At 47.2% G+C, this 72,089-nt stretch overlaps 1 long non-coding RNA gene across 5 annotated transcripts; it reads right to left on the bottom strand.

Annotated features, from left to right (window-relative positions):
• Window positions 1-21,416: 21,416 nt before the first annotated feature.
• LOC105491910 (uncharacterized) lies at window positions 21,417-66,792 on the bottom strand. 5 transcript variants are annotated; one of them, XR_011607326.1, is made up of 5 exons: window positions 66,721-66,792; window positions 53,839-54,537; window positions 27,914-27,995; window positions 26,959-27,828; window positions 21,417-25,977 (listed from the first exon to the last, which is right to left on the bottom strand). It is a non-coding gene; the product is annotated as an uncharacterized lncRNA (long non-coding RNA). The 5 variants fall into 5 exon arrangements; XR_011607327.1 differs by lacking the exon at window positions 66,721-66,792 and adding an exon at window positions 63,909-64,270; XR_003020437.2 differs by lacking the exon at window positions 66,721-66,792 and having other exon boundaries at window positions 53,839-54,925.
• Between the last annotated feature and the right edge of the window lie 5,297 nt (window positions 66,793-72,089).

The following is a 72,089-nucleotide window of genomic DNA, read 5'->3' as shown; positions in this document are numbered from 1 at the left end:
TGCTGTTGCAGGCGCAGCTGGGACATGCTTGGCTCGGGCCTGGAACTCTGCATTTCTCCAGAAGCCACAGCTCATTTGCTGAGAGAGGCCATGAGCAACCACAGTCTACTCACAAGTGTTCACTGACCTGGATTTCATGCCTGTTTTTAGTTTGTTTTTTTTTTGGTTGAACTAGTCATTTCGTATTGAGTGATTCAAATTCAGGAATACAGTGTTTTGAGTTAACCTCATCGATTGCACAACGATCGCCTTTCAATCATATCAAAAATTTTGATTCTCAATGATGCGAAAGTGATACTCACTTAAATTACCCAGCATATAAATACCCACCTTGCCTCCAGGTGGTCTAACTTAACGTTTTTATTTTAACTTGTTTGCTTTCATCATTATTGTTATAGTTGTTAACATAGTGATTTCTTTTTAATATTCAGGAAAAGTATATTTTCCTGACTTGCTTTTATCGTGGGTGGGGATTTGACAATGCTCGTGTGGATTTTCGTGGGGGGGATTTGACAATGCTCGTGTGGATTTTCGTGGGGGGGGATTTCACAATGCTCATGTGGATTTTCGTGGGGGGGATTTGACAATGCTCGTGTGGATTTTCGTGGGGGGGATTTGACAATGCTCGTGTGGATTTTCGTGGGGGGGGATTTGACAATGCTCGTGTGGATTTTCGTGGGGGGGGATTTCACAATGCTCATGTGGATTTTCGTGGGGGGGGATTTCACAATGCTCATGTGGATTTTCGTGGGGGGGGATTTGACAATGCTCGTGTGGATTTTCGTGGGGGGGATTTGACAATGCTTGTGTGGATTTTCCCGTGGTGGTTTTCTGCTTTCCTGAGCGTGCAGACAGGGCGGGAGACCGGGATAGCTTCCTGAGGGCCGCGGCTCCAGAATTTCTGTTGTTTCCACAGCGACAACTTGGCCTTGTGCGTTCAGAAACCAGCCTTCCCCTGCTCCCCAGTCTGGGGTGAAGTTTCCTCCCTTTGCTGTGTTGCGCTTGTCCTGCTCCTGCTCGACTTGGATCTGAGTCTGCTCCTGGCAGCTTTCCTGCAGGGCAGGGATGTGCTCAATACAGGAGTTTGTAGCCAGCAGATGGCTCCATGACTGTGGGATCCTGTTCCATTCATGCTCCCTGTGGCTCAGCTGCAAATTGTGTCCTTTAAGAGCTCCTGGGCCAGGCTCTCTGCTCATACCTCACTTCCCCATGAATTCCTTTTGGCACCTTGAGGTGCTTCTGCTTGTGGGGCCATCGGAAGCATACTTCCCTTCCCAACTTTCTTCAACGCAGAGCTTTGAGCCGTGGTGTTTGTCTCTGCCCTGCCATATGTGGGGTCCTTTGTTTCGCTATAAAATCTAGTATGTGTATGTTTCTGGGAGAATTTGGGGAAATACAAAAGCAACAGAACATTGCTGCCACCTTCCCAGAATTCCTCTTAAATGTGCTTTTAATTCTCTGAGGAGACTTAGGACAGGGTTAATTGTAGAAAAGATCAGGTGCATGCTATGTTTAGCTCTACAAAACTCTACGATGTATAGATTCCCATGCATTCAAAGAAAATGAATACATCATTGTAAATTGTGTCCAATATAGTCATTCCTCCGACTCAAATTCAGTGTGACTTTCTGGTACCCAGAATTCTCTAGAAATCTCATCTTCTCCAAAAGTTCTTGACTATACTGTACTTTTGATATTATTTTGCCACCAAAATTATGAAATAACTCTTCTAACCACAAAGCAAGTGTGTTCACTCTGCCTCCTTCCTCACAGGAGTACTGTGCATGGTATCGGCCATGGAACCCTGAGAGCAGGGAAGCTGGAGAGCAGCTCCGAAGAGGAAAGACCCGGGTTATGGGTTAGTTCCTGCAGCTGCTGTAAAAAGTCGCCACACACTTAGTGGCTTAAACAATTTAATTTTCTTACAGTTCTGGAGGCCCAAAGTCCTGAAATCAAGGTGTGAGCAGGACTGTGTTCCTCTGGAGCCTCTAGGGGAAAATCTGTTCCCAGCCTTTTCCAGCTTTCAGAGGGGCCCGTCTTTCTGGGCTTGTGCCCATCCTCCATCCTCAAGGCCAGCAGGGCAGCACCTTCGGTCGCCAACTGTGACCTCTGCTTGCATCCTCACACCTTTCTCCTGCCTCCCCCTGCATGGACCTGTGACAAGCCCAGATAACCAGATCATCTCCATCTCAAGATCCTTAACCTAGTCACATCTGCAAAGCCCCTTTTCCAGGTGAGATAGAGTATTCACAGACTCTGGGGATTAGGATGTAGGGGCATTTGGAACCTTTGGGGCCGTTATTCTGTGCACTGGCATTCTAGGAAAAACGAGCAAGATTAGGGCACTATTCTGACAGGTGAAGCCAAGACGAGACGTTTCTCAACATCATGATGAACAGCATAAGAAGGAACAAGGTTGCTCCTGAGGCCCCTTCACCAGTGCACTCACCCGCATTCCCCAGCCTTGCATCTTCAGGGTGCACCCAGGCTCCTCAGTGAACTGCAAGGGTGAGTAGAGTGGCCCTGGCCAGAGGATTCCTCAGCCGAGGAAAGCAGATGAATAAATGAATCATTGTAATTTTACATTGAAAATCGGTAATAGGTACACACAATGTGGCCAGGAAGTGCCACAGAGGAAAAGACTAACCCTGCCTGGGGAAGTGGGGAATGCTGAAACAAGTTTTGATGCACGCTCAGTGTAGAAAAGAAGACAATAATTCTAGGCTAAAAAATCCTGGTAAACGCACAAGGACAAATGGGAGAACATGATTTCTGAGAGATCTGTGAGTGGCTGGGTGTGTCTAAAACCTAAAGGGTCCTGACTGTAGGTGAGGAGAAAACAGAGGACGGAGAAGGAAAATGGATTCTGATGGCGAATGTCTCTGTGGGAAGTTGCACGGGGTTAGGTCTCCTGCAGACAATGCGGAGACCTTGGACATTCATAATCAGAGCTCTTTTGGAAAGACCCCCCCGTCAGAATACTCTGACAAACATTGTCCACATCATGGCCTTTTGTGCACACCTATTTCTTCCTATACTAATTTGTTAACTCGTTGCAAGTCAAGGCTGCATTTGTCTTAGCTTTCCTTCCCTGTAACTTAAGTTTTCAAAACAATTTTTATAGTTAAATTAAGTTGGACTGAATTGAGACCACCAAATACTATGAAATGATGGAACTTTTATATAATAGGTATATTTATATTAAAGACATATTTAAGACAAATACAATAAAATACTAATTTACATATTCTATTATAGAATTTAAATAAGCGTGTATTCATTTTAATACCTCATATGCACATGCTTTTTAGAACACCACACTCAGGCACTCAAAAACAACCTGAATTTGAAGGTGTGTTCTCACGTGATGGTTACTTTTATGTGTCAACTTGACTGGGCCATGAGATGCCCAGACAGCTGTTAAAATATGGTTTCTGGGTGTGTCTGTGAGGATGGTTCTGGAAGAGATGAGCATTTGGATCAGTGGACTGAGTGAAGATCATGGGCTGGACTCTTCCAATCCTCTGCAGGCCTGAATAGAGCAAAAGGCGGAGGAAGGTTGAATTTCCTCTCTGCCTGATGGTGGGGCTGGAACACCAGTCTTCTCTTGCACTTGACTTTCTGGCTCTCAGGCCTTTGAACAAAGCCACCGGCTTTCCCTGATCTCTGCCTTGCAGATGACAGGCTGTGGACTTTGCAGCTTCCATGATCACATGAACCAGTACCTCACAGGGAAGTGCACTGTAGCTCTTTCTCCAGTCTTCAGACAGGAGGTTCTCTGTCAGGCACAAGAACAAGCTGTCCCAGCCGTGCTGTCTGTGCTGGAAAGGGCCTCATTGGAGACGCTCTGTGTTACAGAGGCCACACCCCACGTTCAAGCGCAGGCCATGTGTCCTCTTCCCTGTTGCCCCAACACCTCCCCTCAACCCCCAGTCCAAATCTGAGGCTGTGGAGGTCTGGGTGGGGTCACACTGGTGGTGAGGTCACTAGCCAGGGCCCCTGCAGCTGTGGGGGAAGCACCTTGCCTGAGGAGCCATGCTTTTCAGTTTCCGGTTTCTAGGGATCTCCAAATTCTGTACCTTCCAAACAGGCTGTGCATCAGGCGTTTTCCAATTTTCTTTGTCCTGTAATCTTCCTTTCATCTCAGACTTCACAGTGGAAAGTGGTCTGCAGAGATTGCCCTGTGAATCTTAATTCCTAGGTCAAACTGAATGTAAGATCAAATTTCTAATCAGTTTGGCAACTGACCACTTTCTCCCAGGACGGACCTGCCTCCTGCATCCCTCTGTTCTCAGCTCTCTGCCACCAGGGACCTCGGTCATGTCTCCTGCAGAACCACAGAGCAAGAAAGTGCTGAAAGCTGGATCTGCAGCAGCAGCTGAAAGGCAGTCGGTCACAGCTTTCTTTATACAGGTGGCATGGGGTTGGGGCATGCGTTTACACAGTGAGGCAGCTGATTCTGCACAACTTTTCCATCTGAGAAGACAGCGGCCTCGAGAAGTAGCAACAGGGCCAACCAGCACAACTTTTTATACGCCAATCATGTCTCCATAAAGTGGCTTATAAAAGACTGAGGCTTATGACAAAAATAAAGCAAGAAAGCAAAAAAGAAAGAAAAGAAAAAAAGAATGCAGACCTGAGGTGAATTCCAGGCAGCAGCAACCGTGGTGGATGGGCTCAGACCAACCCTCAGCAGGGGGGACTAGGGAAGACCCCGCAGCTGCCCCGCTAGGTAATGACTGTGGGAAGCTGGCCCTAATCCCAGAGTTCCCAGTGCCCTCACGGTTTGATAACACAGGGCATCCCTAACACACCAGTCTCATAAAAAGAGGGGGGTCCCTGAAGAGCACCCAGGTCCCTCCAGGCCACCCAGGCCCAGGGGTCAGTCTGGACCTCCCGTCTCCTGCTTGTTCCCCCCAGCCCCTCCAGGACCTGCCTCTGACACCAGCTGAGCGTGGCCTTTGATGTTTCAGGGCTTCCATGTCGTCAGCTGTGACGTCATCTGTCTTTCGTTCCCTCAGTGTTGGACACTTTCAAATAACGTCATACTCAGAACTCAACTTGCAACACTCCCATAGGGACACCCTCAGTGACACCGGCCGGTAGCTGCACCCCTCATCCTGTCTGGGCTGCTTCTAGTCCTTTCTTGGGATCTGAATTTTACCCCTAAACTCCGTGCCAGGGGCCGAGGCCACGGCGCACGCTGGATGACGTCCCAAAGCTGCACTCGAGAACAGCTCAAGATGGCGAGGCACAGACCAAGTGCTGCCTCGGATGGAAGGAGCCACTCAGACTTTAGACAAACCCGGAGAGAACCTCAGAGGTGAGGATGCCTGGGGCTGGCTGGGACCTGTGCTCCTCCCCACGGGCCGACACAGCAGGGCCTCAGATACAGGGCAGACACGTCCGGCCCTGCAGGCAGCAGCCAACAGGCTTCTGAGGGGGACGTGGAATCCTCTGCAGAGTTGTCTGTGTCCCGGGGCATTGTGTTCACTAAATGGTTCACTGAAGTGCTGTCCTGGAGAGATTTTTCAGCTTTAGCATATTTCTCAGTTGCCTTTTAGGAGAAATATCTGGTAGTGATCAAGAAAGCACAGTTGTCATAAATCAATAACTTTTTTAATGGATTTTTTTCTTTCAAATACTTTAGTTTTTAGAACAGTACCATTAAGTGGAAAGTACAGAACGTTCCCATTACTCCTTCCCCTCACATGGCCTCCGCACCCTCAGTGTCCCCCACAGAGAGTTGCATTTGTGACAGTCAGTGGGGCTGAGTGGATCCTTGTCACCCAGAGTCCATGGTTTACATTAGGGTTCACTCTGGGTGTTGTTATTCTATAGGTTCAAACAAGTACAGTGATGTATAACCCCCGTCACAGCATCATGCAGGGTGGTTTCACTGCCCTAAAATCCTCTGTGTTCCCACTGTTCATCCCTCCCTCCCCTCTAACCCCTGACAACCACTGGCGCTTTACCGATTCCATAATTTTGCCTGTTCCAGAATGTCGTATAGTTGGAATCATACAAGTATGTACCCTTTCCGGGTTGACTTCTTTCACTTAAGAACATGCATTTAAGCTTCCTTCATGTCTTTTCATGGCTTGACAGCTCACTTCTGTTTAGCCGTGAGTAATATTCCGTTGTCTGACGTACTACAGTTTGTCCGTCCTACTGGAGGGCATCTGGTTGCTTGCAGGTTTTGGCAGTTACGAATAAAGCTGCTGCAAACCTCTGTGTGCAGGTTTTTGCGTGGACGTATGTTTTCAGTTTATTTGGGTAAATACCAGGGACCGTGATTGCTGGATTTCGTGGTAAAATGTTTCGTTTTATAAGAAACTGCCAAATGGTCTTCCAAAGTGGGCTGCACTGTTTTGCATTTGCACTTTGGAACGGATGAGAGTTCCTGTTGCTCCACCTCCTCATCAGCATTTGGTGCTGTCAGGGTCTGGATTTTGGCCCCTCTCACAGGGGTGTGGCGGTGTCTTGCTGACATTTTAATTGCATTTCCCTGGTAACATACCATGTGGAGCATCTTTTTCATATGCCCATTTGTCATCTTTATGAATTTTAATTCAGTTTCCAACATTCTTAGAGGAAAAAAGAAGATTTTCAGGTAAAGTTTTCTGGTAAATTGAAGATGTAACACATATCTATTCATATGGAAAGTGATGTCACCTCTGAAACATTGATAATTCTCAAGGAGAAGTTTCCACAGAGGACACAGCACAGCAAGCTCTAAGTATTCTCGCTTTGGCCAATTGTGAGAGGCTCCTTTAGTTTAAAGACAGAATAAGGTTATTAAAACCACAGGGAAAAGGTGGCATCCTCCAGTCTCTTCATAAAGAAATTGGAGTCTAGAATACAATGTGCCCCTTTGTTAACAAAATATTATTGCTCAAGAAGTAGAAATATATAAAATGTAGATATCGTACATATAACACACACACACACACAGAGCGAAGAAAAGATGGTTCCAAATTCATTCGAACTGGTTCCGTACTGTGTGCGCTTCAATTCTCATGTCAGATGCTGGGTTGGAAGGATTTCGGGTGTCGTGTAATCTGAAGCCTAATGATCCAAACAGATTGAATGTTAAGTCAGTAAGAATTTCTTATTGCTTTTTATAGGATGTTTACTGATTTGAAAACAGAATGTTTTTTAAGAGAAAGACGTTAAGTGCCACACATTTCAATTTAAAATGTGAGATGAAGTATATTTCCTTGCCAATAGACACAAAAACATGTAACTTTTTTCTTTTTCCACAGACTTTATAGAGCAGATCCATTATTTCTGTGGAAACCCCTGGTGTGCCTGTCGATGGAATAAACAGTGAGCTTGGGGCACCTCGCGGCTCCCTGGCCACAGGCCTTCCACAGCTTCCCCTGGCTCTGGGGTGTGTCCAGGGCCTGTAGCCCCTAACGGACGCCTTCCACTCCTCAGGCCCCACGCTCGGCACACTGTGTTCCAACTCTGGAACACATGTAAAGCTCGTCTCCTCTTAATTCCACTGACCATTTTTGTCTCTTTCCTCTTCACATTTGTTGATAGTTCCCTGCACATGAATGCCAGCCTCTTTTTCTCCAACAGTTAACAGTTGCCCAGGTTTCCCAGCCACCGCAAAGGAGCCCTGCGTGAGGTGTGTCTACGCTGCCTTGGAATCAGATGTCCTGGGCTCAAATTCAGCCACTCAGGAGAACCGTGGAAGCACTTACATTACTTCAGCTCTTCAAGCTTCAATCTACCCTGACAGTGGAGTGGACATAATTTAAGAGACGACACGTGCCTGGTGCCTGCTCCATGCTGGACACGGTCTCAGCTGCGAGGGATGGCAGAGAGGAAGGTGGAGCTCACCCAGGAGGCCAGGCAGGGGGGCCACAGTTAGGAGCAGGGGCTTTGTTCTGAGGGTGACAGGATTTCATTGCTGGGTTTTGAGCAAGGGAATGCTATGATGGTATTTACCTTTCACGAAGGGCTCCGGCTGCAGTGTGGAGAGTGGAGGAGGGAGGCAGCGGGAGGCCAGGTCGCATGGGGCTGCCAAGCTCCCGTGGAAGGGACAGTGGTGCTTGGACCCAGTGTAGCAATGAGGTGGCCGACAACCTGTCCAGTTTGGGGTGTGTGTTGAGTGTAGAGGCATCAAGGCTCCCCGGATGTCAGGAGGTATGGGTTTAAAGACAGTTCCTAAGTCTGGGCTGTGAGCAGCCCGGTAAATGGGGTGTCACTTTCTACAGCGAGGGACAGAGCAGGGAGAGAAGTCAAAAGTTCTGTTTTGAACCAGACTTCCAAGTGGAGATGTCCTACAAGAAGTTGGATACGTGAGCCCAGAGAACAGGGCTGAGGATATAAATCTGTGAATCCACCAGCATCATCACTCCTGGGACGGCGGGACATGGCCTGGGGAGGAACAGAGGAAAGGCAGGACCGTACACTGGAGCTTTACAAAATGGACAGGCTGGGAGAGAAGGGTCCAACTGTGTAGCAAGGAGACAGAAGGAAAGTCAGAAAGGTGGTGCCTTGGAAGCCAAGTGATAAAACTGTTCACAGAAAAATATTTCAAATGTTGGTTTCTAAAAGGTTAGCGAAAGTGTCCACGTGAGACCTCATCTCTACAGAAAAAAAAAAAAAAAGCCGGGCCTTGGGGCACATGCCTGTAGTCCCAACTACTCAGAAAGCTGAGATGGGAGGATCGCTTGAGACGGGGAGGTTGAGGCTGCTGTGAGCTACGATCACACCACTGCACCGCAGCCCAGGTGTTAGAGCAAGACTCTGTCTCAAAATGATAATAATAAAAAAGTGTCCAAACACTGTTGAGAGGACAAAGAAGGTGAAGAGTGAGGTTTTTTATTGGATTTTGCAAAATGGACATTAATGGAAACTTTGTTAAGAGTAGTTCCTTTTGAACCCTAGAGTTGGAGGCAACAGAGAGCGTGAGAAGTGGCTAAATGGAGAAAGGAGGACGGGCGGCTCTTTTGGGGGTTTACAGTGACAGAGGAGAGGAACGGGCTGGTGTCTGGAGGTGGGCGCCTGAGCACCAGAGAGGCAAGTCAGGTTTTCTGCTGCTTTTTGTTTGCTTTAGTTTTGGATGGAGAGTAGCGTATCTGCATATTGATGGGTTGATAACTCTGGGCTATGAAAAGATCTCATTAATGAATATGGAATACCTAGTCATGCAAGACACTTAGTAAATGCTGGCTGTTATTTTCATCACTGTCACCTTTTTCTAAGCCTCTCTGCACACGTTCTGGCTTATCCTGGTTTGAGTTAGAGCGCTGTTGTATGAGCTACACTTCTGGTTTTGTCAAACACTACCTCATTCTACATATTTCTCACATGGGCCTTTGCTTCTCGGGTTTGGCACAAACTCATGGATGGCAAATTCTGTGCCCTGTCCACTGCCCACCCTGGCACCGTGCCGGATCACAGAGCCGCAAAACCACGTCCAGGACTCACCTGGAGGAAAGTGTTTCTTCTCCTGGGGCACGCAGACCCAACCTGAAGGAGCAGAGGCTCTGTCTTCAACTCCCTCTGTCCCGAGGAGGGGCAGGAGGAGTGGCACAGGCAGCTGTTGTACCTCCCTGTGAACAGAAGCCCCAGCAGTGGAGTTCAGATTTCTGTAGCTGGACACGTTCTTGGCCTCAAACTGCACACAAATCACAGTCATTTGGCTTCACGTTCTGAAAGGGTGGCTTGTGAAAAAAGAACTCTGGAGAGAAATTAAAGCTCAACTTCCAAGGAATTTCTAGTCTGTGCGGTTGTGCTTTGTCCCCAGTTGATGACGTCTAGAAGCCCAAAAGGAAGGCAGCTTCACGTCTGAGAGTAAGCACCAACCTGGAAGTCTAAAAGGCACCCTGCAAGAGCCCCGTCTCCCGTCCTCAAACGCTTGAGGCTCCTGCACGTGGCACCCGACAGCGTCCCCTTCTCAGGAGGAGAAACCACCACATGATGTGCAGACATGGAACACACTTCCCTCAGGTGCGTGCAAGGAGGTTGGAGCACTAAAGCCCTAACATTAGAGCCAGAGGTGTTAAAAAGACAACGCAAGGCCAAAGCCTTCATAGTCTGCTTTTTCATCTAGTGCTAAATAAAGGAGAATATAGTTCAGTGCAAGAGAAACTTTGAAGCCAATAAAATAGCAGGAAAAATGGAAAATAAGGGGGGGGCAGGTAATTTAGGATATATTTTAAGTTTTACAGCAGAAACAGACACAAAAACCTGAGAAAGACAAGTACAAATTTAAATGACAAAATGAAAAGCACATTGTTTGTTTTCAGGATACCTAAGATAATGACACAAGAATGAAAATGAGTTCATTTCGCAATGAGAATACCTGGACTCGAAGGGGAATGTCACACACCAGAGCCTGTTGTGGGGAGGCGGGACGGGGGAGGGATAGCATTAGGAGACTTACCTAATGTAAATGACAAGTTAATGGGTGCAGCACACCAACATGGCACGTGTATACATATGTAACAAACCTGCGTGTTGTGCACAGGTACCCTAGAACTTAAAGTATGATAAAAAAAAAAAAAGAAAAAAGAAAAAAGAAAAAAAGGAAAATGAGTTCATTTCTACAATTACATGAATCAACCAATTGGGCATTAATGTCTGCATATTATACATCTTATCTCTTCTGCAGTTCTGTCCTCATTTCTCCTCCCTCCTTCAGAGTCTCCATTATTTTCCTCTGGAGATTGGCATTCAAGGCCCACGGCTCTGCATCAGACGTTGCCGTAATCAGGGTGTATCCATGGAGGGTGTATCCATGGTAATGACGATGATGCTAATCCTAATCCCTCCTTCTTCCCTCTTCCTTTCCTTTTCTGACTCTTGTCCCCCAGGCCCCTATCCCACTCATGCGCGCGCACACACACACACACACACACCCAGGTGCACACAAGCACTCTTAGGACATCCACAAGAGGATGGGCACCCATGCAGAGCGGCCTTGCCACCCCCAGAGCAGATGGCCAGCCACACGTCAATACCAGAAAGGCTCGTATCCTTCTGAAAGGGAGGACTCCCTGTTGTGAACCTAATAGAATATCGACATGTGGACACCACAGTTCAGCCAGATTCTCTCGAAAGTGTCTCTGCTGATAGAGGTCCACAATGCCACATTCATCTTTAGAATCCTGAGATATTTGGACTGTGCAGCCAGCTGAATTGTGTCTTGCCAAAGTCCTATGTTGAAGCCCTAACCCTTAATGTGGCTGTCTTTGGAAATGGGGTCTTCAAACAGGTGATGAAGGTTAGGTGAGACCACAAGGAAGGGTCCTGATCCAATGGGAGTGATGTCCCCAGGAGAAGGTGAAGGGACGTCAGGGATGCTTGTGCAGAGGGAGGACCACCTGAGGGCATGGGAGGACGTCAGGGATGTGCGTGTAGAGGGAGGACCACGTGAGGGCATGGGAGGACGTCAGGGATGTGCGTGTAGAGGGAGGACCGCGTGGGGGCACGGGAGGACGTCAGGGATGTGCGTGTAGAGGGAGGACCGCGTGGGGGCACGGGAGGACGTCAGGGATGTGAGTGCAGAGGGAGGACCGCGTGAGGGCACGGGAGGACGTCAGGGATGTGAGTGCAGAGGGAGGACCGCGTGAGGGCACGGGAGGACGTCAGGGATGTGAGTGCAGAGGGAGGACCGCGTGAGGGCACGGCAGGATGTCTGGGATTCGAGTGCAGAAAGAGGAACATGTGAGGACACGGGAGGACGTCAGGGATGTGAGTGCAGAGGGAGGACCGCGTGAGGGCACGGCAGGATGTCTGGGATTCGAGTGCAGAAAGAGGAACATGTGAGGACATGGGAGGACGTCAGATATGCGTGTGCAGAGGGAGGATCACATGAGAACATGGGAGAAGAGGTCATCTGCAAGCCAGGGAGAGGCCTCAGGAGGACCAGCCCTGCCACACCTTGCTCTGGGACTGCCACCCTCCAGGACCCCAGGAGAACACATTCCTGTTGGTGAAGCTGCCAAGGCCGTGGTGCAGCATCAGGGGCCTCTGGCTGACAGACTGCAGAGCAGGGATGCCAATGGCAGCCTCCACGTAAACTCTCTAAAGGGAGTTTGTTTTCCATCCTCATTTTTCCTGCCTTATCTTTCAAGAGGCTTCCTTTTCCTTCCCTTCTGTGGGTTTGTTTCTAAATACAGAGAAGGAACGCAGGCAAGGGAGTACCAAGCCATCTTTTTAAAAGACAAAAAGGGCACATTTTTCTTCCTTCCTGAGCAACTCATACACCAAATATGTACAGAACACCTGTAAATGGCAGAGGATTCAGATATTTTTAAAGCACAAAACCTACTCTCGAAGAACATACGACTGCTGAGTGGTAACAAAGTTTTGGCCGCTATAGCTGCTAAAAAGAAAGTTGTTATATCCTAAAATTAAAAATAAAGAAACACATCAATGATCAAACACACTCGATGGCCTTCATTTGCATACGCTCATGACAAGCCTGGTGGGAGGTGTAGGAATGCCTGGGTGTTAGCCCTGCCCCCGGGAACTCACGGTAACGGTGTTCACAGCATGCTGCGTGTTGCTCACGTTGTCGTTCATCACGCGTTTTCTCACATGCACCTAAACTCCTCTGCAGGGCAGCTGGGGAAGGCACCACCTTTCTATTTCTCAGGTGTCAAAACTGAGGGTCTCAAAGAGGCAAGCACTTGCCAAAGTCATGCAGCCAGCAAGGACAAGTGAGAGGGAGGCGCCTCCAACCAGGCGCAGGCTGGCAGACGTGGGCCTGTGAGCGCCACCTGCCTTCAGATCGCCACAGGGGTCAGAGGAGTGAGAGCCACGTGAGAGGACATCCTCTTGGGGTTGAGAGAGAGGCCACTCTCCTCTGGGAGCGTCTTGAAAGATGTGTCCGTACAGGGTGGGCAGAGAGGAGAGGGAGACCTTCTCAGAGCAGGGAGGTGCACGCCATCACCGGGAGCCGGCCAAGGGGCTCACCAGAGCTGTGGTGGAGGCTGTGCAGACTGTAGGGCAGGGCTGGAACCTGGTTTCATACAAACAGCAGGGAAAAAACAGGGTTCTGAGCTGGAGAGGTGCATGGCCAGATGAGCCACACAGGTGGATGATGGAACAAAGGCCACAGTGGTCAGGAAACGCTGTGAGGGGACAGTGAGGAGAGGGGATGTCCCAGGGCCTTCATGCTTGTGACCACGAAGAGGAGATGGCTGGGCCAGGCTCCCCCTCAGCAGGCCTCGTAGCAGTTATGCAGGTGTGACCATCGGTTAATCGAAGAGCTCTCAGGTGAAAAGACACAGAATACTTCCCATATCGTTGGTGCCAGGGTGGGTTTTTATCTCAAAGAAGGCCCATGCCCTACAGCTGGGAACTGCCCCTCCCGTCACCGCTGCTTCTGCATTTAAAAGTCCGATCAGTGCTAATGGAACTCACAAACGCCTCACGCAGGGGAAAACACACTGCATGAACAGGGATAGCAATTTATAGGACTGATTGAACTCAAAGGCACTGAGATTACATCCTGCAGAAACAGGCGGGCATACAATCCAAAAACTGGCCAAGTCAGGGGCATTCAGAATGAACGTCAGAAATAGCCTGTATTTTTGCCTCAATCAGCCTCTGCACATTCTTTTTCTTAAAAGCTTAAAGCAAACAGAAGGACACACTCAGTCCTAACGGTTCTTTGTGGCCCAAGGTATTCTGGCATGAGAACTGCCCTGTGCCAGGAGGGAGATGTCCCAGGAAAGGAGGTGTTGAGGATTTTCAGCCACAGGAACAAGATCCTTGTGACACCCAATCCTGGGGAATTAACTCTGTGACGCCGGAGTGAGTATCCAAGGACCGGGATGTCACTTGGGTAGGACACACCAATTCTCCAACTTTTGAACACACCTCCCCTTTTCCAACCACAGCCAAAGGAGGCTGGAGCTCCGGTCAGCCTCTACCATGTGCACGGCCTGTCACGGATGCCCACGTGTGCCTGGGCAATGGACAGGGAGGGTGTGCCTTGCTGGCCCTTTCTGCGGTGCCCTGGCTAGCCCAACACCCATTGCAAGAGGAGGGTACTGAGGCCTGTGAAAGCTACTGCAGGGTCACCAGCGCTTGCCTCTGGGGAAATCCGTGTGGTCCCAGCTCTCAATCTGCACACGTCATTTCTCCTCCTTAGGGGAGGTTTCCCATCCCCTCTGAACACAGTGAAAAGTGAGTGTGGTTGAAAGCACTGGCCCCAGTCCATGTTCCCTGATAGACACAGCCGAATCTGTTCAATGTTTTTTTCCTGTCAATCCAAACTTTGGGTACAGCACCTAAAAGAAACCAAGGCCCAGGTTGCAAAGAAAGGACTCGACGGAGCCTGCACACCACGGCCTTCACGGGAGCCTGCGTGTGGGGGTGATACAGATGTGGCTGCTCACGTCCTGTGGGTGAAGCTGGCACTCTGAGGCTTCTCCATCACTGGTTCCACACTTCCCCAGTTTCAACACTCTCCTCTCTCCCCACCCCTGCAAACACATCCTATGATCTAATTTAGCATTTTTCAATTTATTCACAAAAGTCATTTATTGCTCACGAAGGGATCAAGGTCCATTCTCACAAGCATTATTCCAGTTGACACAGCATCTTCTCGCTTCTGTGACAGACTCACTTAGGCTTGTGCACCTTCTCAGATCGTGTTTCCTTTGGCACACAATGTCCAAACACCACTTCTCTATCTGGTGAGCTCCTAGTCATACGTCAAAGGCCAATCCAAATGCTGTCAACTCTGAAACCTTCCACCACCCAACCCTGCAAGCAGAGCTGCTGTTTCCGCAGCCATTTGCTGTATAACTGATTATATTTGTATTTTTGTATTATATTTGCATCTTCCAGATATCTGCTCACATCTTTCTCCCACATTAGGTAGTGTTGCCACAGCACCAGCACCAAGTGTGGCTCGTAATGTGCTTGCTCTTTATCCAAGGAAAGAGACATGAGAGAGGCACAACACTGATGAGAGAAGCATTTTCAGTGGACTGTGTAGTAAAACCTAACTACAGCTGTCCTAGGGAACAAGTCAGGGGAATCTGCCCTCCCCTCCCTCACTTCCAAACAGAACTGGCCACTGTAGGTGCAGCCCTTCCTCTTCTTCATAAGGGCCCTTGGTTTTTCTTTGGCAGTCATTCCTCCCTGACAGTCTGAGCATTAATTTGGATGGGGAGGCTCCAACCTTGTGTTTTCAGGGGAGGCACAGAACCTGGGACTACCCTAGGAGAGTTCTCCATCCCCTGGCCTCGGAGATTGGTGAAAGACGGGCCCCTGACCCCAGCAAGACCAGCGTGTTATACCCAAATTTTGCCAGAAGTCTTGAGGGAAAGTCCTCTCGGGTGCACTGGCTGCAAAGCATCATGCAGGCCCTGAGTTTTGCCACAGCTATGCAGAGAAAACCGTCCTAGAAATGAAGCCCACACAGAGACAGCAGAGTCAAAGAGGGAGACAGATTTCCAGATGGTGCTGAGCACCTGGATCCAGCCATGCCTGATGCTCGCACTGGGACTTTTCGTTACTTATAAGCCAGTTTGAACGGGGCTTCAGCCCCCATTGCCACATAAAATGTCCTGGTCCTTCCCCATGAATCTCCATATCACAGGGGAGCCAGCACCACAGTCAGGCAGCATGGAAGATGGTGCTCAGCGAAGAGAGAGAGGAGTTTCTGCTGCAGGGTCCTTGTCATCCTGCAGACCCAGACATCCAGCATGGTCAGGGCATTCTGGGCAGAGGAACCGATCATCAGCCCCTCAGCCACCGCAGAGGGAATGAGTAACAGTCACTAAACAGGAGAAGCAAGAAAGCATCACACGCCTTTGCCTTCACAAGGTCCAGCCTCCGCCCGCTGTGACAACGATAACACCGACCTAGAGGAGATGTGGAGAGGACTCTGGCCCCCCTTCTGCTGCTCTGTGCCCATGCGGAGAGGTGCAGCTTCTGGAATAGCTGCTATTTCCATGCCCCCTTGTTCATCTCTTGTTGTCAGATTACAGTATTTCTGATAGCTGGCAGAAATTCGATGTTTCAGTCTGCTGACTTTTAAATCCAACTGGTAGCTTTCAGTGAAGTTATGATGCTCAGTCTATCATCCTTCTCTTTCTCTCCATCTCTCTGTCAATCATTATCATCCATCCATCTATCATCTGTCTACTATCTACCATCTATCAACTATCTATCATCCATCCATCTATCTATCATCCATCTATTTATCTGCCATCTCTATCTACTATCTACCTATCTACCATCTATCAATCATCTATCATCCATCCATCTATCATCATCTCTATCTACTATCTACCTATCACATTATCTACTACCTATCAATCAATTATCTATCATCATCTATCTATCATCCATCTATCATCTCTATCTACTATCTACCTATCTACCATCTATCAATCATCTATCATCCATCTATCTATTTATAATCTACTATCTACCTATCATCTATCAATCAAGTATCTATTATCCATCTATTTATCTATCTATAATCTATCTACTATCTACCTATCATCTATCAATGATCTATCATCCATCTATGAATCAGCTATATACTATCAACCTATCTACTATCTATCAATTAATTACCAATATCTGTCATTTACCTATCCATAAATCACCTAGGTATCTATCATCTATCCATCTTCACATGCACACATATGCACATACACACATCTGTGTACATGATGTATGTGTGTATATTCATACACATGTATATAAGGGCAATTCTTATTTCTTATTTTCAGTATCTCCTCCCCAATCAGTGTTCGAGTTGTCCAGGAGGCGCATGGCTGCTCAATGGGTCTCAGAGCCAGTCTGACTGCCCCTACACCCCGTTCTCTCCACATTGTAATGTGATATGACAGGAGAAAATAGTCATTTACTTTAATGAATTCTCCTCAGCAAAATGAAAGATTGCTTCAAAATCGAAGCAGCCAGGGCCAACACCCTGGGTGAAAATAATTACACCAATTGCTATGGGGATATTAGAAACTCTTACGGAGGGCTAAGAAGAAAGTCAGCTTAGAACGTCCACATTCAAAAGTGAAGTTAGTGCTTACAAAGGTCAGGGAACGGTCTAAGGCCACGACCCCAAGCCCAGGGGGCCTCTGGGCATCAGCGCCAGGCGAGGAGTAGAGAAGTCCGGCTCGGAGAGTACAAAACAGGCGAGATGTCTGAAGTGTCTGTGCCACTGAGGAGAGAGGCCATTTCTCTTACTGTCTCCGGTCTGAAGAGAAGCAGGAAGTAAAGGTTGAAAAACAACAGGAATGAAGTCGGTGGCAAGACCAGCTGGTGCCACTGATGACCAGGCCTGAGGTTAAAAGATTAACCCCCACTCTAACCACATATGCTCTCAATCTAGCATGACCCTTCCACATGGAACCCCTTAGAGTTGTAAACCCTTAAAAAGGCCAGGAACTCTGTCTTCAGAGAGTGCTGTTCTTGAGATGTGAGTCTGCTGAAGCTCCCGGCCGAATAAAACCAAATCATTCCTTAACCCGGCGTCTGAGGGGTTTTGTCCGCGGCTCGTCCTGCTACACCACCGAGAAGTGCCAAGAAGGAAAAAGGCCTCTGGCCCATAGGTGTTGGGCGGAGTCAGAGAAGGTGGGCAGGAGAACCAGAGAGGGCCTGTGGCACTGACATTAGCAGGCACAGGGATGGCGTCTCACTCCTGGAGCCTAGAACAGGAAGGATGATGGTGGGAGCTGGGAGGGATGTAGGGAGGGCATTTGATGTGGACAGGACTTCTGCCTTCAAAGAAGGGCATGTCTTTAGGTTCCCTGGTAAGTTCAACTTCTCCTGGGCTCAGCCTCCAGGAAAAGGAAGGTGGGGCCAGGTGCAGTGGCTCCGGCCTGGAATCCCAGCATTTTGGGAGGCCAAGGCAGGAGGATTGTCTGAGCCCAGGAGTCCAAGACCAGCCTGGGCAACATAGGGAGACCTTGTCTCTACAAAAACGTTTAAAAATTAGCTGGGCACAGTGGCGTGTGCCTGTGGTCCCAGTTACTCAGGAGGCTGAGGTGGGAGGATTGCTTGAGCCCCTGGAGGTGGAGGTTGTAGTGAGCCAAGGTTGTACCACTGCACTCCAGTCTGGGTGAAGAGCAAGACCCTGTCTGCAAAAAAAAAAAAAAAAAAAAAAAAAGATGGTACTAATGATTCTAGCACCTTCCTCAGGTTTCTTTAGATTCCTGGTTCTACCTGCATGAAGCGTTTTGCATGGCAGGAATTTTTTCTTCTTGTAATAAACAGTACACAGGAAATCGTGCAATGAAATGAAGCCCAAGTCATTCTGTTGACAAAGGCAGCGTTTTAGTTAATTTTCAGATAAGATTTCTCAGCACTCTACTGTGAATTTGCCTTTCTGATTGTTGGAGATAATGAAAGAGGTCATAAAACCTTCTTTATGGGTATTATTTGTCTTCAATGTCATACAATTCTAGAAATCAAAGCTGAAAAGAAACTAAGACAATTTGTAGGTAATTTCGCAGGTGTAGTAGAGGTGTGTTTAACAACTCAGGGCTGCAATTCTGAAGGGAAGCTTAGATGCCTCCAGTAAGAGTCCACACTGCTGGAGGTGTGCGGCAAGGGGTACTTGCAAACACTATTCGTGGGTTAATTGATGAAAGCTTCATGGAAATCAGTATGTCAATCAAGAACTGTGATACACACTGACCTTTAGATGTAGGAATTTTAGTTTTTAGAAAACTAGACTAAGGAAATAATTAGAAATATAAATATTCTTGTACAAATATATGCATGACAGTATTATCATAATGGAAATTATTGAAAATACGTGAATCTAAAATGATGAAGTAGTTAAATAACAAATGATATATAAATGCAATGAAATGCTATATCATCATTAAAATCACTGTTTTGACAAATTTTTATCTGCTGGAAAAATGTTTATAAAGAAATATTAAGTGAAATGTTGAGAAATGTATAGAACTTTACGTAAAATATATTAGCCATGCAAATACATGAGTGTACGCTTTTTGTGGATAGACATAAATATTGCCTAGAGAAAAAAATAGAAAAGAATCCATCAAGGCATTAACTACACATTTTTCTAAGTTACATGTATCTTAGTGTTATAGGTGCAGGTTATTAAAATTCCCTTCTCTGTACTTTCTAAAATTTTAATAAAAAGAATGTACTTTTTAAATAATTTTTTTCAACTTGAATATCTCACATGATCACCTGAAGTCCCCATTTTCTCAACTTAATAGAGAACTTAACCGACCTCTTCTTATTCCTTTTTTTCTATTCTGGTTCACGCAGTGGATGGAAGATGGCATTGAAGGAGCTCTCAAGTCCTCTCCAAGCCTCACGGTTTACGACGTGATCGTGGCAGTGAAGGTACACGTCTCGTGCTGGGCTCCATTTGCTCTGTACTCAGCGACCAATCTGGACAGGGTTTGGAACGCTGCCTAGGGCCTGCCTTCTCTCCCACAGGAAGGACGTTTGGCCCCAAACCAGGAGCTGAAGGGTTTGCCAGAAGCACCCTACGTCTGGCCTATAGCACAGCACGGTGCCCTGGGCAGCTCCCCACTCACCTGGCTCAACACCACCCTCTTCCTTCCTTCCCACTGGGCTGCCCTCTCGCCTGCATTTCTTGTTGTCTACGGAACTGAAACTACATAGCAGCATTTTAGGACATCTCCCTTAAAGCCCGCTCCTCTGTTCTCATCCGCATGGCTTGTTACTACTTTCCAATGTCATCTCCTGCGGTCCTCCACATGACCACCTTCCAGGCCAGCGGCCTCGTGCGGTGGCATCCCCAGTCCCCCATTCCCATCCCCAACCCGGAGCACCCTTCCCCTGGCCACACAGTGAAAGGCTGGGCTGTGAGAGCTTCGGTGGAAACCAGGTCTTCACCACTTCGTCTCCCTTTAAGCCACACACAGCTTTTGCAAGTTCTGGATACCTGTAATTTTTTAAAAAATAAATTGCTATTTGAGTCAATATCTGAACAATGTATGAAAACAATTAGTTTTTAGACCCACTTATTTTTAAGCCCAAATGACATCACTCATCCTCGACCACTCTCCTTATTCAGGATACTCAGATTGGAACAGTTCAGCTCCTCAGAAAATAAAACACACTCTTCAATGATCAAGTTTTGCCACCAGAGAGTAGATCTTGCACCATTGATTACGGAGGCTGTTTCAAAACAAAGAGTTCAAAGAAAGCTTGAACAGCGGTAAGATCACTGCCACCAGTAGGTGGCCTCCAAGAAGCTCCATTTTCAGTTCTCATTTAAAGGCAGATATTTCTATATTTAAAAAAACCAACCTGTGCTGTATAGTCATATCTTATGCACCTGTCTCCCAATTCTAAAACTGACCCCTTAAGAAAAAAAAAAAAAAGAAAGAAAGAAAAAGGAATTGAATCAGCACAAATCACCAGCGAGACAAACACATCATATATGGACATTTTCTCTTTGATATTTAAGTTCCAGAAAATCGCTAGGGGTTTTTAAATTAAACTGACGTTAGTTTTTATATACTGCTTGTCACAAGCCATGTACTCAGGAATAGTCACAACTAAAATTTTGGGATGGTGAGGGGGAGAGAAAAAAATCAAACAGTGCTTCAAAAACCTTCACTGGGAAGCTGCTCAGGCCTCTCATTTCCCCCCATGCGCCCTTCCTGATCCCCATGAGTCCTGCCCACTCGGTCGCTGCTCCTCATAATTCCTCTCCTTCCTTGGTGATTAGGCCTTTCCAAACGAGTGAACGGTCAGCTTGTTCTCTGTTCATCTTTGCTTCTTGGGCTTTCTCCTGGTAATTCTCCTCAGCCCATAAATAATTCTATTTGTTATCTCCCTATTCTTGACCATTTGTTCTGCATTTTCTCCATCGTCCTTGTGATTAGAAACCTCACACAGAATGTTGGTCATTGGACTCCCAGGCATTTCCTTTGCCTCTAAAATAGGCAGAGCTCCACTCCTGTAGGTTCTAATTGTAATCAAATCGGTCATTTTTTCCCCAGCCTCATCAGCTTTGTGCCTCCACTAACGGAGTTTTAGGTTGCATGTCTCTGCGTGGACTATTGTTGCTGCTGGACAGAGCTGATCGGGAAGGAAACTTATTTTGTAAGAATGGGAAGAAATTATCAAGTTAACTGATGTGTAAGGCAGGTGTACCTGGAAGAGACTCTTTAACAGGCAATGCCTGTGTGGGGATATTTTAAAGTTTTATTGGTAGAAATAAAATACATTGAACACAAACCAAGCAAATACGACCTGGTCGTTAACAACCTCCCTCTGATTAAGCAGGAGTGCTGCTGTGAGAAAGGGTTGTGCCATTCTGCAAGCACACGAGCGTCGCTGGGTTTTTGGGTAGTCTCCGTGGAGAATGGTGACTGGACCACTTGGGAGAGGGGCCTGAGGCAGGAAGGGGAGCAGACTCCAGAGTTCAGGGAGCAAACGCATCAGTACCCTCTCGTTCCCCTTACGGTATGGCTGTGGCCAGCATTGAGAACCAAGTGTTCAGGAACCCACGCTGGCCTGCGGGTCCCACCTGACCTGAGAGTGGCGGGCACTCCACGTTTCAGCAAGCTGCTTCCTTGACGATGCCTTTGATCTCTTATTGTTGCCGGGGAGGCTGGAGTCCACCCAAATCGAGTGGGAAGTGCTGTCAGCTGCTACTTCTCTTACCTACGAGCTTTAGAGGCTCAAGGGCCTGACCGGAACAGACTGGAACCAGTGGAGGCGTTTGGATGCAGCGTCTGTCCTGCTCCACCGAGCCCCAGGGAGGAAGCCTCAGCCAGTGGCTGCACTGAAGAAGGTCCAATCTGAGTGGGAGGCAGAAGAGCAGAGGCGTCCTTGAAGAGAAGGCCAGGGCTGCAAACCACAGGAGCAGGGCATCCTGAGAAGCGACGGGAGCAAAATCAAGATGCCCAGAGTCTTGGGGCTGTTTCAGAAACCCCAAAAGCAAGAACACGGGGTGTCCGGTGGGTGGAGTCAGCAGTCCCAGCACCACTTGGAGTTCAGTCACAGGAAGAACTTGCAAATGGCAGCACAGCGCCGGGCACTTGACCAGGTGGGAGACACTGCACCCCTGAGGTGGCTCAGGGGACAGGACAGAGGCAGGACCTTGGATCCGGGGATGGGGAGCAGAGCACAACAGGACAAACCCAAGCCCGTCTCCATCGTTAAGAAAATCCCCAGCAGCTGGGGAAGGAAGAGAGCGAAGGCGAGAGCCAGGCAAAGCTGGCAGCACCTGGTGCACAGGCTCCCTCTTCACCCCGGCTTGTTTGGGATGGAATTTAAAATACTTTTTGTAAGATAGATTGTGAGCTTTAGAGTGAGAAACGTATTTCACAAGAACTTTACTTCATTTATAAAAGAGTAGACATGGAGACAAGGCGTCTGTGGCCTGAAGTATTTAATGCACTCGAAACACATTTAACTTCCAGGGTAGATCTGATGTCCTCCCTCCACCCGTAACGCCCCCGAAATCTCTTTCGTGTTTAGTGGTGCTGCGCTTGCTTTCTCTCACACACACCGCTCAGCCCTTGTGACTCATCTCATACACACATCTCAATTCTCAGCCTCCCCACAGCCCGGACTTCCGTTTTAACCTCACGGCTGCCCAGCATGATGGCTGTGTCCAGCCCAGCTGATAGACTGACCATTTCAACGTGAATCCCAGGCCCTCCAGCCTTCCTTTGCAGGTGCCATTTCCCCACCTGGGTCACTCTACCAAGTTCTCTCCAGCTTTTGTCTCCACAGCAGCCTCCCCACATCCCAGCAACACAAACACACAGCACATGCAAGCACAAACACACATGCAAACATGCTGAAATACCATGTATACATGCACACAGGCATATATGTGTACACACACTACAACACTGCACAAACATGAACCCACATATACATGCATGCACACATTGTTGCTCACAATACACACACAAACACACATGCATGCGAACACAGGTACACATGACCACACATATATGTTCGCATTAAGCACATGTGCAATACAAATTCATGTACACAAACACATGCACGTATGTGTGCATGCACAATACACAGATACACACGTACATCAACATGCATCAAAGCACATGCATACACAGACACATGTGCAACGTGCACAGGTACACACATGCACACACACGCTTTGGAGCTGGGTTCACATGCTGACTGGATGGTGTGCTCTGCACTAGAAGTCCAGGGCCATGGCCCACTTACCTCAGTGAACTTCACCTATGCTCCACGTCAGCAAACACACCTGGGTGTCACCCGGAACTGCCCAGTTCTGGCTCTGACAACACCGCAACCGAGGAAGAGGCACAAGACCCAGGAGACGATGGTGCTGGCTGATGCCACTTCTCCCTGAAGGCTCAGAGCCTGCACCTGCTGGACGCTCCATGGCCATGTGAAGCTCAGGGGAGCTGAGCCACGGTACCACAGGCCCCAGTAGCGCTCCTCTGGCTTCACATGCACCCAAGCTGTGATTTTTCAGATAAATATGACTCAGAAGACCTTGGTGTTTCTTTGTGATTTGCCTACCTAACATCGAAGATGGGTATTACAAAATATTTTTGGTTCGTCAAATGGTTTAAGGTAACTTCTCAGTAAAATGGCTTGGCCCACATGCCATTTTCAAGAATGCTGAGAAAGGGGAGTGTGCCATCAAGCTATGGAATTGCTGGGTATGCTGTGGAATTCCATGGTAAGATGGTTTTCAAGGACTGAAGTGCATGGGGAGGAACGGACACCTTTGTTGCCGATTCTCGTGTTATTTCCAGGTCTTAGTCCCCGCTGCCTCCCTTCGTAGCTCCTCTGGTTCCCATGTGAGTCCCTCCCTTTCCATCCACGCGATGCACTGCGTCACTAATCTCACACATCTTGCTTTCCAGAGCAGGCTAAAAGCTCCTCTGGATACAGAAATTGCCTCTTTCTTCTTTAATAGCTATTGTGCTTCGCAGAGTGTTTAAATTTTTATTGATGGGTTAATAAATAATTGATTGGTGGGGACCGAAACTAATTTTTAAAATTGATCGTCAACTGAAAAACCTGTACAAGCTATCCCACTGTTTAACGATAGAGGAGCTATTGCAGCCGCTGTGGCGACTGGCAACGGCCTCTGCTTTTTTACACCTCAAGAAATCTGCTGGCAAATGACCTCTTGGATACTTACGCTGTTTCATTAAGGAATTTCTCAATGGATAAACTTTTTATTATTCTAAAAGTATCTTTGTGTCTTTACAGTAGGTGCTGTGTTTGGTTTGGAGGAATTTTATTAGTCTAAAGGACATAATTTCTTCCTTCTAGGAGCTTACAGAGGACTAGAGCATGAGTCACCCGCACAACCCATCACTCTGTGGAAACCTGGCCTGTGTCCTGAACCCCAGGATCACACACATGTAGTAACCTGACTTCTTTCCACATTCTGTAGCCAAAACCTACTGGGTCAGGGTTCATCGGTTTACTCCACAGCGGTCATCTCATGTCGATCAGAAGCCTTGATGGCAAGCCTAGATGTCTGTTGATTGTAAATAAAAATTATTATTTATAAATGCAATTTGTTTGGAAAACTAAAATCAAAGCTTGGGATCTATGGAGTTAAAAAATAACTAAAGAATCTCTACTGATTAAAAGATAGTGAGCTAGGCAGGGCACAGTGGCTCATGCCTGTAATCCAGCACTTTGGGAGGCCAAGGTGGGTAGATCACTTGAGGTCAGGAGTTCGAGACCAGCCTGGCCAAGATGGCAAAACCGCATCTCTACTGAAAATACAAAAATTAGCCGGGCGTGGTGGCACATGCCTGTCATCCCACCTACTCAGGAGGCTGAGGCAGGAGAATCGCTGGAATCTGGGAGGTGGAGGTTGCAGTGAGCCAAGATCGCAGCATCCAGCCTGGGGGACAGAGCGAGACTCTGTCTCCAAAAAAAAATAAAAATAAAAAACACAAAACAAAAACAAAAAACAAAGAGAGTGAGCTGAGTGTGGTGGCTCATGCCTGCAGTCCCAGTTACTCAGGAGGCTGAGGTGGGAGGATTCCCTTGAGCCCAGGAGTTCAAGTCTAGCCTGGGCAACATGGTGAGACCCTCTCTCTAAAATAAGTAAATGCATTATTATTACTTTTTTAAAAGACATCAATCCCAGGAGCTGCTTAGACACTCTGCTTAATCACCCGTACCTTTGGTCCCAGATCACTCCAGCCTCATCCACACACTCTGTGACTTTTAACCTGTAAGTAGTTACCCTAAATCAGTCCTTAAACAGGATCATACTTGGGGAGAAAACAGACATCCTTGAGAAAACAGGAGAATGTTGAAAATGTTTGCCTAAGAAATTAAAGTGCTATATTGAAATATGACCAAAGGAAGTAAATTGAGTAAAAAGTAGATTTGGGCAATGAATTGTGGAGGAATGCTAAAAAATGAAATGAAATAAAAATAAAGAAAAAAGAAACTTGAGAACAAGGATTTTTGTGATAAGAAAACACATGGCATTGAAAGCATAATTCAGGATCAGAATGTCTGTGTTGCTCCAAGTGCTTCAACACCAGCCAGCTGGCAGTGGACCTGACCCTGCACCAGTCATGGAAACCATCTGGGAACCAACGCGAGCAAGTTAAGCTGCTCTCACTGCCACACCGGACAAGAACATGGGGGCTAATGCTGAAAAGCCACAGGGCGTTGATGAGACACTAGCGATAATCACTGACCTGAGCTTGTTCTTATCCAAATTCAGTAAGTGTATTTCAGACCATCATCCTATGCCAAGCACTGAGACAGATGCTACGTCCTGGATTTGATAATTGCTTTTTAAGCAATCATGTGATGTTGCCTGGAGGTTATGTAACTGCACCTGCTCCGGCAACTTTAATGACTCAGCACAGAGGAAGAAGTTGAGTGTGATTCTCCAACACACTGGGGTAGGTAGCAGCTGGCCTGTGTCCTGGGTCGTCCAGAGCAACAGCTGTTCACAACGACAGGTCAAGTCACCTCCAGAGTGAATATTAACACTAACGTAACCTATTTGAGAAAGAATGAAGGGCTTATGTTTTTTGAGAATATTTCCATTAGACGCTTAGAAAATGTAGATACTTAAAGAGTTTAGCATCTAGAAGACCACAGAACTATTAGAGAATCTACTACTGAAAATTAACCTGTCATTTTACGGCAGGATACTGACAGAGTATTTTATCAGGACTGCAACATGGCTGCATTTTTTCCCGTTACACAAGATGTCGCCAAGACCTTTTCCCTGTTTCAGGCCATTACTCATCGTGCGCAGCCACTGAGCAAAGCAGGTCGCAGCGTCCTCAACTGTGAAGTGGCGACGTGAGACACACGACCTCCCGTAACCCTCAGGCTCCAAGAGTCTGGGATTCAGTAGACACAGACTCACTGTGAAGGGTGGGGCCACTCACACAGAGGCGTGCTGCCCGCCTCACCCTCTGAGGGCAACTTTCCACGGCTGGGACGGGAGGAGCCTGGGGCAGACGTAAAAACTACGATCCCAGACGCACAGACCCGGAATAACCGCAGCCTGGCCTGTGTTGCTTGGGGGTGACAAGGGGCACTGGGCATCCCTGCTGGCTGAGACTCAGCCCCAGCCACTTCCCAAGGTTCTAGAATGTTCCAGAACCAAAAAGAGAAGCAGACGGCTGCAAGTGAGGGAAATACTATTTCTCAGTAATCATTTACAACCAGCAGCTCCTAAATGCTTTTTAAAAATGTTGATGTCACTAACTCAAAGAGACACAGTCCTTCCTGGACGCGGGAGAGCAGGGAGAGCTGGCAGGGTGCAGCAGCAGTCCTTGAAATAGCAGGAAAATCCCACTTGCACACTTTGTCTGTGCAGATCCACGTCTCCATGGAGAAGCAGCCTAACTCCTATGTTTAGATCTGCCTCTGTTTAGCATTCCCTGCACAGCGTGACGTGAATGCAGAGGGGGATGACATTTGCTGACTGGTACTTCTAAAGACCTATTAAGGAAAAATGGGACTTACCCTTAAGCCGAGAAGGCCTAGATGCATCCATCATCCCTGGCCAGCTCTCGTTCTTGGTGTGCCCACTGAGCAGCATGAGGGCAGCCTCAAAGACTCGCTTGCCGAGCGAACACTGCCAAATGTCACTGCTCTGCACCAACCACCGAGTCAGGGTTCTTCTCTGAAGGCTTCTCCGCCTACTGAGCACATAGAAACGAGATAAAATCTGCAGACAATTGAGTTCAAGTGAATCTGGCTGGTGCTGAAGTGATCCCAAAGCGGTGAGTTTGGGCAGCCTGACCAGCTGCTGCCATGGGGGGCTACACAGAGCTGCCTGCCCTGAGGGCCGTGCCTGGCACAGTGAGGCCTCTTCATAACCATTCTTGGGAATGCCCGGCTCCTCTTGCAGCACTCCATTTTTATGAACCATTTTGAAGTCAGTGGAAATGTGTTTCTCAGGGCCCTTGCTATGGTTTGAACACATTCCCAAAGTTCATGTGTTATAAATTTAACCCCAATGCAACATGCTGAGACGGAGCCTTTAAGAGGTGATGGGGTTCTGAAGGCTCTGCCCTGCTGAATGGATGAATTATCATGGGAGTGGGTCTGTTGTGAAAGTGAAACCGGCCCTGTCTCATTGTCTCACACGTGATGCCTTCTGCCATGTTCTAAGGCAGCGAGAAGCCCTTGCCAGATGCGGCCCCTTAATCTGGGACTTCCCAGCCTCCAGGAGCATAAGCCAAATCAACTTCTATTGTTTATAAATTACCAAGTCTGTGGTATTCTGTTACAGCAGCAAAAAACAGACTAAGACAGTTGGTCTTCAGAGAGCAGACCTTTTCATATTTGAGGATATTTCATCCTTCAGGGATGATATGTCTCTTATTTTCTCTAAAAATAAGAAAAATAAAAGTCAGATAGAAAGAACAATGAGTGAACACCATGCTTTTTCTCACTCGCCAAGTGGAAAATATACCTGTCTTAAATAAATGAGTGAACAGTCCTGGATGGCTTCACAACAGCATGTTCTAGAATCAATGCATTCTTCGTAAAACTGCCTATAAAAAGAAAAAACTCTATTCAACAGCTGCAATGCTTGCTCTTTTATTCCATCCCAACGCCGGAAGTACAAGCACAATTCTCCCTTTGCATCCCTCTTGCATTGACCGAAAGTTGAGTTGTGAAGTGGAGTGAAAACCATTGAATAATCCCTGTATACATTTTTGCTTTTGAATATTCACTTTATCTTTAGCTAATATCCTCTAAAGAAGGTGAACAATAGTCCATGGGAAGTACATTATGAGGCCTCAAAGCGAAGATGCTGATAAACCCCAATCCTTTCTGGTTCAGTGTAAACCTTTCCCTCTTGAACTATGTGTGTTAACAAACAATTGAGTTTTTTGTTTTTGCTGTGAGTTCAGGAGACAGGGAGAGATGGGAACCCCACAGCCTCATGCCGGGCAGTGAAAGGGCTGGCTCCTGGTTCGCTGACGTTCTCAGTGTCTGCGGGTCCCTATGCTCAGAGCAGCCTGCTCCCCAACGTCGGCTTTCAGGAGCTGCTTGGACCTGAGCTTTCCCAGGCTCTGACCGCCCTCGTGCTTGAACGGATACTACAGCCACTTAGATCAGTGTCATCCAATTTAAGAAGTCACACTCCTCAAAGACCCCAAAGACCTGAGACCTGAGAAATCCTTACCTGAGGGACCAACGTGTAGTTCACTAAAAAAACACTTTTAAACTGTGAATTAACAGTACAAAAGAGAAGTATTTTCTTTACAGCATTTAACTTGAAAAGAATTCATTGTAAGTGCTATGATGGATTTGAGGTGACTGTCAGTTTGGCACCAGAAATATGTTTCTCAAACACACATAGTTCCCAAGAATATATCAGTGAACCTCATGGGTTCTGAAGCCCCCAGTTTAAGAAACACATTTTGATATGGTCACTCTTATATCCAGGTTCATTTTCTCTGAACAACTACACCTTCATTCATTAATGTGTCATTTCCTTTAGGAACTGTTTTCTGAGTGCCAAACATATTTCATAGCACTGTCAAGCTTGAGGTCTGCCTGAACACACCTCTCCTCATTTTCTTTTGTGACTCTTCATTTTATATGGAATTAAACCCGAACTCCTGTACGTGGCTTTCATAATTATCCAAGAGTATTTTCTAGACATTTCCAATTCTGACCCATTGCTGTAGTCCCAAGAGGACCTCATTAGCACACAGCTCTGCCCATTTACTTGATTTATTCATTTCTTTAGTAACCGCTGACTGCATTCTAATTTCTGCAGAGAACTGTGCCAGGCACTTGTTGGGGTTCAAAGAAAAATTCAGCAGAGGCCTCCTTCATGAAGGACCCTTCCATCAACACTGGAAATCTCCCTGCAGAGGGCTTATTGTCTAATGTAACACTGTGCTTAGGGCCACAGGGTTTGGAATCAGATCTGTGTGAATTTAGTCCCAGTTCTGCCACTCAGCAAGGAGTCACACAATGACTTACCCACACCTGAGCCCCAATGTCTCCATCTATCCAGGAGTGGGCGAATCCCATGGCATTGTTGCGAGCATCGTCTGGGAACCAAGGTAACGAACTGACTGCCGACCCAGGGCAGGCACTCAACAGCAGGATTTTAAGGGCCACAGATGGGGAATGAAGAACTCCACAGAAGATAATGGTGGAAACTGATAGAAGTGAGTGAGATGTTCATTCGGAGGGAAAGGAAACATTCATAACACCCTGTCTTAGCAGGATCACCGTTCCTTCTTTCCAGCCATTCAAATTCCGCGAGGGCCCAGCCCGGGTTGTTCATGTCCTAGGATCCCTCCTGAACATTTCAGCCCTGGGTGCATCCTGCACTCACTCTGAGCTCCTACCTTGTGCCAGGTCCTGTCATCAGCCCAGACAGCCATGGCAAGATTCACCATTTCCTTGGAAAGTCTTGTGGGCTGTCTTTCTGTCCTCTCACCTCACCCTCTGACCTCCCAGATTCAGCCCGTGTGCCAGGACTTCTCAGCCCGCTCTGTGGGTAGTGGAGAAACACGTCCCCCTCTCCACCTCACCATCTTGGGAACACAGTCCCTTCCCCCTGGCCTTTTTCACTCTGGGGCCAGAATCCAAATAGTCTATGAATCTCTATCACTCCCTCCGTGTGTTTCAGGGAGCACCAATCTTACACGATGTTCCCAGAAGAAACCGTTTCTGGGGCCAACTAATTATGGGAAACAGGACTCTCTGTATCATCCTCTTAGAGATTTAAAGTGTGTGTTGACTATGAGAAATCTTGCAGTAAGGAAGCCTGTGGATATTTGCCTAACCCAGCATTTCCCAAACTCACTTGTCCATGGAAGCCTCCTACAAGTGACAGCCATGCACAGTCACCAGGGCTCCCCCGGGCACGTTCTGGGAAATGTGCCTGCGTGTATCGTTGTTCTGTTTCCACTTTTGTTAGCTTTGATGGCAGCAAGATTGAAGGCGCCTTGAGAGAAGTGACCTTGTTTTGAATTGTTTAGTAACAATAATAGCTAATAGGAAATTTTAAGCAACAGATGGGCATATAGTAGGTTGTCAATAAGTGCCCCTTGACAGCTCAGCCTCCCTGGAGTGATCATTTTCCAGGACTCAGATTTACCTGACTCATACAAATATCATTGGCTTTGGCTGTATGCACGCCTGGCCTCATTGCTTTGGTGTATTTTTAAATCGACTATTTTTAGAGCAGTTTTAGATTCAGAGCAAAACCCAGCAGCAAGTACAGAGATTTCCCACATACCCACCTCCCCACATGCATAGCCTCCCCCATTATCAACATCCCCCACCAGAGTGATGCGTTTGTTACAGTCCATGAACCTCCATTGACACACTGTTGTCACCCAGAGTCCACAGTTCACATCAGGGTTCACCGCCGGTGTTGTACATGCTCTGGGTTTGGTAAAGGGTCTAGTGGCATGAACTCGTCACTGCAGCATCACACAGAGTAGATTGGCTGCCTTAAAAGTCCCCTGTGCTCCACCTATTCATCCTTCCCCACACCACCAGTCCTTCTCTTTCACTGTGTCCGTAATTCTGCTTTTTCCAGGATGTCCTATAATTGGAAGCACACAGGGTGTAGCCTCTTCAGACCGGCTTCTTTCACTCAGTAATATGCATTTAAATTCCCCCGTATTTTTTCATGGCTTGATAGCTCATTTCTTTTTGCATTGAATAATATTCCACTGCCTGGACATGCACCGTTTATCCATTCGTCTACTGAAGGACATCTTGGTTGATTCTGAGTTTGGGCGATCATGAATAAAAATAAATAAGCTTCCATAAACATCCAAGTGCAGGTGTTTGCATGGATGTACGCTTTGGTGCATTTTTGGTGTGTGCTCTTGAAAACTGGGCTGACAGTTATCTGAACCAAGCTTGGAGAGCAGGACGTGCCCTGGCTGGCTCCTCACCTGGTTCTGAACAATGAGAGGCACTTTGACCCCCTACACCTCAGGAATGTGACTTCTAGAGTGAGGCTCAGCCTGGCCCGAGGCTGACTGAATTACCTAGCTCTTAATTTAGGAGTGTCTGAAGGTAAAGAGAGATAGGAATAGGCAAAGAGCGCTTTGCTTCTTAGCAAGAAATTGCAGCAGGTAAGTTTGGAGTACAGAAAGAGGAAAGATGGTTTTATGTGTTTCTTTAAGCAACTCTCCAAAGATTACAAACTTTCATGAGAGTAAGTGAATTTTCTGGTTCAGAGATTGCAGTTCAAATCTGTTCTACCTTGTAGGCAATTTGATCCATGCCAAACAGAAATGTAATAGAGGAATGGAAGGGAGCTAGCTTAAGTCACGACTCGGATTAAATTGAGAAATTCAGGTCTTGTTGTTAGAAAGTGTGGCTCCCATCTCATAAACCATTCTGAATCTGCAGCCTGCAAACCCCAACCTGGGCCTGTCCTTAACTGAGTTTGTTCCCACCGGAGACTCATTGCAAAGCTTTTGGGGGACATAGCACTTGCATTCCAAGCGGGCTCTGAGGTAACTTACTGGGCCCCACCAGTACCTTGTGGGCCATCGCTACTCCCGCTCTGTGAGGACCTCACCCAGGGCTACGGGGGAAAAGCAGCAGGGCCCCCATGGACCTATCCAAAAGGAGATTAATCCGGGGTACTCAGGAAAATCTGTGTTGTAAATCCCTGAAAAAATAGGGAAGCAGCATGATGCGTGATTCAGTACAAACTCTAAAAACCTGGAGAAACGAGGCTTCCACGTGAGATTCTTAGGAGCTCTGTGACCTTAGGCCACAAGCTCTAAGCCAGCATTGCCTCACATGTTTGCGTACACTTAGTGATAATACTCATTGTAATTTAAATTAATTAAAATAGAATAACATGAAAACTTCAGGTCCCCAGCCTCGAAGGCTGCCATATCCGACATACAGTGAGGAAGATCCCGCCGGAGAAAGCTCCCCGGCAGCTGTGGAGAGCCGCGCCTCACAGGAACGCTCGGACACTTGCTGCATGAACTGGTGCCTGCAGAAGGGAACAGGCTCACACGGCACACAGGAGGGTTGCTCCAGCCCTTTTCGGCTTTCTTGGCAGCAGGACGCTGACCAAGGTGCAGAGAAACCTATCGGTTCGAATCCACACTGGCAGAACCACCACAGCCCACGCAAGGCAAGGGCCTGAAAGGGGCAAGAGTGTGGGAGAACCAGCCCCACCTACTCCCCGCAGACCCAGCTTCCTGCTTGACAAATGTGTACAGAGGCTGCTATTGCTCTTTGAAATACTCCACGTAGATTTCATTTAAAAAAAAAAAAAAACTCAAAACTCACAAGATTCCCACTTACTTAAAGATCACTGTCATAACCTGTTAAGCAATCATCACACACAGCATCTGGCCTGCAAAGGGACCAACATCTGCTCAGAGTGAGGGAGCCTGGCCTCGCTCCACTGGTGCAGACACTGGGGGAGCCCTGAACTGCTGAGAGAGGAAAAGTGTTTTAGGGTTCACCTGCTGGGAGGCTCCGAGTTTCCATCTACAGCTAAAGAAACACTTGGAGTTTTCAGAGGGGCCGTGGTGCTCTCATCTGCACACACGTCTCCAGCACTGGACACCCTTGGGCTGTGGCTGTCGGTCGACGCTGCGCTGTCCCTGTCCTCAGGCTTCACACACCAGCCACCACAGGTGATAGGAGGGCTGGACAGGTGGGATCACTGGAGGCCACATGAAGCCAGTCTGGAAAATGGGAAACTTTGAAGGGAAAGGAGATGAGGGAGGCCGGGAGAGGGGCAGGTGCTCAGGACAAAGGCAGGAGGCGAGACAAAGCAGCTGGGCAATGGGGCCACTGGGCAATGGGGCCACAGGGCCATGGGGACAGAGAAGGCCGCATTCCCCAGGAGCAGGCCCCAGGGAAGGCCACCAATGCTGTGATGGGAGGGAGATGCAAGGACACCGTAACCACTGTAGATAGAGAGCAGATTATAAACCTAATACGTAAGGTACACACCACATATCACATGCAGATAATATCTGAAAACATAAACATGGGTGCTGCATACTGTATTTATATAACCACGAGTATACATAGACTACAAGTAGATAAATAACCAGAGGCTGAAAAGCAGAGAAGTTAACACTTTGTGACATATTTATCCATGTGGGGCTGGATCAGCCCCCAGTGGGATTTCATCTCCTGGATGTTAGGACAGTTTTTAGGGTACTTTCTTGGTGGAAGGATCCTAGAATCACACTGAAGCAGTTGAAGCATCACTTTAGATCCTAGGTTAGCTTGCTGGGGGTGCCACAACAAAGCACCATAGACTGCGTGGCTTAAACAACAGACATTTCTCTCTCACAGCCCTGGAGTCTGGACGTCCCAGATCAAGGTGTGGGCAGGACTGGTTCCTCCTGAGGCCTCTCTCCTTGGCGTGCAGATGCCATCCTCTCCCTGTGCCCTCACACAATCCTCCCTCTGTATATGTCTGTGTCCTCATGTCCTCTTAGGAGAATGCCAGATTGCATCAGAGCCCACCTGGTGATCTCATTTTACGTTAATCACCTCCCTAAAAGCCCTGTCTCCAAATCTAGTCCCACTGGGGGTAAGGACTTCAACATAAGAATTTGGACAGGACAAAATTCAACCCATAACAGATCCACACCGAGATGTTCGAATCACCTGGGCAAAATTGGGACATTGTTCTCTCTCACAGCAGGCGTCATAGGGTTCATTTGTTCAGACACTGGAACGTTATTCAAGCCCTGTCTCAGAATCTCAGAGTAGCGGCTTCGAGGGGCCCTCAGTGACTTTGCCTGCATGAGGGCTGCACCTGAGCTGCTGCCATGGGGGTGACACCCTGGAACTCGCCCCAGAGTCACCCACTTGTCGCTGATGGTGCCTTGAGCGCGGCCTCCCCAGGTAGAGCTAATTTGATCGCGAGCATTGACTCCTGTGATTGGCCTTGGACATTTCTCTTACCTTTGCGTTATTTTCCTATTCCTATTTGGTATTCTCTAGTGATTCAAGTGAGAAGGTAACTAAGTTTCCGTTTTAATGATACGTTTAGGAAATTCTGATGTCATTTCAAGTATCTTTAAAAACAATCTACTTAATTGTCAACAACCAAGTGTACGGAAAGTTACATAAAATCCTCTTTACAGATGAGAGAAGGCGGCTGCTGTGGTGACAGTACAGTCAGCCAAGAGGTCCAGAGGATGATTTTACTGAGCTCCCGGAGGCCTGGAGAGCTCCCCAGGTCTCATCCCATCTCGTTTTCATCTCAAGGCCCTGGGCACCCCCCTCTTGCAGACCTGCTTCTATTTTCTGGATAGTTTGGGAAAATCTCGCTCTTTAATCCTGAACACTTCGGATCACTTCAAAAAAAAAGATGCTCAGAAAAAGGAAACTCTAATCCGTCAACCAGGGAAAGAAAGTAACTGTCTAATTGCACAGCATCCCCACGGTGAGCAGCCGCTGGGCCGGGACAGAGAGCAGACCCTGCGTCCAGGTGCCTAGACTGCCCCCAGCTTCGAATTCAGAGGAGAACAGTCCCAGTTCGCTGCACAGCATTTCTAGGAACAAGGCCACGATCTCACAACCTCTCAGTAGTGGCTGTGGGTGGGGCTGGCTTCTGGACACCCCGCTCAGCTGTTATCACCTTCTCCCATTCTGTGGGAGGGCGAGTGCCCTGACCACTCCCGGTGTGAGCACGGAGAGGGGTCGACGCGTCCGGCGCTGCTGAAGGCCGCCGTGCACTTGTTCTGTCCAACACACACGCACTGGGCACCCAGGGGCTGGTAATGGTGAGTGAGAAAGACACACAGAGGCTGTCGGGTGCTGCCGAGGAGGGTGACTGAGTGAGTCACGGGCGGTCGGAACAGGCAGCAGGAGAGGCGGACACCTGTGGCTCTGGGAGCCCTTAGGTGGGAGGAAGGATCAGTGTCTCTTCCAGTTAGGTTTGAAGGAGGGTGCAGGACTCCCCAGTGAGCCAGGTGGACGTGAACTCTGGGACGCTGCTGGGCCCGTCGCCTGGGATGCATCCCAAAGCACGCTGCAGGACCTAACCAGCATCTCCAGCCTCTGCTAGGAGCTTCCAGTCAGAGTCCACCCGCACATTCAAATGTGTGACAAGCATTCTCAATGCTTCGCCAGTGCCTGGGATTTGACTCCAGCCAATCTTTGCACAGTTGTCCACCTCCCTGTTCACTTTCCTTTAAGTCGTGGATAACGAAGTGTGGAGATTTGATGGTGTTGCTCTCTTCCACTGAGTGTGGTGTAGCCCACCAGGGCCTCTGAGCACGTCACCGTCCATTCTCTAGCCATTTCTCTCTGTCCCAGACCCCTCGCCCTTTGATCTGCTGCCAGACAAGGAGACGTGGAACTGATTTTGCAGATCAGGACCGAACACCTTCGGTGGGTGGAACTGCTGGGTGCGTGCGCTTCCTCTCCCTCCCCTACTGTCCGGGCCCTGAAGCTGGAGCTGGTGAAGCACTAGAGCTCGTGAGAGGAGGGAAGTTCCTCCTGGGAGGACAGGCGCCCCTGCTCGCCTTCACGGAGGCTTTCTTCAGCTCCCAGTACGTTAGCAGGAGTTTCAGGAAAGAGACGACAGAGGCCATCATATACACAGATGAAATTTTTAAGTGAAAGGAAATATAGTCCAAAACTTTCATTTTAGAAATGAAAGAAGCAAGGTCCCGAGAGACCCATGGTCACTCAGCGTGGGCTGCCGACAGCTGCCCGGGCCTGGTGCATGTGGTTTCTTGTCTGCTGTGCACTGAGCACAGTCTACATGCCAGGCTCTGCCCTGTGCTTCTAAGACATTATTTTTCAATATTCATGGCAAACTTACAATGTAGATATTGATGCCTCCTTTTCAGAGTAGAAAACAGAGGCTCGCGATGCTGAGAGCTTTGCCCAAGGCGACACAGGACACTAACCTGTGCTTCCCAGACCTGTGTGCCCCGGGGGTCTTACCACAATGAAGCTTTGGATTCAGTCCGTCTGGGTTGGGGCCTGAGACTCTGAATTTCTAACAAGTCCCAGGTAATGTGGATACGGGAGGTCCCTGGACTGCCCTGTGAGTAGCAAGTCTCTAAACCAGCATCTCTGCTTGTCAACACAGAGCTGCACAGGCTGATTCTGCAGCTCTCTCCTGGCTGCCGCTGGCCTCGGTGCCCACGTGCAGAGAAAACTGGCCCTGGCTGTGCAGGTTCAGGGCCTCACCTGCAGCGTGATTCTTGAGGCCACGACCATCACAGGGGCCCGTGGGCGGGGCCCTCACACACCTTCCAGGTCACCCTTTCTCTGCCCAGTAGGGTCTGGCTTTAACCCTGAGGCACTGAATATTCACAGCTTTTCACAAATGCCTGTCACTGCTGAGATTCCTACAAAACAAGAGGCATCGTTTTTCCTGAAACTGATACCATCACATCGTAGACAAAAAAGCAAAAACGCTGAGCATTCTGACACTGTCTTGTTACCTTGTTATTTGAAGAGGCAATACATGGATTAATAAGGCATTTCGGATATTTCAGCTGGCAAACTCAAATATTATTCAGCCATTGTTATCAAAAGCCAGATTGCACTTAGCCCATAAAATACTGAAGAAAAAGACTGCGATGAATAATATTTTAAAATTTCTTGGCAAGTGTTTGATATGTACCCACACAACATAACGAAGTGTGCCTTTGCCTGTGATTCCACCACACCTCACCAATGACTGTTTCGTTAAAACAGTCTGCATGGGCTGTAAATGCTGAGGCCAAGGGAAAAAGTAAAAAGAGAAACTCTATTACCTGGGGGAAATGGTTTTACTTGACATGACTGAAACAGATGCTGAACAAAACACATCATCTAGAATCAAGAGTATTGGGATTCATAAGTAAATTCATCACAGAAACGTTTCAGAGTCTTTCAAGGTATCGTGTCCTCGAGTTACTCAATAATTTGTTGCTAAGGCAGGTGGAGGAAAAGAAACTAGATTCACACAGACCTGGGTTTGGATTCTGTCTCTGATGAATATTTGCTGTGGATGAAAATCTCTGGGGAAGTTATGTAGCTAATTTTGAGTTTCTGGATAACAGAGCCCTCCACTAAAGACTGGTTTTACAATTATGTACACAAAATTCTATTCTTCTTTTCTTTTCTTCTTCTTTTTTTTTAATACTACAATCGTTTTTAGTACATTCACAGAGCTGTGAAATCATCACATTTTTGTCATTCCCTAAGGGAAACGTATGCCCATTAGTACTCATTCCCTTCTTTCTTACACCCACATTGCAAGCCCAGGCAACTGTAAATCTACTTTCTAACCTCTATGGATTTGCCTGTTCTGGACATTTCATATAAATGGGATTATGCAGCATGTGGCCATTTCCTTAATCCATTACAGTTTTTCCCATTTGCCTCCTTTGTACTGTTATTGCAAAATATATTACATTTTTGTATGTTATGGATCCAATAATACAATTCCATGATTACTGTTCTATGCAGTTGCTTTTTAAAACAAGAGAAAACAGGAGAAAATATATGTTTTTTTTTTTTTTACAAATTACATATTTACCTTTACTACTGCTCGTTGTTTGTTTGTGTGAATTTGAAAATCGTTTGAGTTCACTTGGTTTCAGCCTGAAGAATTCCTTTAGCATCTCATAAAGCAGTTCTGCTAGCAACAGATTCTCTTGGTTTTTGCTTATCTTGAAATTTCTTTATTTCACCTTCATGTCTGACAGATGGCCTTGCTGGATATAGGATTGTCGATTAATAGTTTCTTCCCTTGAGCACTTGGAGCATGTTATCCCACTGCCTTCCGGCCTCCAGTGTTTTACGGAGAGGTCAAGTGTTAATCTTACTGGGTTCCCTTCTTTGTGGCGAGCCGTTTTATTCCTGTTCATTCACAATTTCTCCTTGCCTTTGTCTTTCAACATTTTGATTATGATGTGTCTAGGTATGGATCTCTTTGTGTAGAGTTTGTTGGGCTTCTTGGATGTGTAGGTTAACACTTTTCAGCAAGTTTGGGAGCTTTCCAGCTATTATTTCTTGGACATTTTTTCTGCTTGGAATTTTTTTTTTTTCTGCTTCTTTCTCTCTCACATCTCCCCTGGTATGCTCATTAAGGGTGTCCCGCAGGTCTATTCATTTTTCTTAATTATTTTTCCCTCTCTGTTTTTCAGGTTGTATAATCTCTACTGATATAACTTCAAGTCTGCTGGTTCTTTCTTCTGACTGCTCCCATTTACCCTTGGGCCCCTGAGTGAATTTTTCATTTCAGTTATTGTTCTTTTCAACTCCATAATTTTTTGTTTTTAAAAATAACTTTTATTTCTTTATTGATATTCCTTATTAGAGGAGACATTGTCATCATAATTTCTTTTACTTCTTTTAACATGGTCTCCTTTAGTAATTTGAATGTGTTTCTAAGGCTGTTTTGATGTTGGCTGTCTTTGTCTGTTAATCGGATGTCTGGAGCCCGTCATAGACAGTTTCTGTCACCTTCTGTTTTCCTGAGCATGGGTTGCACTTTCCTGTTTTCTTGCATTTTCGTGGAAACTGGGCATTTTAGGCAACATATCATAGCAAATCTGGACTCTGGTCCTGACCCCGGGGGCTGTTATTTCTGTTTGATTGCTTGCTTGATTATTTGGTTAGGGATGTGGCTCTGACCTTGCTCCTCAGAGGGCACAGCTTGGACCTGCACAGAGTCTCTCTGGCCACCTGCGGTGTCTGTGGTGTCTTCTGGGCTCTCTGTTAAGCCTCTGCTGGTCTGTCTGTCGTTGGTGTCACACACAGGCGTTAACACCCACTAAATGCAAGTGCTCTGTCGTTTTTTAAAGTTCCTGGGGCATAAACTGCTCCACAGACTGATCCAATCAACACCAGGCCATTTGGCAGGGGCAGAGTGTTGCCAGCTTTTCAAGTCCACTCAGACCCCTGGAGCTCTTCTCAGCAATCTCTCTTCCCGGTTCCCTCTGTTCAAGTTCCAGCTAGTCTGCCATTTCACCCGCTCTCAATTGTTCATCAACAAAATCTCCACTATTTTCGCCAACTCCCTTGGGCTTGAACTTCCCCACACAGTGCTCCAAATAAAGTCTGTCACCTCAGGGACGTGCTTTGCTCTTCGTCCCACCTCTGCTCCCGGGGACCGTGACCCAGTTCCACCAGAGTGACACCCTTGCTGCACGAGCTGGTAGCCGGGTCGGTACGGTAGCCCCTCGCCTTCCTAGCTGGCCCCTTCAGACATGGAACCTCCACCCTGCGAGTGACTTGGTGTGGGGCCATCCAGGCACATGTGCTCAGTCTGCCACGTCTGGGGTGGGGCTGCCACCCTCTGAGGACAAGCACAGGCTGAAGCAGGGTCCTCCTGGAACAGTGCTTCTGCCGTGCAAACTGAGAGGGATGAGAGATGCCGGTGGCCTGCCTTCCTGGGGTGAAACCACAACCCTAGACCAGGGCCTGGGGAGACAGACCACAGCATCTTGTCAGCTGGAACTTCCTGGGGCAGAGCTTTCATCACGCTGTGCTTTGGGGGTGGGGCGGGGTGGATTGTGGCTCTGATACCACCGATTCTTACCGTTCTTACTGAGATTTGATCAATTTATTTGAGTAAATATTTATCCACCTGCTGGATGCCTTTAGGATAATTTCTAGTTTTAAAAAAATTAATGTTCTGTGGTTAAATGGTTATTTCCCTGCATAGAGGGCCTGCCACGCTCCTCACACAGCCATTCTGGAAGCTCCCCTCCGCTGCTTCTTTCTGTAAATAAAGTTTTATTGGAACATCCAGACATGCTCATTCCTTTACATATTGCCTACCCACGCCTTCACCCTTCCACAGCAGAGCTGGTAACTGCCATAGAAACTGTTGTTTAAAAGCTTAAAACAGTGATCTGGCCCTTTACAGGATTTTTATTCCAGTGCTTGCCCTAGATAATAATTTGATAGAAATTTGTGTTCATTTGTTAATTCAAAAGTATGTAACTATTTATATGCCGGGATAAACCAAAGAGACACAAAGTTTCGTCCCTCAGGAGGTTTCAGGTTGGGAGAAAAGATCATTTTTAGTCAAAAAGACCACAAACGTAGGCCAGGCTTGGTGGCTCAAGCCTGTAATCCCAGCACTTTGGGAGGCTGAGGCAGGAGGATCACTTGGAGTTTGAGACCAGCCTGGGCAACATAGCGAGACCCTGTCTCTACAAAAAAAATAAGAAGAAAACATTGGCCACAAATACAAGTCAGACCACGACTATAATAGATACGGTCTAAGAGATCCAGGAAGAAGCAGCAGACATGGGAGGAGACTATACTCCAGGAGACTCCCACGAAGAAGTGAAAATGGAAGCTAAATTCTGAAGGGTAAGCAAGCATTAGCAAGGCTAAGAAGATCCCTCAGGAGCTGACCCTGTGACAAGGATTGGAGCACAGGCTGTTTATTTCCAAGCGTGAGGAAGATGGCCAAGAAAGGGTCGCTTAAAACCAGTCACCACTGTGGGCAGCTGGAGCCTTCTGCCACTGTGAGGTTCTGGGAGCCGATGCAAGCCACGAAAGCAAAACCAAATACCCAAAAAAGAGCACTTGAGACGTATCCACCCCAGAGGACAAGGAGACAGACAGCTGTCCATAACCACGGTCTCCTGAGGGCTGTGCCCTGACGCGTTTCCTCCCCGGCACTTTTGCCTGTGGTCGGAGCCAGTGGCAGCAAATTGGGTTTTAGCTGCAGGACAAAGACCTTGGACAAAGAACCACGGGCACTGGCCCCTGGGAGCTGGCTGGGGGGCACTGCAGTGTAGAGAATATGGGCAAGGCCCCAGCAGTGGACATTATGGAGATACTCCAGGCAGAGGGAGTATCACCAGCAAAGGCCCAGTGGCCAGGGAAGACCACACCAGGGTCCGAGAGAAGCGCAGCAGAGCCACGTGGAGCCGGGGTCTTGGTGGACACAGGCCCCTCCTTTCCTGGCATATGAGGCAGTGTCCTCGGTTTTCCTGCCCTGGAACGTACTTAAAGGTGTCCTATAGTCACTTATGAATTCAGCCAATACATGGTGCCTGTGAGTATCAGATGTTTCACTATTAAACTTCAAGCATTCTTGTAGGTATTCATTTCACTAATAAGAACAATAGTGGTCAAAAGGTGAAATGAATTGCCCATATCACACAGCTTGTAGAGCTGAACCACCATAACTGAAGCGTCAGAAGGAAAGGAAGTCATGAACAAAAGTCCCCGATGCATCCAGCACAGGCACAGAGCCTTTAACTCACACCTTCCTCATGGATTAGGCGGAAACAGTAAGCTCCAAATTTGCAGCATATTAGTGTATTTTTTCATTAAAGATGACTCAGTACTTGCAAAGGTCATTTCAGCAGCTGGAGGTCAAAGGATGGAAGTTTCTTGTCCCTTCCTAAGAATAAGAGGAGCACGGTCATGTGGATCCCTGCACCCTGACTCGGGTTTGAGGAATGCGGTCTTCATTCTGTGCCAGGCTTTCTAATTAAGGAACAGTTCAGATGCCACCTCCTGCATGGCAGTCGTCCTTGACCATCCCAGGCTGGGTCAGACGCCCCGGCTCTCTCTATGCTGCCCCAGCACTCTGCATTTAGTTCTTTTTACCCTTCATCAGGCTGCATGGGACACAGCCTGACCCCGGATCCTGGCTGTGAAGTAAGCAGCATGGCTTCGGCGGCACACCGCCGTGGCCATGGGCTGGCTGAGTGCTCAGCTGCTCAGCACCTTGGAGCCGCCTTGGCCCTGCACGTGGTCCTGCTGTGGGGCGCTGGTCAGGTGAGGGCGGAGGGTCTGCAGTGATTAAAATACTCCATCACCTGGGTATGCAATCCGTTCAGATATTGGAAGGTGATGCGCGTCAGGCCAAATAAAATTCACCCTGAGAGTTTATGAATACTGAGAAATAATTTATCAGTCTTTCTCTAGGAATCCTACTACAAGGAATAAATGGATGCTGCTTTCAGGAAGCCTTATGAAACAGAGAATAGTGAGAACAAAATACAAAGAGAGGCAGAGACAAGAAGACAGAGAAGTGGATGGAAAGACGCAGGGACGGATGAATGGGTGGGTGAACAGGGGGTGGGGGGATGGGGGAGGGAGGAATGGAGAGATGAACAGGTGGGTGGAGGGATGGCCAGATGGATGCGGAGGGAGGCATGGGGGAGGGATGGAGGAAAGTAGAGATGAGAGGATGGATGTGCACGTGGATCAATGGATAAAGAGATGGGTGAGTGGGTAGGTAGGTGGATGGGTGGATGGAGGGATGGTGGGAGGGTTGGATGGATAGGTGGGTGGATGGATAGGTGGATGAGTAGCAAAGAAACAATTTCTGACAAAATTATTTAAACTTGTATATCTAGTTATGACTTCAGCTAGAATCTTTCACTAGATTTTTATGACGTGAGCCAATACATTCCCTTTGGATTCAGCCAGTTTTTGCTAGGTTGCTCGCTACTAAAAAATTTAAAATTTACATAATATATGCGCCTCTCTCTCTTGAATTCCCTGGTCTGCCCACTCAGCTCATATCTGGAGCCGTCTCCCTCACTGCTGGCTGTCTCTAATCCCCTCCTTTTCCTTAGCCTTCATGCTCTCAACCACGCCTTCTTTTTCTGTAGAAACTGTGCTTCCATAGGAAACTGTCATTCCACTCACTTGATACTATGCTGGGGAACAAGGGCAGTTCCAAACGTGCCCACAGCCCAGGAGCGACGTGCATGGAAGCAGGAACATCTGCACCTTCATCACAAGGAGTGACTAACGGTGGTTCCCTTTAGCTGCAGATGACTCCATCCTTCCCACTCTTGCCCTTTAAATGTCAGTCTTCCCCCAGATCTCCGCACTCAGCCCCCTCACTCCCAGCTCCACACTTGCTTCCTGGCGGGTCCTGGTAGGCCCTGGTGGGTCTCTGGGACTCAGCAGGCACCTGTGCTGATGGTTTCTCGTTTCCTAGATGTTTGCTGCTGGTGCCGCTTCTCATCTTTCTAATGAACATTTCCAACTGCATCTCGATCCCACTGAGACACCTCGCAGGGAACTCACTGTGTGCAGAACTGAATACTTCTCTGCATTCCGTAAAACAGAGAGTAGCTTCTCCATCCTCCCAGGCCCCAGCCCACGAGCCCAGAAACCTCTCAGCCCTTCGTCTCCTCTCCTAAATCAACAAGCCCTGTTGGCTCTTGCCACCGAGGTTCCTCTCACTGTTTGGCCTGCCTGTCACCGTCCAGTCCTCGTTAATTCTTGCTGGACTTCCTGTGACCATCTCTTAGCTCCGGGCATCATCTTGCCTCAGCTTCACCCCCACACAGCAGGGACCTGACTCCTACAAGCCTAGCTGTCACCTCATCCTGGACGTGCATGAGGGTCTCCATGTCTTTCACAGCGGAGTCCAGACTTCCTGATGGTGAGCACAGCCCTTCCTGATCTGCTCCGGACACTCAGCCGTCTCATTCTCAGCTCCTCTCATACACGTCTCACCAGAGCCATATGCTTTGCATCTTGGATATTATTTTCAGGAAACTGCCCCAAATCAAGCGGTGGGACCAGGGACAGTTGACAACTTCTCTGGTCCTGTCTTTCCTCATCGATAAGCTGAAAGGCTTAGACAAGGCCACCTCTACAGAGCCTGGCCACTTTGCCCCACTGGTTTCCTTTTGATATACTTAATGACACTAAAACCTACTTAAAGGTACAAATTCTGGGAGAGGGAAAGAAATAGCAAAATGCAAATTCTACCAGTTCACCAAACCCAACTTAAATCTCCTTCAGGAGCGGATGCGGCTGCCTCCCGCCCAGGCCTGCCAGGAGCCTGCAATGAAGTTAATTATTAGACCTGAGGGCATTTGGGTGGAGTGGGACTCCCAGCACACCAAGGAGGTGAGAAAAACCCGAAGTAAAAAGAGATAAGCTAAGATGCCCAACAGATGTGAAGTCAGGAACAACCCCCTGGAAAGTAAGTTAGGACTGTAGAAAATTTTTCCAAGTTGCTCACTTAAATCGTTTCCAAAATGGTTTGACTTTTTTCCATAATGAGATTGTCATGATAGGTGGGACTTAACTTTGGATTTGAGTTCATAATATTTCCTAGAATCAATTAGAATAATAAAGTCATATATGTTTCTGGCAAGTTAGTCTGTAAATATCTAAAACTTACTGTCAGCTGAGGCCGGGCGCAGTGGCTCACGCCTGTAATCCCAGCACTTTGGGAGGCTGAGGCAGGCGGATCACCTGAGGTCAGGAGTTGGAGACCAGCCTGGCCAACAGCCAGCCAGACAACGCTGTCTCTACTAAAAATACAAAAATTAGCCAGGCATGTGGCTTGTAGTCCCAACTACCTGGGAGGATGAGGCAAGAGAATTGCTCTAAGGCGGATGTTGCAGTAAGCCGAGATCACGCCACTGCACTACAGCCTGAGCGACGAAGCAAGACTCCATCTAAAACAAAACAAAACAAAACAAAACAAAAACCACTTACTGTGAGCTGAAAGAACTCTGGCCATCGAACCTGCCTCCACCCATGTCCATCCCACCTGCTTACGTCCATGTCCATGTGGACCCCACCCCGTCCAGAGCTGCAGACACTGCAGGGCAGAAACAGGAGACCAGGGATTAGCAGGAAAGGAAAGGGAGGAGTCAGAGAAGAGAAAAATGAGGGAGGAAGGGAGAGAAAAGAATCAGCCCGAGTCTCCGTGCCCTGTCCTGGTGACGTGACGGACCAGCACTTGGGCAAGGTTGGAGGGTGGAGGGTGTGTGCTGAGGGGGATGGTGCCCGTTTAGCAGGTGAGGGAGCTGATCGTTCTCAGCCCTTGCCTGAGTCACCCCGGAGACCCAGGCTTTTAAGGACACATGACAGCCCCTCTCCACGGCGACCTGGCGGGAGGAGCCCTGCTGCAGCTCTGATTCTTCTCTGCACTCAGCAGCCGTTTTTTCCTCATAGCCAAAGTCACGCAGCTTAATGTTGACACAGCCCTTCCAACTTTACAAGATGCTTGTAGTTTTGGAGTCACTTCACCTACTCCGAGGAAGAAAAGCAGCTGAAACCAACAAGGGAGGCATTTTATTCTCGAAGACACCGAGAAAGGTGGTGAAGGCCTGGCTGTGGCGAGAAGATACAGGGGCGCCCTCTCCTCCCCCTTCTGTTTCTCTCCACACTCTGGCTTCCACTGAAACACATTTAAAGCCAGTTCTTGAACGGTTTTCTCCATAACTGATGTGTCAGTTTTGTCTAACAATTCATTTTTCAAATAATCATCCACTTGGGAGGTCCTTTTTCATAAAATTCACATTCTAAGAGAAACTTTTAAAAAACTAAATCCTCTAAAACACGGATGTATCTACAAGAAGACGGCACCACAAGACACTATCAGGTCCCATGACTCAGCCCTAGATAAGATCTTCGAAATAAGAGGGAGTTCATCTGCCCAGCATCTCATCAGTTTCATTAACAACTCACAATCCAAGCCTGTCAGATAATGACAAACCACTGTTTATGTAATGAAACACACAGATCTTTCTGACTTACCGCTTCTACATAGATTCATCATGTTTATTTACGACTTCTTCAAGAAAGACAGAGATTGAATGGAGTGCTGCAGCCATTGCTGCAGAGATAATCAGTATTTAGCACTTGGACAGCACTTTCCTTGACAAACGCCTCGCTAGCTGTCACTTAATTTAAATCTCTCACTAAAGTGCCAAAGCCTTTCAGAAGGTAGCCATTGCCCTGTCCCCATGTCTGTCATCACACTTCACTGTCAAAGAGAAGCCTCTGGAAACAGAAAGGTCCCGGTACGGTCCCCTGTAGGATGGAGCTCAGGTGCCCTGGTTTCTAAGCCCCATCACCAATGCTGAAGCAGGGAGTTTCAACTTAAAATCGAATTTAGAATTATATTCACTATGAAGAACTGAATTATTTTAATTACTGAGCTGATAGCCTGCTTGTGACCTGCAATGACTGAAGGACACTTTTAAACATAAGACAGAGCAGAAAAGTCATAGGTGTGGCCACGTGTACCCGAGGAAAGAGAAACTCCTCCTCCATTGAGTAAATGTAAGTGGATAGAAATGAAGTTGCGTTCTAATTACATCCCACAGACCCAGCCTGCAGGAGAGAGGTCCAAACCCAGTTGCCACTCACCATATAAAGAGCCAACCAGGGAGGGAGCACATGCACCCCGGACCTCCATCCCAGGCTGGAGAATGGACCGTGCCCTCTGGGGAAACCTGACCGGATCAAGAGAAAATGCTGACGGATACAGAGAACTGAGAGCTGCCAAGGGAGACTGCGCGGCCCGGTCACCCCACAGCAGCTCCATGTGAACAGATGGTCAGGAATCAACAGGAGGATGCACCATGAAGGACAGAGATCAAAATGGGAAAAGGAGAACAGACCAAAGACAGGTGGAGAGCAGGAAGGAATTCCAGTAACTGTAATGACTCTCTTCAGACAGAAAAGATACATCACCACTAAAGAACTGGAAGTCATGAAAAATGAACAGTTAAAAAACAGGATCTGGGAAGTTAAACTCTGAAACAATTTTTAAATTCCATAAAACTTGTACTAGATAAAGTTGGTAAACCTCACAGAAAGTAAATCAACAACAAAAAGCGATCTAAAAGGTGAAAAATAGGAGAAAAAAGTACAAGGAAATGAGAAAATTGCAGAAGTGGTCTGGAGCTCTCAACACCAGAAATAATGTGTTCAAGGAAGAGAGAAGATAAAAGAATGAGAAGAAAAAATTATCAATCAAAGAATTCCAGAAAATGTCTTAGTGTCTTACTCCATTTGTACTGCTCCAACAAAATACATGAGACCGAGTAATTTATAAAAAACAGAAATTTATCTCTCACAGTTCTGGAGGCTGGGAGTCCAAGATAAAGCACTGGTGGGCTCGGTGTCTGGCAAGGGTTGGGGCTCTGCTTACAGATGGTGCCTTGTGGCTGGGCCCTCACATGGCAGGAGGTGGAAGGGCAAAAGGGCAAACCCAGGCCCTCAGCCCTTCCGTAAGGGCACTGATCCCACTGTGAAGGCTCTGCCCTTGTGACTTAACCACCTCCCGCAGGCCCCACCTCTCAACACTATCCCATTGGCCATTAAGTGTTAACATATGAATTTGAGGGCACACTTTCAGACCATAGCATCCAGAATGCAGCACAGGTTTCCAAATGAAAAGAGCTAGCAAGAGATAAAAATGAACCTACACCATATCGTCCTGCAATTTCAGAAAGCCAAAAATGCAGAAAAGACCCTGAACGCTTCCAGGTAATAAAGAAAAAAGAAGTGTAAACCTCGAGGATGGGGGACGAGATTGGGATTGAGCTTCTCTAGAACAGAGGAGGTGGCAAGTGGAAAACGAAACAGTGTTTTCAACTTTAAATCCAAAGCGTATTCTATAACCAGAGAAACTGTTAGTCAAGTAAAATGTGAAGAAACATCCATATTTCCCATGCAGTCATTCTCCTGGAGGAATTAAACAAACAAAACAAAACAAAATGTGATCCAGCAAACAGCACTGCAGTGCGGGTGACAGGTGAAAAGAGTGCTCGGGATTAAGGTGAAGACAGATCTCAGATGCTGCACCCCTGTACTGCCTGCCCATATAATACACCTACACAGCACATCTGCATAATGTACCTGCATAACATCCCTATAGAGCACACCTGTACCACACACCTGCATGGCACACCCACATAATATACCCCACAGCACACCTTCACAGCACACGTGCATAGTACACCTGCATAGAACACCTGCACAGCACACCACACCGCACACTGGTACCATACACCTGCACGACAGTCCTGGATTGCAAACAGCACTGTTGGAGCAGGACCAAAAGCTTCAGGAATCATAGCTCCTAGAAGACAATCAAGCAGATAGATTACCTGATACATTTGACCTTATCAAGATTATGTTCACATACCTGGCAGAGTTCAGGGATAAATTATTTGTGGATACACAGACAACAAAACAACAACAAAAAAGATAATTGTTGACTACCCCTCAAGAAAAATGTCATCCAACAAGGGAAATATAAATATATTAGCTTGAATCTGTGGCTCAGATGTAAATAATATTTATAAAATATTAATATAAACATTGAAGATTGATGTAAAAATTATGGTTTTTTTTATTTGGATGAGGGAGATGTGTGTTAACAACAAAGAAAGAAGAAGAGGTAAAAAAGATAATTCTTATAACTTGGAAAGGCATTGATAATGTTTAAAAAGAAAAAAATCAAAGAGTAGTAAAGCCATGCTGTTTAAAGTTTAGAGGTAAACACTGAAAAACAGATAAAAGTTGAAACAGTTGCCTCTGGGGCAAAGGCATCGGTTAGCAGTGTGGAGGGGTGGGGTTGTTTTTTGTTATAAAAGTTATGCCAATATGTTTGACTTACTGAATGACATAGGTGTAAAATAAAATTAGTTTTTGCAGCATGATGGAGGTGGCTATGCACATAACCAACTCATAGGAGCAGGGACTTGAGGAAGGAGCTGAGAATTTCGAGGAGCTGGGAGAATAACAGGTTCTGGGTGCAGCAGTCACTCGTTGCAGGAGCTGTGCTAAGTGCATTGGATCAACTCACGTCAATCTCCATTATGACCCTAATGAGGTGAGCACTGCTCTTATCCCCTCCACAGACTAGGAAAACAGGCCACAAAGGTTATATAATTTGTCCAAGGTCATAGCTCATCTGTGGCAGAGCTAAATTCTGATTCCAGGCAGTTGAGCTTTGTCCAGGGGCCGCACTGGCTCAGCGAGCCACCAGCTGCCCCTCGCCGACACGTTCTGTTTGGCTCCTGACTCACTGCTCTGTTGTTACGGATTTCTCCCCTACTGATGCAGTATCCAGCATTACTTGAAAGCTGACAAAAGGAAACATGTTCCAATCGTTGTCACATAGAGATTCTGTAAGTCTAAATAAATTGTTCTTGTGCTACAATTCTCTGTTTGTGTCATCAAATTATTTTCACTGCAAATCAAGCCAATGTTTTCTTGCTCACTTCTCATGAAAATAGAAAATATTTGCTCACAACCTCCTGTGGCATTTTTTTTATAATACAGAGAGAAACTAAATGTTTCTCCTTAAGATAAATGATCTACAGACTTGCAGTCAGTCAGAGACGTCTACCAGGGTCAGCTTCCTGCTCAGCGCTGTTTGGCTCCAGGGCTAATTCGTATCATGAAAACTTTAAGCACTATCATGGAGAATTCAGTGTGTGCAAATATATCGTATTATGTCAGCTTGTCTGAGATGTGCGTTTTGTAGTGTGTCTGCAATGGGCAGACCAAAGGAGGGGAGGGATCCAGCTTAGGCTTGAAGCCTGCTCAGTGTGGATTGAAGACAATTCTGGGTTTGTCAGAAATCCGTTTGCAGAAGGAGCCAGAAGGCCTTGGAGAGATATGTCATTTTAGGGAAGAGGGTTGAGAGACCTCTGTTCTCCCACGTGAGTCAGACGCAGAGCAGAAGGGTGGGGATGCAGTGCCTAGAGAACCCAGACCCGTGGATGCTGGTCTTCCCAGGTCAGGGCACCAACCTCATGCAAGGCCAGACAGAGGAGGTGTCCTGTGGCCCTCACTAAGCCACAGACACCTCCATACAACAGAGCCTACAAGACGACATCACTTGGAGAGACCACGAGGGACGTTCCCCCGGAGCACTGAGCTGGGACTGGGACTGGGGTCCTAGCAGGCAGCCACGAGAGCACTGCCCCTCCGTCCACATCCTCCAGGCTCGGAGGCCTCTGCCCTGATGCCGGAGACTAGATGGAACACAGACAGAAGGAAACTGTGCAGAGCCCATGCAAGAAGGACCTGACCTACAGGGGCGGCTTCTTCATGAGCTCCAGGGAGCCCAGCAGAGGACGGGCCATGATGGGGCAAAGCAGGAGGAAGCTGTGAGTAAGGACATGGCCTCCAGCGAAGCGTCCCATGTGGATTTAGGAATGGTCTAGGATCTCTGAATGGATTCAGTTAACAGGCATCAAAGAAACTTTCCCAAGTGCATGAAGGAATTGAGTACGAGACAAAACGTCAGTTCTAATCACTGGAGGGACAATGGATGGCTCGGTAGTTTGGGGATATGTGGTTAGCCATTCAGAAATAAAGTAAACTGAATTCTATTATACTAATTACACCAAAATTAGAAAATTAATTCCAGATAGATAAATAGTGAAACAAGTAAATAAAACAATAAAAGTACATTAAGACATGATTTTTTTCAAATGAATTGATCGAAGTTTCACCGATAGAAGTTTATCATTTTGGAGTGAAAAAATTATTTCAAAACACTCCAAAGCTATGGAAATTATGAAGGAACTATGAAAAATTTGAACATATAAAAATTTGTACTTCTATATTGTTTTTTAAATGCTATAAACAATGCTAAAATATAAATGAGAAATTGGCAAAAACTATTTTCAAGATGCATGACAGAAAAATGACTACATTAATATGCAAAGAGCATTTTATAAATCAACAAGGAAAAGGAAAAGCAAAAAATAGACAAAGGATAGAAAAGAATAAACTCATTAAGAAAAGCAAAATACAGATAAACAGTGGGTATATGAAAAGAAGACAAAATTTAAGTGCCAATTAAAAATAAACATAAATTATTTTCCACTAAGAAATAGTTGCTATAAATGAGGTTACAGAATAGTAACCCCTCAATCAATTGGAAATGTCTACAAAAAGAACATTGGCTGAATCAACTATGATACTGCCGTAACATGGAATATAATGTGGCTATCACAAAGAATAAAGTAGATATTTATGCATTGATATAAAAAGACTTCCAGGACCTCTAGGTATAGTTTCTTTTAAGTCTAAACAGTATTGTAGAATGATCCCATTTTTATTTTTCTTAAAGGTAATGGAGCCGTGTGTGTGTGTGTGTGTGTGTGTGTGTGTGTGTGTGTGTACATATATTTAACCCAAACTAAAGCATCTGCAGCCTCGACGGGGCTGATGCACAGCTGTGCCTGAGCAGGGCAGTGAACGTGACCGATAGCCAGGGTCCTTCCCTGTTGGTCACTGACGCATTCCGATCAGTGTTACTCCTAATGCTTGGGGCCTAGCAGGTGACAGGTAGGTTGGTGAGTAGATAGGAAGATAGTTAGATAGGTAGGCAGGTAGACAGGCAGGCAGGTAGGTAGGTAGATAACTAGGTAGAAAGGTAGATAGATAGGCAGGTAGACAGGTAGGTAGATAGGTAGGTATGTAGGTGGGTACACAGGTAGGTGGCTAGATTGGTAGGCAGGCAGGTAAGCAGGTAGGCAGGCAGGCAGGTAGGTAGATAAGTAGGTAGATAGAGAAATAGATAGGCAGGCAGGTAGGTAGGCAGGCAGGTAGACAGGTAGGTAGGTAGATAGGTAGGTAGGCAGGTAGGTAGGCAGGTAGGTAGGTAGATAGGTAGGTAGGCAGGCAGGTAGGCAGGTAGGTAGGTAGATAGGTAGGTAGGCAGGTAGGTAGGCAGGCAGGTAGGCAGGTAGGTAGGTAGGTAGGCAGGTAGGTAGGCAGGTAGGTAGATAAGTAGATAGATAGGCAAATAGATGAGCAGGTAGGTAGGTAGGTGGATAGATAGGTAGGTGGCTAGATATGTAGGCAGGTAGATGGGCAGGTAAGTAGGTAGATAGGCAGGTAGACAGGTAGGTAGACAGATAGGTAACTAGATACATAGGCAGATAGGTAGGCAGGTGGGTAGGTAGGCAGGCAGGTAAGTAGATAAGCAGGTAGGTAGGTAGGAGGGTGGGTAGACAGGCAAGTATGTAGGTAGCTAGGCAGGTAGACAGGTAGGTAGATAGGCAGGTAGGTAAGTAGTAGATAGGTAGGTAGTCAGGTAAGTAGGCTGGTAGGTGAGTAGGTAGGTAGATGGACAGGCAAGTAAGTAGGTAGATACGTAGGCAGGTAGGCAGGCAGGTAGATAGGCAGGCAGCAGATAGGTAGGCATGGTAGGTATGGTAGGTAGCTAGATAGGGAGGTAGGTAGGTAAATAGGCAAATAGGTAGATAGGTGGGTAGACAGGCAGGTAGGTAGGTAAATAGGTTGGTAGCTAGGTAGGTAGATAGGCAGGTAGGTAGGCAGATAAGCTGGTAGTTAGGTAGGTAGGAGGTAGGTAGGTAGGTAGATAGGTAGGCAGGTAGGTAAATAGGGATGGTAGATAGGTAGGTAGGTAGACAGCAGACAGGTAGGTAGACAGTATGATAGGTAGGTAGATGGATAGGTAGGTAGATAAGCAGGTAGGTAGATAGGTAGGTAAGTAGGTAGGCAGCTTTATAGGCAGGAGGTAAGTAGGCAAGTAGATAGGTGGCTAGATAGGTATGCAGGTAGAGGGGCAGGTAGGTAAGTAGGTAGATAGGTAGATAGGCAGGTAGGCAGGTAGGCAGGTAGGTAGGTAGCTAGCTAGGTAGGCAGGTAGGTAGAAGGTATGGTAGGTAGGTAGATAGGCAGAAAGGCTCTCCATATGTCTGGACAATTTCATTTCAAGGTTAATGTAATGTTCTGGCACAGGCTACAACGTGGATGAACCATGAAAACGTCATGTTAAGTCAAAGAAGCCAGACACAAAAGACCACATGCTACACAATTTCATTCATATGAAATGTCCAGAATGGGAAATCCATAGTGAAAGAAAGCAACCCTGGGTGACCAGGGCCGGGGAAGGGTAGGGAGTGACCATGAAAGGGTTCAGAGTTTTCTCTTGGAAATTCTGGAATAGATAGTAGTGAAGATTGCACAACATCATGAAGGTACAAAATGCCACTGAATTCCACATATCAAAATGGTGACTTTTTGTGTGTATTTTACCAATAAGGAGTTAAAGAACAGATTTTCTGCTGTGAAGAATATCTTTAACAATGGGTAACGTTTATTCTGACCCGATAATAATGGGCTGGATTGACTAGAACAATATTTAAGAAAGCATTTCTCAGCATAATGAACTGCAGGAAACATCATAGTGAATTAATAATTGACTGGTTCGTAATTATGTGCCATCTACACCCATAAAGAAATGGAGAAGCTCATAAATGCACATGTAAATAAGACAGCTAATTATGTGAATAAATTTAAATGCTTTGTAGCAATTTAAAATTATTTTACTTTTATAAGACTTCCGTGTAGGTACTAGCACTTTCATTAATGTGCTTGCTATTTTTCACTTAAATTTTTATCTCTATGAAAACATAACACCTTCCAGAGACGAATTCATGCTGCAGGTTTCTGCTGCTAAACTGTGGCAGGAACTTCAGAACTTAGTAAGGGAAGGGTGAGGAATCACAACTGCATATGTAGGATTCGCAGTAGGATAAAAGTGATACTAATATACCATGTAGAAAAAAAGCACAACAAAATAAGACACCATTCAGCACACACCGACAAACATGCTTGCTGCTTTGTTTCTCGTGACTGACAGACGCTCTTACTTACTCCGTGTCGAGGTAATAACCGCTTGAAGATGGCCAAAGAGGAGGTGCTGACAAGCAACAGTGGCGATTTTAAAGGAGCACCAACCATGGCTAACAAGCGCCTGTGATGCAGCCACTTCAAGCCCGCATGCTGCTGGCACCATGTCCTCGGCTGGAGAGGACATCCGACGGCAGAGGAAGAGCTGAACCCCACACAAAAGTTCCGTTTGTATGCAGAAACAATGTCCACAATCGGCGAGGGTTTTCTTTAAAATTGTTAGCCCAGCTAAATTTCAAAGTTTAAGTAAAAATTGTTTTTTACAGATTGGGAAGTCCTCTCCGTTGTACCCGTCAGCAGAAGGTGTGTGTTCAAGGCAAAGCGGTCAGAATTGAGTGCAGAATTGACCTCTGTCGGAATGTTCCGCGTCCTAGGTCTCCCGTCCCTCCTGCAACTGCGATGTCTGCTGGAGACAGACTGTGTCTTCACGGCTCAGGCAAGGCCCTCCCGGCCTCTTCTGGCTTTGTAACATGCCTGCTCTTCAGCCAACGGGGCCTTCTGGAAGGAGTGAAGACCAGTAGTCAGAGATGCTGGTGCAAACCCACGCTCTGTCATTCCCAAACTCGGTGTTCTTGGGTGAATCCTCTCCCTGTCTGTTTTCTGGGAATAATAAGAACCTGTCACTTCTATCTTTGTGGGCTGCTGCAAGGATGGTTTGCTGTCCTGTAATAAGAAAGGACCACACAGATGATAAAATGACCCACAGAGAAAGCTGGTATTCTCATTGTCATAATTTAAGACACTACGGGTGAGCTTTCTGTGTAAGGAGAGGTTCTTTGCAGAAACATTTTTATTTTAAATTTCTGAAAAGACCCTATTCTTAAACAGAATACGTGGCAGAGGGATTTGTCTGTATTTATGTCTTATTACGAACATCCCTTCTGGTTAAAAATGCAAATGCCCGTGACAGGAGAGGACAGATGCTTGGCCAGAAGCCTTCTGACTGTCATCCTCAGCTGCCCTCAGCAGTAACTACACAGCCTGCTTCCTCAAAACTACTCCTGGTATTTGCATGTTGGGCCCTTGGGCCCTTTTCTTTTTTTCTTCTTCTTCTTCTTCTTTTTTTTTGCTTTATTCACAAAGTGAGCAGCACAAAGGCTTGATCTAATGGCCACTGTAGCATGGGCCACTTCGGGTTGAATTGCTTTGGTCTCCTTTTAATTTGGTTATTATTTTCCTCCCACATACTTTTGCACTGTCCAGAAAATGAGCTTTTTCATTATTACTCTCAGTGCACGGAGACTAGTCAGTAGCATTGAGAGATTCTTTATCTCTGCACAGTCAGCCCAGGGCTCACGGACACACTTCACTGTCCTGCATCCACGCTCCCTTTTCCTTTGTGTGTAAATTCCAGAGAATGAAGGAGCAATTTTACCCCTCATGTTTCAGGATGCTCTGCTTGCTAAGGTGAGACCCTCAGAACAACGAAAGACCCGCGGGGCTCCTGTGTGAGGAGCAGCCCACCTGCGTCTGCGTCCAGTCTGTTGCTTTACAAGACTAAAGTTGCCCGGCTGAGCCACTGCTTCTCAGAAGGTAAGTTACGCTCAGAAAAGGCTTATCTGAAAAATCCTGTTTGACTGTTAACAGTTCTAATGTTACGTTTTTAAAAATATATATAATAGAAATTTCTCATTGAGAGACTATCTGAACAGTGAACAGTGACCAAACACAGGTCCTCTAAACACAGGTCCTCTGCTGGGTTGGGAACAGCCACAGCATCACAATCTGAGAATGTCCTGAAACATGCACACAAAAGGGGTTCTTGAGAGGATTATCCTGGGCTATGGATCCTAGGATCAGCACCAAGGGTGACGTCAGTCCGAGGTTGGACGGGCAGTTGCTGGGCAGATGTCCTCAAGGACGTGTGTTTTGTATAAGGTGGTGACGTCCTGTGAGCCAGCGTGGGTTCTGCAGGCTCCTGTGACAGTTTTACTGTTGGGGGTACAAGCTTCAGGGTGTCTCTCCATGGCCTTCCCTGCTGCAGTTGCCAGGCTTTGTTTCGTTTTTGTTTTTGTTTTTGCTTTTAACAAAAGTGATTCCATTTTGATTCTGACAACTTTCAGAGTTACCAGGTTTGGAAAATACTGCTCTACGTTGTTCTGGAATCCATACCACAAAAGAGAGAATTCTTTTTTTTTTTTTTTTTTGAAAACAAATTGGAATTAGAATTCTCAGTATCACTTCCCTGGTAGACTTGTCAAAATGCCACCCTTGAGATGCCTTATTTGACTAGTTTTTTGGCTGCTCTACTGTTGAATATTTTAATTAGTGAACTAGGTTGGACTTACACTCAGAGTATTTTAATAGTAGGTAAAATATGTTCATTATCCTGCTGAAAGTAAATACTTACGATTGGAAGGTAATTGAGGTGTCTCCATAGGTTTCTAGTTGCACCTATGAAGCTATGCAAGTAATTTCTTTTTCTTTGAGACAGAATCTCACTCTGCAGTCCAGGCTGGAGTGCAGTGGCACAGCTCATAGCTTACTGCCAAGCAATCCTCCCACCTCAGCCTCCCAAGTAGCTGGGACCACAGGCACACACCACTACGCCCAACTAATTTATATGTGTGTGTGTGTGTGTGTGTATATATATATATACACACACACACACGCACACACACAATGCTGGGATTACAGGTGTGAGCCACCACGCTGGGACACAGATGATTCTTTTCAGAGCCTTTCTCCAGCAACCAACCAAGCTAGTCAGTCAAACCTGGAGTTAAGGTATTCATAGCCCTGAAAACAAAGAACTAGAGACTTTTCTACTCAAAAACCTAGGGCCCAGCTTTCTTTCCCTGTTTCCAGTGAGCACAGGCTGTGATGCATTCACAGCAGGGATGCCGTCTCATTTGCTTTCTATTTGAATAAATCTACTTGCAGTAGCTTTTATACTTTCGGTGAAACAAAGGTTGACTTTTTGAAAAAAAAAAATGCTATTTTCACATCCAGATCACCTCCCATACACAGAGTATTCAATGTCAGAATAATTATGTCCTAGGAAGAAATTTGTATGAAACATGAGTCACTGTTTAAATTAGGGAAGTTGGCAAATTAATAAAAGTGAGTGTTCCAGGAGAAACCTTCTGCAAATTATTCACAGTTGCTGCCAAATCCCTTGCCAACCTGTTTGAGACTGAGTCCCGTTAAAAATCGTGCTTTTAATACACTACGTCATGTAAGGCCTGCACCTCAGTTACCGTGTGGTGTGGGTGGTTGGCTGGGGCTGGGGCTGGGGAAAGAGCTGACTTCCAGTCTCCTGAAATGAGGTATCCATGTGAATGCACTGAAAGCAGGTGAATCACTTCATATTTCACAATGGTGAAGTGGGATTTGCTCACAGCTAGAGGCACGGAGGCTACCTGGGTCCATCTGCAGATCAGCCAGTTCTCTTACGGAAACAACTTTCCAAGTGAATCTTGGCATTGTTTGCTTCTGTCAGATGACTGAGGTCTCATGAAGAACAATTGTCAAAAACATGTTGATTCCTTGAGGCAACCTTTAGAAGGCATTGGAAGCACCAGAAAGCAGCCCGAGTCCACAAATCCACAAACAAGCATCCCTGTCAGGCAAAGGCCGCTCCGCCTGTCAACACTGAGAAGGAGGGAGGCCGTTCAGTAACAGTGAAAGAAGCCGGACTCAGGAGATGCTGATTACAATGCACACGTCAAGTCGCTCTACATTTGACCAGCACAATACGTAACATTGTAAGCTATTTGAAAGTTCTTTTTTAAAATTTTTTTATTTCCATAGGTTTTCAGGGAACAGGTGGTATTTGGTTGCATGATTCAGTTCTTTAGTGGTGGTTTATGAAATTCTGGTGCACCCATCACCCGAGCAATACACACTGAACCCAATTAGTAGTGTTTTATCCCTCACCGCCCTCCCACCCTTTCCCCCTGAGTCCCCAAAGTCCATTGTGTTATTCTTATACCTTTGCAGCCTCATAGTTTAGCTCCCACTTACGAGTGAGAACATATGATATTTGGTTTTCCATTCCTGAGTTACTTCGCTTAAAATAACGGTCTCCACCTCCATCCAGGTTGCTATGAATACCGTTATTTTGTTCCTTTTTTGACTGATTAGTATTCCATAGTGTATATATACCACAGTTTCTTCATCCATTCATTGATTGATGGGCATTTGGATCGGTTTCATATTTTTGCAATTGCGAATTGTGCTGCTGTAAACATGTGTGTGCAAGCATCTTTTTCATATGGCTTCTTTTCTTCTGGGTAGATACTGAGGAGTGCAATTGCTGGGTCAAATGGTAGTTCTACTTTTGGTTCTTTAACGGATCTTCACACTGTTTTCCATAGTGGTTGTACTAGTTTATATTCCTACCACCAGTGTAGAAGTGTTCCCTTTTCACTGCATCTGTGCCAACATCTACTATCCAGAATCGACAACAAACTCAAACAAATTAGCAAGAAAAAAAAACAAACAATCCCATCAAAAAGTAGGTTAAGGACATGAATTGATAGTTCTCAAAAGAAGCTATACAAATGGCCAACAAACGTATGAAAAAATGCTCAACATTGCTAATAATCAGGGAAATGCAAATCGAAACCACAGTGCGATATCACCTTACTCCTGCAAGAATGACCATAAGCAAAAAATCAAAAAACAATGAAGGTAAAATTCTTGAAAGCATTCTGGCTTCAAAGACCTTTGACAGTGGGTGCAAGGGGCGAGAGGAGGGAGTTTTGCTCCCAGGAAGTCGGCTTGCCGCCTGTCTTCTCCTTGCTGATCTGGCAGCTCTTGACCCTCGTCTGACTTTGCTCTGAGGTTGCTCTCTGCTGCAGCTCACTACAGCCCTCCCATCTCACCCTCTGTCCACCCACAGATGCTGGCTTTTGGCTCAAGGCTGGGCCAACATACATTCCTTCCTGCTAAGGCCCACAGCAGCCACATCCCAGCCCGTGCCGACCACAGAGAATGACATATTCAATTTTAAAGGCAAAAGGAAACTTCAAGGAAAATGTGTCTCAAGTCCTGACAGAGAAAGAGGAACAGTCATTGGTCCAAGTGAACTCGGCTGCAGTGTTGTAGATCCCACGTCAATTCCAAATCTCCCACCTTCCATCTGGTCGGATGCTGATCCATTGCAGCACTGATCTTCTCTTGAACTCAACTATCTTTTAGGTTTTCAAAACTCTTTAATTGTGAATAAATCACAGGTACAAAATAACACACAAAAGTTTAAGGATTTCTTGTAAGGATAACACCGGCAGTGACTCCAGCTGCCCCTCCAAGGTCCCATCCCAGTGACCACTGACTCCCGCGGTAATTGGGTGATTGTTCCCTTGTGGATGTTTTTTCTTTCCCTTTTTTTTTTTTGGATATGGAGTCTCGCTCTGTGGCCCAGGCTGGAGTGAGTGGCGCGATCTTGGCTCACTGTAAGCTCTGCCTCCCGGGTTCACACCATTCTCCTGCCCCAGCCTCCCGAGTAGCTGGGACTACAGGCGCCTGCCACCTCGCCCGGCTAATTTTTGTGTTTTTAATAGAGACGGGGCTTCACCGTGTTGGCCAGGCTGGTCTTGAACTCCCGGCCTCAGGTGATCCACCTGCCTCAGCTTCCCAAAGTGCTGGGATTACAGGTGTGAGCCACCGCGCCCACCATCCCCCACTTTTTATCATTGTAGTTTGTCACATTGTCAGAGCACATAGAACACATATGATGTTCTCTTTCTTTCAGTCCTCATTTGTCTTAGTTTTAGAAGTAACTATACCTTCAATTTTCACCACCAATACTTAAGTTGATGTGTCTCTCATTATTTTGGTTGTCTTGAAATGAGTTATGAGTTATTGAAGATTCCTCAAAATGTGTTCATGGGAATAATATTTCCCGAATTACTGTACGTTGATAACAGTTTTTCTGTTCCCTTTATACCTGAAAGTCAGTTTGCTATACGTATGTAAAATCTTGGCTTATTTTATTCTCGTAGGTATTGTAAAATACATATGTAACAAACCTGCACGTTATGCACATGTACCCTACAACTTAAAGTATAATAATAATAAATAAATTTTAAAAAATGTTACTCTATTTTCTTCTTTTATAAAGTTAGAAAGTTAGTTATTTTATTTCCCTGTTCGGTTACCTACACCCACATGGCTTCTCGCTCTTTAAAGCCCAGTTAATGGATTAGAATGTGTCTTGGTGTAAGTCGCCTGGAGCAGTAGTCTACGGTAAAGGATGAGCTTTTCGTCCTTTAAATCTTTAAATCTTCTCCCTCTGCGGAGCACCTTCTCAGCCTGCACGTCGGGGCCTCGGCTTGGGGCCCTGGCTTTGCTTTTCGCCCTCAGCATCTCCCATTATGCTTGTGTTGAATCTTCTGTACCTATTTTTACTGTGTCACTCTCTGTTGAATTTTTTAAATCTTTGTCATTTCTTTTTTATTTTTTAAATCTTTTCTTATTCACACCTTCTATTCCTCCTTATTTGCTCTTATTTTCCTTCTAGTTTAGTCTTCATTTCAGAAATGATTTTTTTCTTGTATGCCACAATTCTATCTCAGTTTTGTTGCCTCACAGTGTTCTAATTCTGATTTGTGTTACTCTTTATAGTTTTGGGCCATTTCCTTAGTGTATCTCAGCTCGTCGTGAACTCAGAGGTTGCACATTTGCCCTGCTGTGGGTGAACTTCTTGTGGGGCATTTTCATTGTCTGTAGGCATTTCATTCTGCCCTCTACTCTCTATTCTCTAATATTACTTTTGTGTGGGATTTACCTTCAGTACTTTTCTAATGTTAATTTATATGTAAAATTGGATATCCTGAAGTTTTAGAAAAAGTGGGATTCGATGTAGATTTTTAAAACTTTACGAAGTCCCTCTTTGGTTGCTTTTACGTGATGTTAAAACATATGGAAGTCTGATTTCTGAGACTTCTTGACTCTCTTCCCTTCCTCCACTTTTATCTAGACCTTCTCTTCACTTGGTCTTCATTGCCCTGCCCTTCATTTTTTGTTTTACCTCATATATATATACACACACACACACACACACATATATATACACACACACATATATACATATACACACACACACACATATATACATATACACACACACACACATATATACACACACACACATATATATAACACACACACATATATACACACACACTATATACACACACACATACATATACACACACACATATATACACACACACATATATATAACACACACATATATACACACACATATACACACACACACATATATACACATACACATATATATACACACACACATATATATACACACACACATATATACACACACATACACATATACACACACACATATATATACACACACACATATATATACACACATACACATATATATACACATACACATATATACACACACATATATACACACATACACATATATATACACACACATACACATATATATACACACACACGTATATACACACACACATATATACACACACATACACATATATACACACACACATATATATGTGTATATATATATATTTTTGAGACAGGGCCTCACTCTGTTGCCCAGGCTGGACGGCAGCTGCACAATCTTAGCTCACCGCAGCCTCCTCCCCTCCAGTTTGAGTGATTCTCCTGCCTCAGCCTCCCAGGTAGCTGGGATTACAGGCATGGGCCACCACACCTGGCTAATTTTTGTATTTTTAGTAGAGACAAGGTTTCACCATGTTGGTTAGGCTGGTCTTGAACTGACCTCAACTGATCCATCCGCCTCAGCCTCACAAAGTGCTGAGATTAAAGGCATGAACCGCTGTGTCCAGCCTACTCCCAATAATTTTTTTTCATTCATAGAAAGGAGCCTGGCTTATCAGAATCAAGGGTTCCCAGGAGTCAGAGACCCCAGTCCCTCAGTCCTTTTTGACTCATCAAATACTGGACGAGTAAACCCCACCTGTGTCAGTCACAGCTCTTGGCCTGGGCTGCTGTGCTTCTCTGTAACAACTCCTGCACGTCTGGGGTCCTGGACGCTTCCCCGTGGAGACTCCTGCACGTCTGGGGTCGTGGACGCTTCCCCATGGCGACTCCTGCACGTCTGGGGTCCTGGACGCTTCCCCGTGGCGACTCCTGCACGTCTGGGGTCATGGACGCTTCCCCGTGGCGACTCCTGCACGTCTGGGGTCGTGGACGCTTCCCCGTGGTGACTCCTGCACATCTGGGGTCGTGGACGCTTCCTGGTGCTCCGTGTGAGCCTCTGCTTCCTCCTACACAGACACCAGCATCATGCAGTCTGGAGGCTTTTGGTTTAACCTCATCCGAATATAGTTTAGGGTCTTTAGTCACTTGGTTTTATTAATGATGTTTTGGGTTTTGCTACTTAGTTGAGATTCAAAAATGCACTGTCTCTCCCAGCTTCCAAGAATCCTGCAGGTTTGAAAACTTTGAAAGATCATAGAATTTTTATTCTGCTTATCTTAAATCAAATACACTCACTATGAATAGCTTTAAAAGTTTCTTCACAGATTGGGAAAAACCCCTGTGCCAATGGGGCAAGTGGACTTCAGCCTCTACCCTATACCATGTCCCACAATGCACACAGGCAAGCGCAGCGTACCACAGCTCCAAGGTGATCTACATTAAGAGGAAGGGAAGAAGCCCATTGCCTTCCCTGAGCATCTAAAAAGTCTTTTGTGACATTGTGAGTTTTTGCCAAATCTGATTGTCAGAGGCCACCTGACCCCTTGTGCACCCTTATAGAGCCACAGTTTTATGCACAAGTGCTGACGGAGTCATCTCCTGCTGTTCCGCCTGCGTCCCAGTTGGCTGTGAGGATTATCACGACTGGGCTGGGTGCAACCGTCTCATGCAATGGTTGTAGTTCCTGACTCAGGTGCTGAGTGCGTGTTTCTTGCCATCCATACATCGTGGTAACAGTGTTCATGCTGCCACCTGCCTCGTCGGCTCCTAAGGCAGGCATCGTTCCTGCATTCCAAGCACATGCCTCAAACTACCCAATTTGTGCTGCCTTGGACAGCTGGTACTGCCTCCTGTTTAGTCATTCTCGTTTGTTACTCGACACTCATCACTCACTGACACCGTCTTATTAGGAGAATGAGAATGAATCCAGGTTACAATTTCTGCTAAGACTTGGTGAGTTTTCCCTGACTTTGTAAATGGACTTCCTGCCAACATTCCACCGTTCGCTCAAAGAAATGTGGAAAGAAAATACAGTCATGAAAGTCCCAAAGTTGTGACTTTCCACAACAATGTCAGCCTTTGCCGTAAAGTACGGTAGAAACCTAGAGTCAGAAAGAACCTTGGAAAGCATCCACACTGTGTTTCAAGTCTCTTCTTCTGTAGATGAGAGGAAAAAACTACCAGGGAGGTAAAGCTCCTCTTCTAATTTTAGGCTAAAATAGGGCAGAGGCCAGACCTGTGGTCCGGTGTCCTGAACACAGGCAAGGAGCTATTTCTCAGGGTTGGCAGGCACACTTGACGCCTCCTCCTGCAAACCCCACAGCTTCAGTGGAATACTTTCAGGAGATACAGTAACCCTTTCAGGCCATGGAATTATCACATGAACAATGCAATGAAAAGAGGAATAGAGTCTATAAGTGACACATGAAGAACTAGTAGAACATTGAAAGTGAACTAGTGACAATGTAATATTTAAACTGAAGATTCTCATAGAAGAATAAAAAAGAATTAAGATTAGTACAAGTAATAAAGTGATCCCACCCTCTAGAAGGAACGAGTAATACAGTCATCCCACCCTCTAGAAGGAACAATGTTAGAGAATAAGACTGGCCAATATGCAACTCCCAGAATTTTCTCAGGAATGTTTCAAAAATCTATTGTTATTGTGGATACTGAGAGAGCTCATAGTCCCCCTCTATCTGAGGAGGACACCTTCCAAGACCCCCAGCAGATGCCTGAAACGACAGATGGTACCAAGCCCAGTTGCCATCAATCAGAACGTGATTCTTTTCCTGTCCTCCCCTCCACCCCCAATGGCCTTTTTATCCGAACCAAGCACTTACTGTGCACTGTGGCTGTACCTTTTGCACTCTGAGGTGTGACAGCAAAACCTGGATGCATTTCTTTTTCCTTCCTCACAAGCTCGTGCATAGAAGATTCATTCTTACCATAGACATTAGGAACCTCAGCGCAGGATTTTCTCCTTAGTAAGTCAAGAACTTTCACCTGTTTACTTAAAGGACTCACTTTGCAGCATCTCTTTCCTATTTCTGAATTACAGCACCACCACTCTGGCCCTCTGGGGCCATTATTAAGTAAAACGAGGGTTCCTTGAAAACAAGGGATCTGACGACCAAGAGGGCCACTAAGTGGCTAACAGGCCGGTGGTGTAGACAGGGCGGGTCTGCTGGACAGGCAGGTGGTGTAGACAGGGCGGGTCTGCTGGACAGGCAGGTGGTGTAGACAGGGCAGGTCTGCTGGACAGGCAGGTGGTGTAGACAGGGCGGGTCTGCTGGACAGGCAGGTGGTGTAGACAGGGCGGGTCTGCTGGACAGGCCGGTGGTGTAGACAGGGCGGGTCTGCTGGACAGGCAGGTGGTGTAGACAGGGCGGGTCTGCTGGACAGGCCGGTGGTGTAGACAGGGCGGGTCTGCTGGACAGGCAGGTGGTGTAGACAGGGCGGGTCTGCTGGACAGGCAGGTGGTGTAGACAGGGCGGGTCTGCTGGACAGGCAGGTGGTGTAGACAGGGCGGGTCTGCTGGACAGGCAGGTGGTGTAGACAGGGCGGGTCTGCTGGACAGGCAGGTGGTGTAGACAGGGCGGGTCTGCTGGACAGGCCGGTGGTGTAGACAGGGCGGGTCTGCTGGACAGGCAGGTGGTGTAGACAGGGCGGGTCTGCTGGACAGGCCGGTGGTGTAGACAGGGTGGGTCTGCTGGACAGGCAGGTGGTGTAGACAGGGCGGGTTGCTGGACAGGCAGGTGGTGTAGACAGGGCAGGTCTGCTGGACAGGCAGGTGGTGTAGACAGGGTGGGTCTGCTGGACAGGCAGGTGGTGTAGACAGGGCGGGTCTGCTGGACAGGCCGGTGGTGTAGACAGGGCGGGTCTGCTGGACAGGCAGGTGGTGTAGACAGGGCGGGTCTGCTGGACAGGCAGGTGGTGTAGACAGGGCGGGTCTGCTGGACAAAGGGAGGAGTCACACCCCAGGTGGGGCTGAATGGGATGGCATGAGACTTCATCACGCTACTCAGAATGAAACACGATTTAAAACGTATGAATTGTTTATTTCTGGAATTTTTCATTGAATGTTTTTGGACCGTGATTGACGGAGAGTAACTGAAACCTCAGAAGGCAAAACAGCGGGTAAGAGTGACTTGCCGAACGTAACAAAGTTTGCTCCTAGAAACTTTGTGTGGTTGGTTGTCTGATCTGTGACTTCCTTTAATTCACTTCTCTGAGTTCCTTAAAGGTAGGAATCATGTTCGATTCATCTCATGGCCATATTTCCTCAAAAAGTAATTGGTGAACCGTGGAAAATCTAGATTGCTCAAGCCGCCTTCTGCCAACAGAAATAATGTTGCCTTTCAGCAATGGTTTGCTTTTCTGAAATTTTCAGTCATCCCACCCTTTAGAAGGAGCAACTTTAGAGAATAAGACTGGCCAATATGCAACTCCCAGAATTTTCTCAGGAATGTTTTTAAAATCTATTGTTATTCTGGATACTGGTGAACAGATGTGCGAGTGGCTCAGGCTCTGCCACTGGCCTTCTCCATGACCGGGTTTGTAGGGACAAAGCATGGTAGCGAACAACCTCAAAACCTCTGTAGCTCGAAAACGCAAAGCTTAATCACCTGTCCATGCTTCTGTTCCACTGCAGGCTGGGAGTAGCTCCCGTATCCTCAGGCCCAGGTGAAATAATTGTACCATCCTGAGCACTGCCAGGCTCGTGGCAGAGGGGGAGGGTGCAGGAACGTTGTGCGGCTTTTAAAGTTTCTGCCAGTAAGGGGCAGAGTTACTTCGGTTCCCGTTCCATTGGCTGGGCCTGACCACGGGATGAATAGCAGAACCTTTCCAGCCAGGAGAAGCAGAGAGTATCTGGAGGAAGAATACAAACTGCCCCCAGCTCCCAGAGTTAATCCTGTGAATTCATCAACACGGTGATACGCTAGCCTCACTGGCTTCTTTTTGAATAGAATCATAGAATCTGGTTGTGCTGGGAGACTTGTAGGTCTTGCAGTCCAGGGACACAAAATTAGAAGCCAATGATGAGGTGCAAACCTGACAGAGGAGGCAAATGGAGTCCGGAGGGCGGGGGCTGCGGGCTGAGTACACACGCCCCACTGGGGGGCAGCCGTCTCCACTGCAGCCAGCGTTACCCTAGAGAGATGAATGCAGGCACGATGTTGGCAGCTATTCCAATGTGAAAGAAACTAAAAATCCAGATTTTTGTGTAACAATATTCTAATCTTTACAACATTAATCAACTGGGGAAAAAAAAGGGTCCACAGAACTTTTGCATCCTGTGAACCACCCATTTCTACCCAAATTTAGCCCAAACCTCTAACTGTGCACAAACTCACACAAATATAGCAAAGCCAGAAAAGTATCCAGAACTCCAGACACTTCACTACTAACAGCCTCCAACCTGGGTAAGCGTCGGAACTGTTTATCTAAACGCCGAGGTGTCCTGCCTGGCCAGTGAAGCGCATGCTGCTCATGTGTGACCCACTTTTACCCCTAAAGGCATAATACATTGAATATTGTGATTTCAGTTAATAAGTTGAATTTACACCAGTCCTTCCTGATACAGCTGAATCAGGTCTTTCCCATTATTCACTCCTCAGTACATCACCCCTTCCGTTGAATAGAATTAAGTAAATATTTAAAATCTCTTACCCAGGGGTCAGCAGATTATGATGCAGAGGTCAAGCCCAGCCCATCTGCTTTTGTGTACAAAGTTCTCGTGGATGGCCGGGCGCGGTGGCTCAAGCCTGTAATCCCAGCACTTTGGGAGGCCGAGACGGGTGGATCATGAGGTCAGGAGATCGAGACCATCCTGGCTAACACAGTGAAACCCCGTCTCTACTAAAAAATACAAAAAAAACTAGCCGGGTGAGGTGGTGGGCGCCTGTAGTCCCAGCTACTCGGGAGGCTGAGGCAGGAGAATGGCGTGGACCCGGGAGGCGGAGCTTGCAGTGAGCTGAGATCCGGCCACTGCACTCCAGCCTGGGAGACAGAGCGAGACTCCGTCTCAAAAAAAAAAAAAAAAAAAAAAAAAAAAAAAAAAAAAAAAAAAAGTTCTCATGGAACAGAGCTGTGAGCCTGCCGTGTGTGGTCTCTGGCTGCCCCGGACACAGCTGCAGAGCTGATTCCAGCACAGACATTGGGGCCCACAGAGGGAGGAGCCTTCCCTCCGTCATCCCCACGGAGCACCAGCCACCGCAGCCGCTAACACCTGCAGAACACACTCCATGTCCCTTGTTGGCTTTCTTCACATAAAGTGGATAAAACTGGGTCTGTACGGCCTAAAGCAGCCCATGCCAAGGTGCTCCTCAGGGACTGAGCCTTAGTCACAGTCCTTGTGACTACAGCACGTCCGTAGATGGGAGCTGGCTGAGGAATCCGTGTGTCTCCAACTTCTCAGAGTTGGGAGGAATCCATACTGGAAAAATGTCCCGTCAGTGCTCTTCCTTCTGAGAAAAAAGGTCAGGGAGCTAGGTCAACCTTGAGGGTTAATGTTGCTTGGATGTAAGCATAATAAATATTCAGCATGTCTCCTAAGACCTGGAGTCACATCAGAGACCAAGCTTGGAAAACCACAAGGAATGACGCCCAGCTTACAGAGTCATTCCACGCTTTACAATCCCAGCCCACAACCAGTGAGTCCCAGGAAGCCCAGCGAGACTGCGGCAGGTCCTGACGCGCAGCATCAGCCTAAGTCTGAGCCCAGAAGAAGCTTCTGCTGCCACAATCACTGTGTGTGCTCATGGCTCGGGTGCAGGCCCAACAACAGCGGACCGAGGGCAGGCTGGGATTTGGCCTGGACTGGAGGGCTGGCTCAAGGGGGATGACTTGAAAGAGAATAGAAAGGAAAAGGGAAGAATGCAAGTGTCAGGTGGTTCCCAGCGCCAGGAAGGAACCACATACCACAGACAGAATTTCGCAGGTGCGACGGCTGTCCTCCAGCCACACCTGACTCCTAGCTGTGCTGCCCACTTCCTCCAGGGCCTCGAGGGTCCAGGATGCTGCTTCCTTAAAAGGAGTGATTTTCCTCCAGAAACCTGGTTCTCTCTCTCCAGGGTTCCAGCCATTCCTGAAGTTCAATTCCTTCAGGTTTGCGGAGGAAATTCCCGCAACAGCATGGCTTCTCGGGCTTGCAGTAAGTCAGACACTTGGCTTGGCACACATCAAGCACTTAATAAAATCTATTGGAAAAGGAGGAATGCCTGGCTGACTCCAGATCACAGCTGCAAGGGGCTGGCAAACAAAGCTCTGGAGGGTCAGCACCTGCAGCTGGAAAACAGGGACTCAGGCATGGTGAGGCTCCATCCACCCCTCAGCTTCTCTGACGGTCTGACCCCCCCAGCCGTCCTTGCCCCCGAGCCTTGCACACAGAACATCCCTGGGAAGATCCAACCAGCTTCACCGACTTCCTTCCCCGTCTCAGCCCCATAGACACGTAACTGAGAGGGGGGCGTGAAGAGTGAGCCTCCAGCACGTGGGCACAGGAAGCGTGGACGCCGGAGGAGAGGAAACTGCGGTGTCACTGCTCGCCGGCCGTGGAGGCTGCACCCAGCGCGGCTCACCGGGTGTTCTTGGTATCACCGGCCTCCACATTTCGTTCTCTCCACACCAAGTGCACGCGGTGGGACCATGAATCTGTGCACATTTTTGCTGCCATCATGTAAGCCGCTCTGACCAGAACAATTTTTAATTTTTAGAACTATTTTCTAATCTTTTCATAAATTTGAGAGAAAGAAACATTTCAAGCAATTCTTGCTCTAAAATGATGGCTATAGCATTTATGCAGCACCGAGCCTCACAAAACACCCCGTTCACATTGTCTCACTTCACCATCCTAACGGCTTCTGAAACAGCCATCGCCAGACTTCACTGCATCCAAGACAGCATCTGTTGAAAAACACGGCAATATGTTATGTGTCACTGAGAAAGAAAATAACACTGCTGTTTAAGCCACAATACATGGTGACTTGGAAATGATGAAAAGCAGCATTTCCCACACTTTTCAAAGGAGGAGAGGGAGGTGACAAGGTCATCCAGAGAGCAGTGGCAGAGCTAGGTTTTCACTTGAGCCTGCAGAGTCTAAATGATGCACAGTGCACTCTGCAGCTGGTCCCTGACTGCACATAGCCGGTGGACACAACAGCGTCTCGCTCATGCTCCTGGGATGCTGGACACGACCAGGACCCTGGGGCTAGAACCTGAATTCCCAGTGTGGGGAGAGGAAAGCCTCCCCTCCCAGCCCATCTCCCCACACGTTCTGCCAAAGCAATGCCCTTCCTTGCAGCGTTTCGGGAAGCCGACAGCAGCCACATACCTAGATGAGCAACAGGCTCCTCCCAGTAAGACTCGGAATCGTCTACTGTCTGAGACGGTGGAATCCACGTTTACAGTCGCCCAGGCAGCGTAAAGTGGAAGATGGTCTTCCCCGTTCTCTGAAGGTCAGACTTCCTGGCTGGGGGGGCACTCCCCGGGCTGCGCTGTCCCTGGGCTCCACGTATGGGGTGCATGATCCCCACCGTAGCTCGGAATGGCAGGAAGGAGAACCCCGGCAGGAACACACGTTGCAGGAACCCCACAGCCGAGGCTGGTTGCTGACTCTCGCGCGGGCACTCCGTGCGGGTGTCCTTGTTTCCTGGAGAAAGTGGGGCACCACGGCAGGTGTCCTGGTTGCAGAACAGCCCTCCCATGCTGGTCCTCTGGCATCTGCTGTGTGACTTCCTCCAGCTGATGGAACGTAAACAGAAACCAGCACATCAGCTCCAAGTGGAAGCTTCTGAGCCTGCGAGAAACCTGTGTGTCCAGTGTCCGAGCCCCTCACCTGGGTCCTGGGGGACACCACAGAGCAGAACCCCTGGGTCAAATTTTATGTACACGTGACAAGAACAAAAAAGAATGTTTTTTTCCTTCAAATCACTGAGATTTTCAAGCTGCTTGTCCGCATGGCGTAACCTGTCCTGACTGGACGCACACTCTGCTCACCTGTGCCGAGCGTCAATATCGATTTTTGGTGAAATTTTTCCACATTGGCAGGGCAAGCCCCTGCCTGTTTCCTCAAGTGGAGACAACGACAGCAAAGCAAACATTTTGGATCACACACAAATATTTACAAGTAAGATATGTTTAATGAGCATGATGCTTCATGCAATAATAGCAGTGGCAAAAACAGCCGACACCTACATTATTATTATGTTCCCAGTGCTATTCCCAGTGTTTCTCTGTCACTGTATTTGCTGGTTTGCTGAGAGCACTATGAGATTCAATGTTCCCCAGTGACTTTTCACATTGGCTAATTAATTCAGCAAAACACTTACTGGCGACTTCGTATGGCCTCATTGTGGCAATAACTTAGTATGATTAAACTTAATCAAACGCCATGTCAGTAAATGACATGATGTCACTCCACCGATGACGTTCATAAACAAAATATTAGGGACCAGATGTTCCTTGAAGTAACTTTCCAGGACGCTGCTGGTGATGTGTTCACAAGGTTACATAGTCCGGAAATTAATCGCACCTCGTGCTCCACAGTTTGGAGCAAACCACCCACCTGGGACCTCACCAGACTCTCCCGTCAGCAGCGGCTTCTGCCTGGAGGCTGCAGACGGGAGCGCAGAGGCCCGTCCGTCATTCCACCTCCATGCCCTAAAATCCAGCCCTGACTTCTTAATCCCAAGCCCAGTTCTCAGATTCAAGGCCCCGTCTTCTCTCGTGTTGCCATTGCCATATTCTAGAATGTTATTTAGACCAACAACTTAGGAACAAAGACGCGGATGATGATACGACCCAAAGAGCAATCAATGCTGAGCAGGGGTGCGGGGTGCACGGAAGGCCCATCAGGAGCCTGGGCTGAGCAGATTTTCCGATGTGAGCACAAACTTCCATTCTGAGGTTCCTGTTAGCAAAAAATCCATTAAATAAGAGAACACTGAGGGCTGTACTGTCACAGCTAAGAAAACATGTTCATCTCTTTAGAGAGAGCTCCCTCACAGCCCTGACTGCTGCAGACCCCGCTCCCCCCACTTCCGCATCTGTAAATCCTGCACACTCGGGTGGGCGCTGTCTCCAAACCTTCTCCATGGAGAAGCACGAGTCCTCCTCACTCCAGTGAGAGACCACCATGCCCGTGGCCAGGCACTGGGGCTGGCATGAGGCTGCCCTGAACACCGGGAACAGGGTCTTGACCAGTTCAAATTAGGTCAAGATTTTGCACTTCCCAAAGCAGGCCTTTGCTCTGTTTCTCCAGTCCCAGGGGCTTCCTGAAACGTGGGGGCCCTTCTGTCACCTGGGCTCCCACTTCTCTGAAACTCCCCCAGGTGTGACTCTCGCCTGGGAAAAGGACATCTTCTCCCACTACCTTTTAGCTTGTTACAACCGGAGAAACTCAATCAAAAGACTCTGGACTTGTACCTGCCCCCGAGAGGCCAGCAGGGAAGGCCCCTCCCTTGGCCCTGAACCTCTGCAGGGCCTCATCTCCTCCGCAGCTCTCCCGCCTTTAGACCCGGCACTCCAGCTCCCAGAAGACTGAAACACGGGCATTCCCAATGTTGGCTCCTGCAGCCTCAGAATTTCTTCCTCAATGAGCAACATAGGCACATTGAGAGCTGCCTTCACCTCGAATTTCAGATTTGCCCATTTTACTTCCTCCTCACTCTGCCCCAGCTCTGCTCTCCTGCCTCAGTTTCCCAGAGAGTGTGGAATCCTCTGAGAACACAGTCACCTTCCCAGCCTCTGGACACCATCACAGTCTCTTCTTCCTGACTCCCCACAGGGCTGCCTCTTCTGCCACTACTTTCTCAAAACATAGCCGGAGAAGGAGACAGGCAGCTTCAGACAGCGAGAAAGAGAGACAGACGTGAGCCGCAAACACCTCTCGATGCCCAACGTGGGACGCTGTTCTTTCCTCTTTCAAGTGGGAGCAGCTCACCACTGTCTCTCCTGCAGGTCTTCTGGGGTACCCTGGCCCTGCTCCCCAAGGAGCCTGCAGTGGGGAGGGAGAGAGTCCCAGAGAGGTAGAGACAGAG

This window comes from Macaca nemestrina, chromosome 8 (genome assembly GCF_043159975.1).
Source record: "Macaca nemestrina isolate mMacNem1 chromosome 8, mMacNem.hap1, whole genome shotgun sequence".
In the NCBI taxonomy this organism is placed as follows: Eukaryota; Metazoa; Chordata; class Mammalia; order Primates; family Cercopithecidae; genus Macaca; species Macaca nemestrina.
Note: the sequence above shows the minus strand (reverse complement) of the source record. Positions and strands in the feature narration are given on the sequence as shown.